General features: G+C 43.0%; 2 protein-coding genes across 2 annotated transcripts; both read left to right on the top strand.

Annotated features, from left to right (window-relative positions):
- Positions 1 to 10,295: 10,295 nt before the first annotated feature.
- Positions 10,296 to 21,076, top strand: arl9 (ADP-ribosylation factor-like 9). The gene is made up of 4 exons (XM_084331841.1): positions 10,296 to 10,673; positions 13,881 to 14,055; positions 16,720 to 16,895; positions 19,574 to 21,076. Exons 1-4 carry the CDS (start codon positions 10,410 to 10,412, stop codon positions 19,754 to 19,756), a joined length of 798 nt encoding a protein of 265 aa, XP_084187967.1. The 5' UTR covers positions 10,296 to 10,409; the 3' UTR covers positions 19,757 to 21,076.
- A 16,601-nt stretch (positions 21,077 to 37,677) lies between these two features.
- On the top strand, positions 37,678 to 52,253 carry spmap2l (sperm microtubule associated protein 2 like; the record flags this gene model as incomplete). The annotated part of the gene is made up of 5 exons (XM_084331937.1): positions 37,678 to 37,688; positions 42,040 to 42,159; positions 45,430 to 45,589; positions 48,391 to 48,525; positions 51,806 to 52,253. 5 exons carry the CDS (start codon positions 37,678 to 37,680, stop codon positions 51,989 to 51,991), a joined length of 612 nt encoding a protein of 203 aa, XP_084188063.1. The 3' UTR covers positions 51,992 to 52,253.
- Positions 52,254 to 72,089: the final 19,836 nt, after the last annotated feature.

Here is a 72,089-nt window from a genome sequence, read left to right on the forward strand (position 1 = left end):
TGAATGTACTTAAGTATCTAAAGTAAAAGTATGCATTCTACATTACTTTTGTGTATTCCAGTGCATGGGAGCATTCAAGCCTCGATCTATTGACCTCTAAAGGTTTGTGTTAAAGTGGTATGTGGTCCAGTTATGCTGCTCTGATTAAAGGTTGTGTTTATGCTGCTCTGATTAAAGATCATGTTAAAGTGGTATGTGGTCCAGTTATGCTGCTCTGATTAAAGGCTCTGATTAAAGACAATTAATGTATAAAGCAAAAAGTCATGCACTTCCAAGAAACATTCAAGAATTGTTCTTTGATAGGGAGGGGGGTTATAATCTGAGGGGAGAACACAATTTAAAGGTGCTAAACGTACGCACTACCATGAGAAAACACTGCATCTCAATATGTGGAGTGAAACTGTGGAACAGTCTAAATGTGGTGCTAAAGCAATGTCCAAACATGAGACAATTCAAACTGATGTATAAGGAAATTATGTTCACAAGGTACAGGGATGAGGAAGGGACTTGATATTCACGGGTGTTTACATTTTTATTTTGTTTTCTATTTTATTTTATTTTATACATATATAGTTTTTGTTTTTTTGTTTTGCATATATATATATATATATATATATATATTTTTTTTTTTTTTATGTTTGAAATAGTACACTCATTTGAGTAGTGGAAAAGGGGTAGGATTAAATAAGTGTATACTTCTTCCTACTCCTTTTCGAACATGCAGATTGAGTTGTTTTTCTTTTTTGTTATTGTTTGTTGTATTCATTGCATGTTCGAAATAAAGACTTCAAATCCAAAAAAAAATCAAAGGTTATGTTAAAGTGGTATGTGGTCCAGTTATGCTGCTATGATTAAATGTTATGTTAAAGTGGTATGTGGTCCAGTTATGCTGCTCTGATTAAAGGTGATGTTAAAGTGGTATGTGGTCCAGTTATGCTGCTCTGATTAAAGGTGATGTTAAAGTGGTGTGCAGTCCAGTTGTGCTGCTCTGATTAAAGTTATGTTAAAGTGGTGTGCAGTCCAGTTATGCTGCTCTGATTAAAGGCTGTATTAAAGTGGTGTGCGGTCCAGTTATGCTGCTCTGATTAAAGGTTATGTTAAAGTGGTGTGTGGTCCAGTTATGCTGCTCTGATTAAAGTTATGTTAAATTGGTGTGCAGTCCAGTTATGCTGCTCTGATTAAAGGATGTATTAAAGTGGTGTGCGGTCCAGTTATGCTGCTCTGATTAAAGGTTATGTTAAAGTGGTATGTGGTCCAGTTATGCTGCTCTGATTAAAGGTTATGTTAAAGTGGTATGTGGTCCAGTTATGCTGCTCTGATTAAAGTTATGTTAAAGTGGTGTGCAGTCCAGTTATGCTGCTTTGATTAAAGGCTGTATTAAAGTGGTGTGTGGTCCAGTTATGCTGCTCTGATTAAAGGTTATGTTAAAGTGGTATGTGGTCCAATTATGCTGCTCCGATTACGTCCTCTTGAAGTTGACAGACCTCAAATGAGAACGTATATAATCTTCATAAATGTTTGCCATGTTTTCTATGCAATTTATTTTTCTTCAAAGTAACTAGTAACTGATGGGTTCAGATAAATGTAGTGGAGTAAAAAGTACAATATTTCCATTGAAATGTAGTGGAGTAAAAGTATTTAAGTTCCCTCAAATTAAAGTACAAGTAGCTTCGAAATTGTACTTAAGTAAAAGAACACGCCAACATTTTGGGAAATTAACTTATAGTGATGCACCGATGTGAAAATTGTGGCCGATACCGATAACCGATATTAATATTGCTGTTCTGGCCGATACCGATATTTACCGATGTCGATATCTCTGTATAGAAAACACTTTTTTATGATAATCAAATAAAGAGCTATTTTCCAAAACGCATTTTTTTTTAAACTTTTGTAACTTATTTTCAGAAATGACAGATATTTTGAAACTATTTAAGGCCAAAACATGTAAAAAGAAGAAAAAAAATATTAATTTATATAAATATCGGCCCTATCTTGATATCGGACCGATACCGATGTGTAAAAAAACGGCCATATCGGCCGATATAACGTGCATCACTATTAACTCATCATCTTCTCCAGAGAGAGACAAGAAGATAGATATACCAGTTTCCTCTCTGTGCGTTCAGTAGAAAGCTATCTGGATGCATCATTCTTAGCCTAGCTTAGCACAATGAATGGAAGTGGGCATGACCGGTTAGCCTTCGGGAGAGGTGTTAGTTGGACAATGCCTATAGGCTAACCGGTCATGTCCGCATCCATTCATTGTGCTAAGCTAGGCTAACTCTCCACCACTGGTCCCTTACCCAGTAGGATGTTACACTGGTGGTGGTAGACCAGGACGACGCCGTACTGCAGCTGGGAGGACAGGTAGAGGGAGAGGCGGGGCCTGGGCAGGCCTGGTCGCGGGGACGGGACCCGCACCATCACGTAGTCCATGATGTCGTCGCTGGATGAACGCAGGAGAAGAGACGCAGCAGTGTGAGATAAGGGTCATTGTGTCGTTAGCGAAGAGGTCACATTACCTTAAAAAGGGGACACTATTTGTGAACATGTGCCCCCCTCTCCTAAAGCTATAGGAATCAGAGAGAGAGAGAGAGAGAGACAGAGAGAGAGAGAGAGAGAGAGAGAGAGAGAACCCTCTAATCGGTGATGTCACTGCGATGTAAAATCTGCTCCATAGACAATGAACGGGGCTCTGACTTTATGAGGCCATACAATGTTTACGTGAGCTCTTTACACCCAAATCAGTCCGAACCGGACATGAACCTACAATTAAAACCAGAATTTGAAGGAGGGCGTACTCACCAGGTTCTTATAACGTTGACTTTAAGGTACTCACGCCTTGTGACTTTGGTGCCTTTGGTCGCAGCGAGCCTGTGTAGATGTTCAGATAAACAATTGATTGAAAACTTTATTAACAGATTGCAGAATGGGTACAATACAGTACGGCTCAATACACACAAGTGTTAAGGGGATGCAGAAAGACTTTCGTCTTGTTTACATCAGGGTCCCCCCATTTTCAATTCATCATAACTGGATTAGGTTGAGAATCGGGAGAACTAGGTCATGGCTAACGTGCTCTGTTGTCTGCTGCAGTGCAAACCATTTTGTGGGTCACCCATTTAGACCTACAACGCCTGCTAATAATGCATTATATAGCCTGCATATATACACACAAATGTGTTTCCCGGTTTCAATGGGTTAAATGAAGACGGACAACGCAAGTTGTCACAAATGTAACAGTACATCAGGGGACCCTGATGTAAACAAGACGAAAGTCTTTCTCTGGTCTGCATCCCCTTAACAATTGTGTCTGTATTGAGCCGTACTGTATTGTACCCATTCTGCAATCTGTTAATAAAGTTTTCAATCAATCAATCAATCAATCTATATACCTGTATGTCATGTATGTCCCTATGCCACAAATGTCATGATGTTGTCGTGTATGTCATAAATGTCACTATGAATTGAAAATGGGGCACCCTGATGTAAACAAGACAAAACTGGTCTGCATCCCCTTAACAATTGTGTCTGTATTGAGCCGTACTGTATTTGTACCCAATCTGCAATCTGTTAAATAAAGTTTTCATTAATTCATCCATTAATTCAGTTGAATGGACTGTCTGTAATGACAGAAGAGCTCTGAGAGAGACCTGTCCCTGGTCCTGAAACCGCAATGACCTTTTTATTTAATTTTTTTGCTTTCAGACGTTCCTGACCTCCTGCTGACCCCCCCCCCCAGAGCCACGTGACCTCCCCTTACTGCGGTTCTCTTTTCAACTAGACCTACAAAGTCACCGACCAAGCTGATTGTCTGGTTTGTTTACAAATACAAGAGTATGGTGCACGTGCACCTGGAAGTCAGTCAGGGTTGGGGGTGTGGAGAGAGAGGTCATGCTCTGCTCATCATTCGTGATTTTCCATTATTAGATCAACATTATTTTACACCAGTTTTAGAACATTGTACACTACAACAGACGGCAAACTTGAACGCCAACATGATGTGGACAGTTGTTCACGCACGAAATGCAGCATTTCCCCCCCCCCTAATCAGAAGACGATTTATATTGTGGATTTTTTTAATCTAAATGACTACATTTTACATTTGAGATGCAGCCATAGCAACAAAAGGCGCTTGAACTTGTCGCGCACTGGATGATCGTATAAATTACATAGATGCAGAGATTAAACAAATTAAAACTCAACACATGAACAATCATAGGTGTCTAACAGTCAGCGCTCATTCAAGGCAGATTCATCCAATCTGACTTCAATCCGTTTTTTAAGTTACTAAAAAATATAAATTGAAATCTGCTAATTGCATCGGAGTTTCCGTAGGAATCTCCAGAACATTAGAGAGATGTGATCATGCATTGATGAATGAAAAGAATCACCTATATACCAGTCGATTAAGACAATAGCTCATTACATTATAGTGTCTTCGTGGGAATCACAAAAGCCCACAATAACTCCACATTTTGAAAATGTGTAAAGTTTTTTTTGTGCATATAACTTATAAGCGACCCATTGTAGCCGATCAATCAACATGATCCTCCTCCTCCATATAATAATATTGATAAGGTAGAGACGCACTCACCAGATAATGGAGAAGCATCCTACGTGACGAGTCAGAACCTCTGGGTAGTAGAACATGATGATCTGAAGTTGTTATACTAGTGGAGTATATGTAGATATATATTTATATAAACTATTTCATTCACAGCTAATAGGCTAGATTAGTAGCCTACAGATCGCAAGTATGGCACCAAGTTGTTTTTTTTTAAATTAAAGCGCGACAATCTCGACACCCGCACCTGTGTTCCTCCAGCGACAACAATGAGACTTCCGGTGTCCTGTTGGGAATATTCTAAATAAAATAACTTTAATTTAATTCAATTCAGTTAACACTTTATTATTATTACGACTCAGGGGGGTCCGTATAATAAAAGACAGGACAATACATGTGTTTTCTTATGAATAGAATAGAATACATATACAAATACCATAAAGCACCATAAATATAGTTTAAAAGAGAAAAAGAAAGAAAACAAATAAATACAGATTAATGTCTTACATGAACCAGTGTTTCCAAAGCTGGGATTGGAAAAAATATGTCAATAAAGTACTTGTCGACCTTAAACTAACCATATTACCATAACCCTAACCTTATTATTAACCACACTGTTACCTTAAACTAACCATAACATTAACCCTAACCTTAAACATAACCCTAACTTTGTAGTGTCAAATTTCCCTCTGGGTGATTAAAGTATTTCTATTCTATTCTATTCTATAATATCAAGTGCTGATTATCTAAGGGATTGTACTACTATCTAGTCCTATAAACTCAACTGCGCAGGACTCAAAGTGCCACTTTCAGAATATATTGGACACACTGTACAAGTCTACTGGCTTAATGGCAGCAGGACACATTATGTCCACAGACTCGGGAGGACCTCAAGGTTCCCATCCCACTGTCTTATTTAAGGCTGATGGTGACACGTCGTTGGTGTAAATGTAATATATAATATTCCTGGACTAAATCATATAACAAATTGTGTTTTGATTTTTGATTTATTTAACCAGGCAGGTAAATTAACCTCCCCCCAAACAAATTGATATTTACAATGATGGGTGACAGGGAAAAGGGACAAAACTAATCAAATAAAGGAAAAATAAAATAGAAAAGAGACAGATGATACATACATCAGAGGTAAGGGAAATAATATTAAAAACACACAGCAAACAAACAACCAAATAAGATGACAAGGTATATAATACATTAAGCAGACAAATTACAGTTAAAAGGCAGATGGGAGTCCCTGGGACAAAGTCTGATAATGAACCTTTAAATGGATAGTATCCGGCTTCAACATGGACGGTCGCATTTTACGTAGCTCCCGTAACCAACGCAACAGCCAACGCAACAGAGCAACAACAAAGTACTTTGCGCATTTTCTGTGGATTATGGATTTGTACCTGAATTCACAACTCAAGCAGCAACTCCAGACAGAAGTGGAGGGTAGCGAAAACGTAAATCAACAGTCTCATTGCGACTTCTACTTGTTAACGGGCACGGAGAGGAAACATCCACCCTTCGGAGCCTCGGCGATCCACGCAGTACTTACTGCAAATCCGGAACGAAAGAAATTACCCCCGGCAGGCAAGTGTAATAAGAGATCAATGTTTTTATTATATCTGCTCATGTCGGGTGACATACATCAGAACCCTGGTCCCGTAATGACACGGAACCAGAGACTACAGCAAGAAGCGATGGAGGTTCCCATCGCGACCAACAGCATCAACAACGCAACCTGTGGCTACATCTACTGCGCGGACGGCAACGCTTCCCCAATGACGCCGCAGCAGACGAGCACACGTGAGGCAGTGACGAGAGGAGGTGAACCGAGGGTCGAAACCATGACGACCATCTCGACGCGGGATGTAAACATCTCGACGCCCGATAGCCGGCTAGCTAGCAGAGCTAACAACAAAAACAACCAGGAACGAGTCCTTTGTTGTCCCAGCACGGCGCGGGACCCGACACCCCCCTCCCCCCTTCTTTGTTGTTCCAACACGGCGCGGGACCCGACGCCCCCCCCCCCCCTTCCCACCCACAACAACACAGAGGAACAGATCACAAACGGACAATACTTCGAACCTGCCAACATAAATGAAATAACCAACGCCAATGGACTGAACATTTTTCACATTAACATTAACAGCTTAAAAAACAAATTGGATGAAATCAAGCAAATATTCATAAATGGTAAGGCAAACATACTGTGCTTCTCAGAAACTAAGCTCGACGATTCTGTAAAAGATCCAGAGATAGAGATTGAGAACTACTCAATAATCAGGAATGATAGGAACAAACATGGAGGTGGTGTCTGTATGTACATACACAAGGACACCAAATTCATCAACAGAAATGACCTGAATCATAAATCAATTGAAACTGTATGGGTGGAAATCCTATTCGAAAGGGCGAAATCCCTACTGGTTGGCACAGTCTACAGGCCGCCAGATCATAGTGGCTTTTATGATACAATGGATGGGTGTTTAGCTGGAGTTGAGGATGTAGACAAAATTCTTATTGGAGACTGGAACACGGATATGCAACGAAAAGATGCACCCGTCTTCAAGGCCTTCAGTAGGTTTTGTGATCTGCATGGCCTCAGCCAGCTAATCACCCAACCCACACGTGTATGTGAATCAACTCAGACTACCATTGACCTCATTCTGACCTCCGACAAGTCCAAGATCTCAAATAAAGGGGTTATAGCATGTGGGTTAAGTGATCATTATATGATATTCTGTACCCGAAAAAAACTAAAACAAAAGGCTGGCTGCCACAAAACAGTCACATCTAGAGACCTCAAAACCTACTCTAGCGAGGCCTTCAACCTTGAACTGGAGAGTCTGGACTGGTCAGATGAACTCAATGGTACACTGGTTGACGAAACATGGCTTGGTTTCAAAACCAAATTCTCAGCAATACTAAACGACATGGCCCCCCTAAGAACCACCAGGGTAAAAAATCGCGCTGAGCCGTGGATGCACTCCGAAATACTGGCCGCTATGAAAACCAGAGACAAAAAATGCTCTGAGTTTCGTAAAAGTCAGTCAAAGCTTACTAAAAGCACGAGCAGTGAACTCCAAGCCCACGTGACTGAACTCAAACTAGAAAGAAACAGACTAAGAAACGACGTAAACTCCATGATCAAAACTGCAAAAAAGAATTTCATCAATGACAAAACTGAGGAAAACAAAAACAAACCACGTGAACTTTGGAAATTACTCAATAATCAACTAGGATGCAGTAAAAAACTTAAAACCAGATTCTCAAACATAAACATAAAAACTGACAACACGCTCATCACAGACAAGCTGGATGTAGCCAATTACTTAAACATTTTCTTCACAAACATAGCCACAACACTGGTAAACAAACTACCCTCCCACTCAGGGCTTTATGGGGTAGAACACATAGTAGCTTTCTACAAAAACCTAGGGGTCCGCAAGGACGACTTCAAGCTGGAAATGGTAACAACAGATGAGGTACTCAATAAACTGAGCGCCCTCCAACCTAACAAGGCCACTGGCCATGACAACATCCCCTCCAAATTCCTCAGAGACTCAGCAGCCGCCATCACACCAATCATCACACACATAATAAACCTCTCCATAAAACAGGGACACGTCCCCAAGGACTTCAAAATTGCGAGGGTGACCCCTCTGCACAAAAAGGGCAGCAAATTAGACCCAGGCAACTACCGCCCTGTTTCTATTCTCACCTCCATCTCGAAAGTCATGGAAAAAATAGTCTACGAACAGGTCGAAAAGTACCTAGCGGAAAAAAATCTAATCTACGAATTCCAATCTGGCTTCAGAACATCCCACTCCACTGACACATGCCTTCTCTATTTGAATGACCACATCAAACAAGAGGTGGACGCAGGCAAATACTGCGGCATGGTCATGCTGGACCTACAAAAGGCCTTTGACACGGTCAATCACTCCATTCTGATTGACAAGCTAAAAGCAATTGGTTTTGATAGTCTATCAGTGAGCTGGATGCAATCCTACCTTGAGGGGAGGGAACAGATGGTGGAGGTAAACGGTACCCTATCCCCCCCCCTCACAGTGAGCTGTGGTGTTCCACAAGGAAGCATACTAGGACCGCTACTGTTCCTAATTTATGCAAATGACATGTCGTCAGCTTGTGACTGCAACTTGTTCCTGTTTGCGGACGACTCAGCCCTGCTGGTCTCTGACAAGAACAAGTTACAGGTTGAAAAAACCCTCAGCTCGGAACTAGGCAGAATCTGCATATGGCTCGCTGATAACAAACTATCATTACACATGGGCAAAACAGAGTCCATTCTCTTCGGTTCAAATAACAAACTCAGCAAGACCGACGGCTTCTCAGTTACAGTGGGTGACAATATTGTCACAAGGAAAGATGAAATTACCTACCTGGGGTCCATCCTAGAGGCTAATCTCTCCTGTGACAAAATGGCATCCAATGTAATAAAAAAAGTCAACCAACGAACTCGATTCTTGTACCGGATCTCCTCTCTGGTAAACAAGAACACCCTGAAGACTCTGGCAGGAGCACTCATTCAGGGGTACTACGACTATGCTTGCACCTCATGGTACCAAAGCACCTCAAAGGCGCTAAAAACAAAATTACAAACATCTCAAAACAAACTGGTCAGACTACTGCTTGACCTTACTCCTAGAACCCACCTCACCCCTGCCCACTTCGACAACCTAGGATGGCTTAGAGTAGACGACAGAGTACAACAACTTGCAATGGGCCTGGTCTACAAGATACACTACACGACCAAGGTACCCATGTACATGTCAAAATACTTCCCAAAGGTCAGTGAATACCACGATCACAACACCAGAGGGAGCTCCACAAATCATGTCAAACCCAGATTCGGCTCAAATAAGGGACTAAACACGTTTCGCAATTATGCCACATCAATGTGGAACGCCCTACCCAAAGCTGTAAAGGAATGTGGATCACTACCCACTTTCAAAACCTCTCTCAAGGGACACCTACGGGAGACTGCAATTCAACACTGGCCCCTGTAAATATCCTAACCCAATCATTCCAACCCCCTCCAATGTACAGTCATTTACCTAGTATGGTTTTGTCAATAGTTCAATGTACAATTGTGTTTGTTTGTACAGTGTCTCCTCCCCCCCCCCCCTCAATGTACAGTGTTACTTGTTTATACAGTGTGCCCCCCGCCCCCCCCCCCCCCCCCCAACCACCTCCAATGTAAATTACCCAGTATGGTTGTCAATATCCCAATGTACCCAACCCCCCCCACCCAACCTCCAATGTACAGTTTCTACGTCAAATGTATATACTCCCTTTTCTTGACTCCTTCTGTATCACAAACAGTACTGTATTTGCAAATCTGGTATGTCATAAATGTATAGATGTAGCAGTACTGACTATCTGTATGTCATGTATGTCATATATGTCTATATGAATTGAAAATGGGGGACCCTGATGGAAACAAGACAAACGTCTTTCTCAGGTCTGCATCCCCTTAACAATTGTATGTATTGAGCCGTACTGTATTGTACCCATTCTGCAATCTGTTAAATAAAGTTTTCATTCATTCATTCATTCAGGTCCATGGCCAACCGCGTGCTGCCCTCTGCTGGACGTATTCAAAAAGTGCAGCAAAAAAAAGAAAAAAAAGAAAAAAAACACCAGCCCGGAAATATCGCGTTGAGAAGTTCCTGTCTGACTGACTAATCCCCACTTGTAGTCAACTGGTGGTGGATAAATTATAAACTTTCAGCTTTCTACTACCTTAAAAATGACGACAGCGGACACGTTAAAACAATAACCATCAGGTGTGTGAAGATTGTAAACCATGCCTGGGTTCAGAGAAGCCGGGGTTTTGGGTGCATCTGTTGCACTTGCGGGAGGATTGGCTTATGTCATTTGGACGCATGTGTCCTCTGGATGGACGGGGCGAGAGGAGCCGCCACGACCAGAGACACAACGACCAGAGCAAGATGCTGCCCAAGAAACTAAACGCGAGGAGGAACAGGATGACGAACCTGCTCCAAAAGACACCGATATGGTATCTGCAGCAGAACCTCTTCTAGAGGCACAGGATGCATCAACAACGGAGGTATGTATGAGGTATTATATTATGTTTGTTATGATGATGAATTGGAAAATGGGGGACCCTGATGTAAACAAGACGAAAGTCTTTCTCTGGTCTGCATCCCCCCCTTAACAATTGTGTGTATTGAGCCGTACTGTATTATTGTACCCATTCTGCAATCTGTTAATAAAATGTTCAATCAATCAATCAATCGCCTTTACATGATCCAGTTCTGTTTTGGGACACGCCTCCTTGACAACAGTTGCTGTTTGTTGCTGAAAGAATGGGTTTCATTGTTATTTGAACATTTCCATTACTTTCTTTCTTCATTTTCAAATGAACCGGGAAAATTAGATCCGATACCGGCCTTTTTCTTTTTTACCAGACGATTTCATGACCCGGGGACCTATTCCTGTCTCTGAGGTCTGTCTAGAGTAGGTCTGCGGTCAACTGACCCCCCCCCCCCAGTATGATATGATTTTATATCAGGTTTGATATCAATTTACCAATTGACTGCATAGGAGTAAAACAATCCAACGACCTTAAGTCCCTATAAGTGGACCAAAACCATTTGTGCATATATTTATGCAAAACCTGATGTTGTTGTTGATCTATTCCAACACTTTTTATTTACATCCATCATCCAGAAACTAACCACCAAATCAATGTATTTGAATAAATCATTTCCCCCCCTCAAGCTTTTGCCAATACTACGTTCCTCAAGAATCACAGGGAAACATGTGCCCTTACAAAAAAGTATGGTATTCCCAAAAGAACACTGTAATTCTTAGGTCATCATCGTGGTTGTGTCCAAACTAATGCCACAAACTAATATGCCAATTTGTATACACACACACACACACACACACACTGTCAGGTCAAACTGCACCTCTCACACTGACTGATTGGTAACCAATTAGCGGCGGGTGATAATATGCCAATACCATCAGTATTGCCCCCCCCCCCCCCCCCCCTTATTGGTAAGGCCTAACAAAAATAATGGTTGGTTTCAGGTTGCCGACCGACCCTGCCGATTTAGGTGCGACCCAATATATTTTATGAGTTTAAAAAAAAAATTATATATTTAAAAAAAAAAAAATCATTTTTTTTTTTTTTTTTTTTTTTTAGAATAAAGTTTCATAGAAATCTTAGTCAAACATTTAGTATTATGGATATTAAACATGCTGGCAGAGTACATGCATCCATGTTGTTGTGAACATTTTAACCCTTTCACTGCCACACGACAGCCGGTTAACCCTTTCACTGTGACAATACAGAAGGTTAGCCCTTTACTATCACACAACCGACGGCGATGCTCCATCATTAGCATCATTAGCTCCGCATCCGCGGAGCTAATGATGCTAATGATGGAGCATCGCCGTCGGTTGTGTGATAGTAAAGGGCTAACCTTCTGTCGTGTGGCAGTGAAAGGGTTAATTAAATAAAGAAATTCCCTATCCATAGTCGCCGTGGGAAAGAATAAAAAAAAAAAAAAAAAAAATCCCTACCTACCCATGGCCAAACTGACAACCAACCTGAAACCAACTATTATTTTTGTTAGGCCTAACCAATTAGCGGCAGGTGCTGATCAACTACTGACTACCAGCCCAATCAGGGTTCAATCAGCAGCAGCAGCTGTGTGGTGTGCCTCACAGCCTCACTGCTTCTAACAGGAGACATCAGTTTGAAGAACATTCTCCATGCAAAGTTAAGTTACCTTAGCTGGACTGTGTTGTGCATGTGATGTAACTGTTATGTTCACAACCCGGATACAATTGAACAAAGTACAAAAGTAGTACTTTGGAGATATATACACAGTATGACTGTTACCTTGGCAGTACCATGGTGATATATGACTGTTACCATGGTGATATATGACTGTTACCATGGTGATATGACTGTTACCTTGGTGATATGACTGTTACCTTGGCAGTACCATGGTGATATATGACTGTTACCTTGGCAGTACCATGGTGATATATGACTGTTACCATGGTGATATGACTGTTACCTTGGCAGTGCCATGGTGATATGACTGTTACCATGGTGATATATGACTGTTACCATGGTGATATGACTGTTACCTTGGCAGTGCCATGGTGATATGACTGTTACCATGGTGATATATGACTGTTACCATGGCATGATGGCAGTACCATGGTGATATGACTGTTACCATGGTGATATATGACTGTTACCTTGGCAGTACCATGGTGATATATGACTGTTACATTGGCAGTACCATGGTGATATATGACTGTTACCTTGGCAGTACCATGGTGATATATGACTGTTACCTTGGCAGTACCATGGTGATATGACTGTTACCATGGTGATATATGACTGTTACCTTGGCAGTACCATGGTGATATGACTGTTACCATGGTGATATATGACTGTTACCATGGTGATATATGACTGTTACCTTGGCAGTACCATGGTGATATATGACTGTTACCTTGGCAGTACCATGGTGATATATGACTGTTACCATGGTGATATATGACTGTTACCTTGGCAGTACCATGGTGATATGACTGTTACCATGGTGATATATGACTGTTACCTTGGCAGTACCATGGTGATATGACTGTTACCTTGGCAGTACCATGGTGATATATGACTGTTACATTGGCAGTACCATGGTGATATATGACTGTTACATTGGCAGTACCATGGTGATATGACTGTTACATTGGCAGTACCATGGTGATATATGACTGTTACCATGGTGATATATGACTGTTACATTGGCAGTACCATGGTGATATATGACTGTTACCATGGTGATATATGACTGTTACCTTGGCAGTACCATGGTGATATATGACTGTTACCATGGCAGTACCATGGTGATATATGACTGTTACCTTGGCAGTACCATGGTGATATATGACTGTTACATTGGCAGTACCATGGTGATATATGACTGTTACCTTGGCAGTACCATGGTGATATATGACTGTTACCTTGGCAGTACCATGGTGATATATGACTGTTACCTTGGCAGTACCATGGTGATATATGACTGTTACCTTGGCAGTACCATGGTGATATATGACTGTTACCTTGGCAGTACCATGGTGATATATGACTGTTACCTTGGCAGTACCATGGTGATATATGACTGTTACCTTGGCAGTACCATGGTGATATATGACTGTTACCATGGTTGATATATGACTGTTACCCTGGTTGATAACTAACTATGTGTAACTATCGACCCGCCAGTCCAAGCCCGTGGAGAAGGGCACTCAGGTGCTGGTGCTCGGCCTGGACGGCGCCGGGAAGACCAGCGTCCTGCACTGCTTCGCCACCGGCAGCCTGGAGCAGGAAGTGGAGCCCACCCAGGGCTTCAACGCCGTCTCCATCAACAGGGAGGACCTGCAGATCGAGTTCTTGGAGAGTAAGACACACTGAGACTTGAGTGAAAACTCCCTTCTTCCAGGCGGGGCTGGGAGGTGTAATCGTGTCTACGAGCATGGTGCCAGTTTGATGCGTGGCCGTTCGGAGTGCGTGGCCGTTCGGAGTGCGTGGCCGCTGGGGAACGCGTGGCAGTCGGGAATAGGGGTGTAACGATTCGACCTCGCAACGATTCTATTCGATTACGATTCTTCAGGCAACGATTCAATGCATCATGAAATCTCTTCATTTGACCTCGATTTGATTCGATGAATTTTTTTCTTAATTTTCGATAACTTTTCTATCAGTTAATTCCCCAAAAATGTTTGAATACACAAATGTGCCTGGGGGAACTGATTCACTCGGCATGAATGGACTATAGGTCAATAATAAAAACAATACACACACAAAAAAAACATAAAAAAAAAGAAGAAAAGAAAATGTATATATATTTTTAAATTTCGATTCTAAAATATTCAAATCGATGCATCGAATCGAACACATTAGAATCGATGCATTTCGATTAATCGATTACATGATCATCGTTACACCCCTAGTCGGGAACGCTCCGTGCGGTCGGTGCGTACCATGTGTCTCTGTGCGTACTGTGTGTCCGTGTCTCCATGTGTACCGTGTCTCCATGCGTACCGTGTCTCCGTGCAGGACGCGTGTTGCTTTTTAACAGCGGAGGAGTGCAAGAATGTGACAATGTGACCGCGGCAGCGCGAGAGAGCGGCAGTGCGGAAATAGGCTGTCTATTGCCATTCTCTAAGACAAACTCTAACCTTAACCAGCTCCTTAACAGCGCCTAAACTTAACCTTTCTAACCTTAACCAACTCCGAAACAATGCCTAACCTTAACCTTAACCTTAACCATGCCTAACCTTAACCGGCGAAAGAATACACGTTAAAAAAAATAAAATAAAAAAAATTGATGGGATTCTCTGCCGCTCCGCTCTGCGGTTGCCGCGCCTGCCGCGGGGCGTGTCGCAGCCAATCAGGGAAAACGCGGAAGCATTCGGCGCACTCCTTCGCTGTTAATAAGCAATAGGCGTGCAGGATGGGTTTTGCTTGGCCCTCAGGAGTGATGTTTGGTAGCGTAGGTGAGAAGCGTGGCGTGGTATGGCTGCTTGGAGCGTAGGTGAGAAGCGTGGCGTGGTATGGCTGCTTGGAGCGTAGGTGAGAAGCGTGGTATGGCATGGCTGCTTGGAGCGTAGGTGAGAAGCGTGGTATGGCTGCTTGGAGCGTAGGTGAGAAGCGTGGTATGGCTGCTTGGAGCGTAGGTGAGAAGCGTGGCGTGGTATGGCTGCTTGGAGCGTAGGTGAGAAGCGTGGTATGGTATGGCTGCTTGGAGCGTAGGTGAGAAGCGTGGCGTGGTATGGCTGCTTGGAGCGTAGGTGAGAAGCGTGGTGTGGTATGGCTGCTTGGAGCGTAGGTGAGAAGCGTGGCATGGCATGGCTGCTTGGAGCGTAGGTGAGAAGCGTGGCGTGGTATGGCTGCTTGGAGCGTAGGTGAGAAGCGTGGCATGGCATGGCTGCTTGGAGCGTAGGTGAGAAGCGTGGCGTGGTATGGCTGCTTGGAGCGTAGGTGAGAAGCGTGGCATGGCATGGCTGCTTGGAGCGTAGGTGAGAAGCGTGGCGTGGCATGGCTGCTTGGAGCGTAGGTGAGAAGCGTGGCGTGGTATGGCTGCTTGGAGCGTAGGTGAGAAGCGTGGCGTGGCATGGCTGCTTGGAGCGTAGGTGAGAAGCGTGGCGTGGTATGGCTGCTTGGAGCGTAGGTGAGAAGCGTGGCGTGGTATGGCTGCTTGGAGCGTAGGTGAGAAGCGTGGCATGGCATGGCTGCTTGGAGCGTAGGTGAGAAGCGTGGAATGGCTGCACGCACGAGGACGCCATCCTCCCAACAGTAAGCAGCATGAAGAAATCTCCTCTTCAGGCAACACTGCTGCGATAGACTTAAGACAAAGATGGGCTGCTACAAGCTGCTCTGTGCCTCGGCTTGATATCAGACTCGACGGGCAAAAGGTAACGGGACTGGACCATGTCACCTCCTCCGTGGACTCTGCTCATCTACGGTGGGCTCGGTAGTCATGAACTCTACAGTTTCCTTTTTTTTTTTTTTTTATCCACTTTTTCTCATTTTTCTATTTTTCTCTCATCCCAATTTCACCTCGCCAATTCTCCCCTCCCCTGACTCGAACGTTGCTAGACCATGCCTCCCACTGGTCGGCTGCAGTGAGGACCAAACCTTGCATCACGTGTCCCCTCCGGTACACGAGGAGGCAGCCGTCGCATATTTTCACCTGTACAGCGCGATCTCTCAGTGGCGAGGAGTAACGCGTGGTGGGAGGCTCACGCTGCCCCCCGATGCTTCCTGATTCTGCTGTACTCGCGCGCCACCAACCGACCTGTAGGAGTCGCTGTCCACAATGCAATGACATGCAGTAAACACAAAATAAATGTTCTGGTATTATCCTGTTCCCACTATAACGTATCGGGAGAAAGAACACTGCAAAATGTTTTTTTAATCACACATACATTGTATATTACTATTGCACTTTACTGTTACAATCTTCTTTTAGTTGTACTTTACCTGTGTAATGACAATGAATTTGAATCTAATCTAAAAAGGCAAAGTGACTAACTGTGTTTGTTTGACTTTCTCAATGTAGTCGGAGGCCAAGAGCACCTGAGGCAGTACTGGCCCAAGTACATCGCCAAGGCCATGGTGCTGGTGTTCGTGGTGGACTCCACCGACGCCGAGCGGTTCCCCGTGGCCAAGAAGCACCTCCACGAGCTGGTGTCTGCCGACCCGCACCTCCCCTTGGTGATACTGGCCAACAAGCAGGTGAGAGTAATAATAATAATAACTTAGTTTATTTGTATAGCACTTTTCATACAGAAATTGCCGTTCAAAGTGCTTCACAACGGTAATAAAAAATACAGGCATAAGCGAGCATAAAAAAGATGGAGAGGTAGCGAGGTAAGGTAAATCACAGTGTTTCACATTAGGATCTAGCATCCCAATAGGCCTCTCTGTTTACAGTTTCATTCTGTAATACAAATAATAAAAAATAGTTTAAAATGAATTCAGTTTAAAAATAGGCTAAAAAATTCTAAAATAGAACGGACATACAACAGGGTATTTAACATACAACAGAGCAGTGCATCAGTAAGAAGTATAAAATAGTTCAATTTTGAATGACAACAGAGCAGTGCTCTTAAAATTACAGTGCATAGGAGGTAGTCAAGTGAGATCAAATTTGTATAGAACCGACACATGAATTTGATAGGAAGTGTATAAAAGTAGGTAGGGTAAGAATAGTGCAGGTAAAGTACAATTTGTGTCAGGATATCCCTGATTTCATTTAAATGCCTGAGCAAAGAGATGGGTTTTAAGCTGTCCTTTGAAGTAGGGCTGGGCGATATGACGATATTATATAAATATCGGGTACAGTTCATTAACGATACACTTTTTTAACGTATTGTGGATATCGTGATGTTTTGCCCAAGAGGATTGTGTCGCGTCAATCTGGTCCACACCCGTTCAAACTTTTGAACAACGCCGCCCCCACACACACTACTGCATCAAAGTTACTAATTATTATTAACAAAGGCATTCGTTTTGTGGCATTAACGTTATATAGTTACACGTTCAATAACATTAGCGTATTTACCCAAACATAGCAACGTCCGATGACGACATAGATAGCAAGCGTTACTGTTCATATCTCAGCCCGTGCGGAGTTGTGCATGCCCATTCTGCGGTCTGTTAATAAAGTTTTCAATCAGACAGATGTATGGAAAGGCTTTTATTATAACATTTGTTGCAATAAAATCATTATGGCTTGTTTAGTCATGCTGCGGTGCGCTGGTAATCACTCGTCTGCCGCAGGGAGCTGTTGTTGTCGTTGAGCTGAGCTCTCGTCAAAATCAATTGCGGAAGTAAAAAACGCATAGAGCTTGCCGATTGGTGCTAAGAACAGCAGGGCGGGTTCAATCGGTGTGACGTAATTGGCAGACTCGACTGTCAATCAAAATTATTCTGTTGCCGGCTGAATGATCGAATGAATGAAAACGTTATTAACGATTGCAGAATGGGTCCAATACAGCTCAATACAACAACAGTGGACTGGGGGATGAAGACCAGAAAAAGACTTTCGGCTTTTTTACATAAGGGTCCTCCATTTTCAATTCATCAAAACATTTAGAGACATACAAATATACAGTAGTTTCATAAAAATGCTAAAATGCTATTTATTGATTGATTGATTGATTTAAAACTTTATTAACATATTGCAGAATGGGTACAGTACAGCTCAATACATAAAATTGTTAAGGGGATGCAGACCAGAGAAAGTCTTTCGTCTTGTTTACATCAGGGTCCCCCATTTTCAATTAATCATATTTCATATCTAAATCATATAATATCTCATTGCTAAATATATGCAATATATAATCTAATAATCCAATAATCTAAATCTAATATATAATATAAAAATGCTAAATGCATGGGTATTTTATTTAGTCTTTAATGTTAGCTTGCAAACTCAAATACTGTCTTGGTAAGCCTCATAATGAATTGTTTGGGGGAAAAAAGAAAAACATTGTGATGTGTATCGTGTATCGCCGAAAGGTCAGAAAATATCGTGATATCATATTTAGGCCATATTGCCCAGCCCTGCTTTGAAGATGTCTAGACTCGAGTGACGGCATTCACCAAGTATCGAGCACTGCGACAGGAAGTCAGCTGCAGTCTTAGCCGTTTCCACATATACATCAGTATCCAAGCTCAAAATAACAGTGTATCCCGGCTAGCATATTCACGTTTCTTATTATCAGGACAAGAGTTTACCAGGGTTATTGTAAACACTATGTAGAGGAATTTACCACGAGTAAGGATGTACTCAGTCAGATGTAGACTTAGAGTTAACGTAACTGTATTTAGCTCAAACAGAGTATCGAGTACAAATGGGTAGAGAGTTATTGCAGGATGACTCCAGGAGGAGACGGGCCTAATATCCCTCCAAAGCTCCAGAGTCCAGTAAAACCTAGGTCTTTATAGTCTAGAGAAAGGGATTGTGGGTAGGATGGCCCAGGTATTGGGTTGGAGGGGTATACGTATATTTCATTTTACACCATCGAGGAGACAGTATTTAAATGGGGGGGGGGGGGGGGGGGGGGAGATTATGTAAGGGATAACGTATAGCTACGAGGTCATTGTCGCAAAATAATTATCTTATCTTACTGGTTATCCGAGTAAGATGTACTGGCAGTTTATTCCAATATGACTCTATATAACACAGTTTTCTTTGCTGCATTTGGTTTTTGGTAGTAGCAGTGTGAACGTTTCCCTACAGGCGTGCCTAGTATTATACTTGTGTCGATCATGTGTACATGTTAGCTGTGAATACAAACAGATAGGTTCTCTTGAGATATATATATTATATATTCCTCATGAACAAGATCAGGGTTATCGGGGATATCAGGGTTGCGGGCGCGTCACCCTCGCCTCGTCTCTTGCAGGACCTGCCGGCCGCCCGCAGCATCACGGAGCTCCACGACGCGCTGGCCCTGGCCGCGGTGGGAGACCGACGCAAGCTGTTCCTCATCGGCACCCACGTGAAGCGAGGGGAGGCCCCGCGGCCGGGCTCCGGCGTGCAGGACGCGCGGGACCTCATCGTCCAGATGGTGTGCGACGGCAGATAAGGGGAAGAACGCTGCCGCCGCCGCTGCTGCTGCGGCCGCCAGACGACTGTAGTCCGTCGGTTTGTTGTTGTTGTTGTTTTTGTTTAGTCTTGGGTGTTTTTCATGTGGTTTTGTGGAGTAGATATTTTGCACTTTTTTTTTTTGGTAGTTCTATTTCCTCTAGTGGCAACGGCGGTCTCATCGGAAGATAAAGTACTTCATCGACCACAGGAGGAGATTTACATAATGTATGTTATGTTATATATATACTGTATGTTATATATATATATATATAAGTTATATATATTTACGTTGAGTGCACTCGCCACTAGACCAAGCCACCATAAATATATTACTTATGGCTATAACATAACGCGTACGCTATGTACCTTTTTCCTGTCGTTGATGCATATGATATTCACATATTTTAAGTGGCGATTGTGCTGCTGGTGGTCGACCGATACAGGTTCAGCTCAATGGCCGACGCTGATCGCGATACTGATATTTACTTATTTGATTTTATTTGGATTCTTTTCTTTTTTTGACATATTGATTTTCCAGGTATGCTAGTAGCATGGAGTGATTTTGTATCGACGGATTCCTTTGTGATCCCTTTGTTTCACGCGATACCAACATGCTCGCTCTAGCGTTGAAACTGAGCCTGCGAAAGATGCTAATGTCGGTGGGCCGAATATATAAGGATTTGATATCGGCCGAGACTAGTATTTAAAAAAAAAACAGCTAATATCGGTCGACCACTAATTGGAATTTCCTCCTCAGTATTTCGAATTTGGATACTGATTATATTATAAATCTACTTTAAAGGGATAGTTCATGTTTTTTCCACTTTAATTCGTACTAAATACTTGCCAGTAGTGTAGTTGATGCGTAAAAAAAACCTTAGCTTAACTCACAGAGTCCCGTGTTTGGACTTCTGTCCCAGTTCTGAGTGGACCAGGAAGCTTCACACAGGCGGCAAAATGGGTCCTTCGTAACAAAAGAAAGTGTTAATCCTTCGTAGTAACTGTGTCGTCGTCACACTGGGGCCCGTTCCAAGACATCACGACGGTCTGAGAGCAGAATCGAGCGTAGGAAACGGGACTATCCCCAGGACTCTCAAACAATATGCTGCTGCTGAGTCTCTACTAGGGGGAGAACATGCCTCTTGTGTGTGTGTGTGTGCAGACTCTCCCCATTTGCGCCCCACAGTTTGAGAATCACTGATTTAGCCTGTGTGTGTGTGTGTGTGTGTGTGTGTAAGAGAGAGAGAGAGAATTTCCTGAGAGCAGTTACACATTTAAATCATTTAAATCAAAATTTATGTCCAAGGCCTGCTTTACGTTCTCCTGTAAATGTACATGGGGGGGGGGGGGGGGGGGGGGCAGGCATTGTTAAGATAAGATATTTGATCTCGAAACGGGCCCCCTAAACCGTAGGGTTCAGAACCCTCAACCCTGCCAGAACTCACAGGACTTTGTGAGCAAACTAATGCTTATGCGTTGACTACACACTACTGTCAAGTACTTCATACCACTTGATGTAAAAAAAAAAATTAAAACCCAAACTATCCCTTTTTAATACCGTGGCTATAGGTCGTGAGACTAGAAACCACAAATCCTCTTTAATATCAATATGATAATTCTGACTCTACACACTGGCCGGCGTCGGATGTTGTTTTTGTAAACGCAGCTGCCGCTTCACCCGTCTACGTTACCGTGAACGTGAGGCTCTCGCCCCCCAAGACGAACAAAACACCGATAGTGTTCACTTGTGCTGACGAGCGCGTGTCTCGTCTTTCAGCGATAGACTGAATTGTTCATAAAGATGATGATGTCGTTGGTTAAAGCGAGGCTTTTTGTTAAGTCGCCAAAGATTTTATCTCCTTTTCAGAGTAGGCGGTGGGATTTTGAGTAGGGCTATAAATATTTCACCGTGTGAGAGACTGTTACTGTTCAGTGTCACTGTGTGCTTTAACCCTTTCACTGCCGCACTACAGAAGGTTAACCCTTTGCTATCACACTACAGATGGTTAACCGTCTGTAGTGTGATAGTAAAGGGTTAACCGTCTGTAGTGTGGTAGTGAAAGGGTTAACGGTTTGGTAGTGTGGCAGTGAAAGGGTTAAGATGCAATCCCGGACGAGCAAAGTATAGCACTGTATATGATGGTCGATGTAGAGCTCTTTGAGGCAAAGAGATGAGCAGTGTTTCATGACTTCAACTTGGGTTGGGATTAGTAAATGTGATCAAAATCAATGATTGTGTTTATGTAGCCTGGTAACCTGACACTAGACCTGTATTAGCTCCACTCTGTGGAACAACCTCATATAAACACCTCGGTAACCTGCTAATAGAACTGTATTAGCTCTATTCTATGAAACAACCTCATATAAACACCTCTGTAACCTGATAATATAACTGTATTAGCTCCACTCTATGAAACAACCTGATATAAACACCTCTGTAACCTGATAATATAACTGTATTAGCTCCATTCTATGAAACAACCTGATATAAACACCTCTGTAACCTGATAATATAACTGTATTAGCTCCACTCTATGAAACAACCTGATATAAACACCTCTGTAACCTGATAATATAACTGTATTAGCTCCACTCTATGAAACAACCTCGTAGAAACACCGTTGTTGCACAAAGACCATTTGCCCTCTGACGTACAGATTGCAGTGCCACTGTTGCACATCACGGTAATTGATCATACTTTTCGGCTATGGACTGACCGATCCCGAGCTCCGTCCTCGCTAACCTGGACCGAGGAGAGCAACAGGTGCGACTGGAAGGTCAAGAGAAGAGGGCAGGGTTTTGGGATTGGTCGCTTCGTGTCAAAGAAGAGGAGGTCATCATAACTAGGCGTGACGAAAAAGCAGGATTATACTCTAATTACGGTATGAGAGGGTTACATAATCTAAGATAACATAAGATATTCCTTTATTGATCCCCTTGGGGAAATTCATAGCAGCACAGGGGAGGGGAGGTACAGGTATGGACAGGGTGATGGTAGAAGACATAAATATAGGCAATAAAACTATAGTAAAGATAGAAATAAGCAGTGTAAACAATATAATTAACTCTGAATATAAGAATATGCGGTCTGTATGTCCTATTGGTTATATTATACGTTACAATAAATAATGGGCAATAAACACTTAGAAACTAAAGTATACATTATACACAGGTGCAGTATACATAAGGTACCCTAACTATGATATACGTTATATGTTGTAGTCTGTGCAGTTTAGTTGGTCGGAGGAGCTATACAGTATGTAAACGGCGACCTTTGATCTGGTTTGAAAGGATAACGGGAGTCTTGTAATCGTAGTCCGTGTCATTAACACATTAGATGTACATGACAGATTCGACCTCTTTAATGTGCTTGTTTTGCTGGACTCGGGTTGCATCTTCAAAGAGAAAATACTCACCGATAATAAGGTACACCGTTCATATTTATCTATTTGTGTTTTTTTTGGCTTTGCCGTCTTAAAAGAAGGGAATGGATACGTTTTCATAATTCCGTTTGACGTGTGTGTGTAATTGAATTATGTAATTGAATCATGCAATTGAATTAGTGAAACCATTTCTTTTGAAACATTTCAGGGAGATGCCAATAATCTGTTGTTGGTGTCTACTTTGTGTAGTTTTGGTGCGTAAGCGCATTTTACGTACATTGGTGTTTAACCCGTTCACTACCCCACTACAGAAGGTTAACCTTTCACTACCACACTATAGACGGTTAACCGTCTGTAGTGTGGTAGAGAAAGGGTTAACCTTCTGTAGTGTGGTTGTGAAAGGGTTAACAGTTTGTTGTGTGGCAGTGACAGGGTTAACCTTCTGTATTGTTGCAGTGAAAGGGTTAACCGTTTGTTGTGTGGCAGTTAAAGGGTTAAAGCCGTTCGATGCACTGCAGGGTGAATGTAAAACCGAAAGCACAGCCTTCATGTTACCTTCATGTTTTTTTTTGTGTGTAAACTTTACACTTATAGCACAAAAATAGCAAATTTTTGTTACGTGTATCCAAAATAATTGTAATCTCTTTTAACACCAAAAGCCAGTAGGAAAGACTTCTGTTTAAAATGGCCGTCCACACAGTATACAGTACAGTATTTTGTTCTCGGAGTTGTTGTGGAAATGTAGAGTGTGTGTGTGTGTAACCGCTGTTTGTCATCATGTTAATAAAGGGAAAACGAGCTCTTTCCAACAGGAAGGATGGCTGCGAGAACAAGAGGACGGTTTAATTGAGTTTAATGACTTGTTCATCAGAGAGATCTAAACGTAAACAAATGTGCATTCCCCCCCTCCCCCACCAAGGAAATTGAAAATGGAGACACAACCACATACGTGGCTTTAGACAGCCAGTAAATATGAGTTTGTATTTGTATTTGCTGGTGGCTGTAGTTTTTTTCTTTTTTATTGAATTAAATTTAAAAAAGAAGGTTGTGAACACTGGAGTCAGACGGACCTATATTCCGTTATGGTTAAAGGAACACGCCAACAGTACAGGACATGCACTTGCCGTCTTCTCCAGAGTCAAACGGTTCAATTGAGTTATGTTTTTTATTAAAATCTTTTTCCATTTCATTGCTATAGATCAATGATTTGTTTTTGTTTTATATTGTTTGAATTTACATGATCGAAATAAAGATATCGAACAAGAAGGAGAAAGCTATCCGGCTGCAAGCTAGCCTAGCTTAGCACAAATTAATGGAATCGGATATGGACCACTAGCCTGGCTGTTGGCCAAAAACACCTCTCCCTGCGTTTTTAAGCTAGGATAGTGGTCCGTATCCGCTTCCATTCATTTGTGCTAAGCTAGGCTAGCATGCAGCCGGATAGCTTTCTACTGAACGCACTGAGAGGAAATTGGTATCTATCTTCTTGTCTCTCTCTGGAGAAGAGGGTGAGAGCATTTCCCATAATGTTGTTGTTGTTCCTTAAGGTTCCAGAAAGCGTATTTCCCATCTATAGATCAAACTCTTCAAGAAGGTTGTCTGGGAGACCAATGTTGTGGGGATGAACCTGATGTTAAAGGTCTTGGAGTCTAACCTCCCTCTGAAATCATCTCCAAGTAAGCTAGCAACCACTGCTGTCAACACCACAATCTCCCCCAGGTGTCGGGCTCCTCATTCACTTCCATTCATTTTGAGGACCAAGTCTAAATATCATACTTATGAAGTATAAACAAACAATACAGCAATATTATTCAGTGTAATATATGTTTCTGTGTCAAAGGTAGGCTACATGTGTGTTTGTTAGCTAATTTTGCCATTTTCAAATTGTCCGTAAAGGAACTATTTCTTACTTGAGGTGTAGTTTGACCAAGAAGAAATAAGAAATTGATATTCAACAGTGAAGATACTTTAATTCACATTCCCCACCAAACTCATATCTGAAAAAAGGTATCGTGTCAAAGAAGTCAACTAGGCGCGACAAAAAGATGGATTATACTCTAATTACGGTATGAGAGGGTTACATAATCTAAGATAACATAAGATATTCCTTTATTGATCCCCTTGGGGAAATTCATAGCACAGGGAAGGAGAGGTACAGCCAGGTATGGGCAGGGTAATAGTAGAAGACATAAATATAGGCAATAAAACGAATTGAAATGTATTCAAAATAAGTATTTAAAAAGAATACAATAAAAACTAAATAATAGGATGTAAACGTTACAACTTTGCTCCTGACATTTAAACGGCGGGCACACCATCGACATACATTTACCGTTGCGTTGGCATCCCGTTGGAACAGAGCAGCGCAGAGTCCCTCGAAGCAGCTCACCCTAAATATACTCGGGCAAGCGATCCCCCGCTGAGCCGAAGATATCACTTTTCATTTAATGATCGCTGTCGGAAGTCTGGAGAGACACAAGATAGATGGGAGGAAACGACAAGACTCCAGTTACCACCTGCTCTCTGCCCCACTGGGGGTCAGTCCCCATGCAGGTGTGGGACGCGTGGTTGCTAAGGACTCCCAGGGGCATGGCAACAACACGAGAGCACCGTGACCCACACTCGCAGCAGGACGCGTCCAACGTGTTGCTTTTCTTTTGCGAGTTGAGATGGTGTCCGGGAAAGGGGGTGAGTCTCGTACAATTCCTAGTTTTGAGGTTTGGTATTAAAAAAAAAATTTGTTGAATTAACATAAGTTGTGAGGTAACCCTACTGTAACTAAAAAGGTTTGTTGTGGTTTTCATGTATTTTTTTTTCTTCAGGAATTCAGTCCAGATTTGATCCGTCGAAAAGGTGATGACATTGATTGATTGATTGATTGAAAATGTTATTAACAGATTGCAGAATGGGTACAATACAGTACGGCTCAATACACACAGTTGTTAAGGCGATGCAGAGCAGAGAAAGACTTTCATCTTGTTTACATCAGGGTCCCCCATTTTCAATTCATCATAACATATATGACATACATGACATACAGATAGACAGTATACTGTTACATCTAGATATTTATGACATACCAGATCTACAAATATACAGTACTGTTTGTGAGTACAAAAATTGTCTAAAAAGAGTATATACATTTGAGGGGGAAGAAACTGTGCATTGATCGGCAAACTGATCGTAGAGAACACACTAATCATTCTGTTGGTTAATGATATAGAATTGAACAGATGTTTTCTCCCTCTGCCTCTAGACAAGCTGTCGAGCCAAAAGAAAGACTTCATTGTATCTTCTAAAGGTTTTTTCCATCTCTGCTTAAAGATGGGCATCAAGCATGATGATGGGCATGAGACCTTTAGTGGGGTCAACGTTATATTTAATGGAAAAACACTGGTTTATTAGATTAGATTAAATTAGATTCACATTTATTGTCATTATACTGTACAAGTTCAGAACAACATAAAGAAGTTTGGCATCCAATCAGAGTGCAAACGTAACCGTAAAGTGCAATAGTAATATACAATGTACAGGTGTTTCAATCTATAAAAATATATAGATTAGTACTACTGGGTAATAGTATTAATCAAACACACTAAAACACGTGTATTGATATCATTCTATAAACCACACTAAAGTATTTATTGCTATCATATAAACCACACTAAAGCACATGTATTGATGTCATTATATAAACCACACTAAAGTATGTATTGATGTCATTATATAAACCACACTAAAGTATATATTGATATCATTATATAAACCACACTAAAGTATGTATTGATGTCATTATATGAACCACACTAAAGTACGTATTGATATCATTATATAAACCACACTAAAGTACGTATTAATATCATTATATAAAACCACACTAAAGTATGTATTGATATCATTATATAAACCACACTAAAGTATGTATTGATATCATTATATAAACCACACTAAAGTACGTATTGATGTCATTATATAAACCACACTAAAGTATGTATTGATATCATTGTATAAACCACACTAAAGTACGTATTGATATCATTATATAAACCACACTAAAGTACGTATTAATATCATTATATAAACCACACTAAAGTATGTATTGATAATCATTATATAAACCACACTAAAGTACGTATTAATATCATTATATAAAACCACACTAAAGTATGTATTGATATCATTATATAAACCACACTAAAGTATGTATTGATATCATTATATAAACCACACTAAAGTACGTATTGATATCATTATATAAACCACACTAAAGTATGTATTGATAATCATTATATAAACCACACTAAAGTACGTATTAATATCATTATATAAAACCACACTAAAGTATGTATTGATATCATTATATAAACCACACTAAAGTATGTATTGATATCATTATATAAACCACACTAAAGTATCTATTGATATCATTATATAAACCACACTAAAGTGCGTATTGATATTATATAAACCACACTAAAGTATGTATTGATAATCATTATATAAACCACACTAAAGTGCGTAATGATATCATTATATAAAACCACACTAAAGTATGTATTGATATCATTATTTATTGCATGGCGTTTTCACATTCGCCGAAATGCTTGCTTGTGATTGGTCAATAGCCCCCCGACTGCGGTCATTATTTTTCAATAATGACCGCTGTTTTTTCAATAATGACCGCAGTGCGCAGCTGTTGGCAATCAAGCCCACTGACACACACTGTTTCAGTGCAATTCAGTGCTGCCGGCGATGACAGGGGGCGGAGCGACGAGCGGAGCCAGAACACAGCGGAGCCAGAAGGCTGCCCGCGATAATAATAATCACTTTATTTGGGCTGACAGAGCCACAGAACAACTGCGATTTGTCAAATGAATTAGGTATATTGTTAGTAAGTTAGCCATGTAATAAGCGGGATAATGTATAGCCTACTCTGTCATTGTCGCAAAATAATTGACCTTCACTACGTTTAAAACACCTCGGCGCGGCGCCTCGGTATTTTAAACTCCGTGTCGGTCAATTATTTTGCGACAATGACCTCGTAGCCATACATTATCCCTTACATAAACCACACTAAAGTACGTATTGATATCATTATATAAACCACACTAAAGTACGTATTGATATCATTATATAAACCACACTAAAGTATGTATTGGTGATTGCTAGCGTGATTATATTGACTACTCATGACCCTATTTTTGTGTATAACTTGCACCAATCCGACAGTACTTTACTATAATCTCTACTATGACGTTCGATCCACTGAGTCTCTGGGTGTGTTCAGCCTCCACTAAACCCCTGGTCGTGCACGTTTGTGTTCTTGTAGAATCTTGGAACTGGCACAACACAAGAACTCCAAGAGCGTATGGGTCACGACTCCCTGGTGAGTATAGACCTGATCAGTGCTCAGCAGTGATGCCACAGATTACTTGTAAAAATAATCTGATTACTGATTACTCCTTTAACAAGTAATCTAGTTACTTTACTGATTACTTGATTATCAAAGTACTTTGAAAGTAACTAGGTTACGAAGTTGTCGTCCCCCCTGCTGCTGCCACAAGAATGACAACAGTTTTTTTTTTTTTTTTTTTTTTAATAATGCTTTATTGAAAGTGCATATGTCCTAAATCATGATTGGCTGCTCAGACAGGTCATCATGAGACGTCATCAGCCATCAGGCCATACTCCGGTCTAGCTGACTGTACCCCTGGCTCTCTTATCATCAGCATTATGAGATTAGTAACTAAATAGTAACTCACAGCCACTTGGAAAAGTAACTGTAATCAGATTACTGGCTTGTAACAAGTTAGATAACTATTTACTGAAAAAAGTTATCAGATTACAGTAACTAGTTACTTAGTAACTAGTTACTAGTTACTAGTACTGGTGCTCAGTGGCTGCATCTCAGGATGTGTCGTGTTTCATTTCTGTCCAGAGATGTGCAAACCTCGCTGAGGCCACAATCGGGAACTGGGAAGGAAAGGATGGGAACTGTCAGTTCCGTGGGGAATAGATTAGATTAGATTAAAATGTACCGTCAGCACAAGTACTGTACAGTACAATGAAAAGAAGTGCAAATGTAACAGTAAAGTGCAATAGTAATATACAATGTACAGGTGATTAAACTGGGTAAAAAAATGTGTGTAGTGCTAATCAGATGTATGTACAGTATGTACATGTTTATGTATGTATGAATACTTGGCTAACTTCATAATAACTTATCTAACTAACTTGAATAGATGGATATTAATACAATGAATAACTGAAAGGAGAATAAAGAGAATGTACATAAAATAAGATAAGATGAGATATTCGCTTTTATTGACCCCCCCCCCCCCCCCCCCCCCCCCCCTTGGGGCAATCCGACGACTTATAACCAAAAACAAAAAGTTGTCCCACTTCCTACTTTTAACCGCAAATGAGCGTAGCATCAGAGCCACACTCCTACGCAGAGCTGTCTCTACACGTCACAGCCGGCTAATCACGCAGCATCAGAGCCACACTCCTACGCAGAGCTGTCTCCACAGTACGTCTGCACGTCACAGCCCGCTAATCAGGCGAACACAAGGGGAACATCGTCCAACTTCCTGTGTGGTCTGCGTGAGTGGTGATTTAGCCAGTCCTCTTGAACTGCAAACACTGCATCAGTGAACGCACCAGAGCACATCTCGTTCTGGGACTGCGTACTATACATAGCATCAGCATTTAGATTAGATTAGATTAAAATGTATTGTCATCATCATACAGCACAAGTACAGTACAACGAAAAGAGGTTTGGCATCCAACCAGAGTGCAAATGTAACAGTAAAGTGCAACAGTAATATACAATGTACAGGTGATTAACACTTTGATCGCCGAGGTTAAATTCATAATTTACCATCCCTCGCCAGCCCTATTTAACATGGAGAAGTTCCCCTTCTTTGCAGGGCTATAACTTTTAAAATGTTATTGCTAAATTGACATTACTATGGCCCATTCCAACGTCCTATATCTATTGTTCAGGGTGTAGCAACGTTATACTTTTTCATTCACATATTCATACTAAAATACGGTCTAAAGTATAAGTATGTTTTTATCGTTTTCTGCAGCTTTCTCCAGAACTTGATTTATAGCCCTAAATGCATTATATTGATGATCAAATACAGTTTGGTATGAATCTGTGCAAGATAAAAAATTTCAAATGGACGTACTTCTAGAAGTTACTACGTATGATCTGATGATGACCGGATGGGGGGGGGTCGTTTATAATTCCGTGGGCAACGTTATATCATTCATCTAGTGTGGGTGATATGATCATTAGAGCAGTTAGTATAGAAGACATAGAAAATAACGCTGAAACTCACCGTATCTTCCTCTCGCCGTTGGGAGATGAGCGTGGAACAGAATTTTTTCTATTATGGGATGTCGAAATATCCGATCCATTTCCAGGTTGTATAATAGTATATACGTCCAAATCATGTTGTTTATCGAGTTATTGGTAACGGATCACTATCCGTTGTGATCAGCTCGAGTCCTGGGACTATTAGCGAGTGATCGGACCGAATTGAAATGAGCACCAGCTTCCACTTCCTGTTTCTTCCCTGGGCGATCCGCCGATCGGCCACCAGATGGCGCTCTTGAACCGTTAGAGAGTTGAGAGGGGCTCACCAGTACATCTCATGTCTCCGGGGGAGAAATATGATTTCGATCACAGATTTTTGAAATATTGATATTGGCAGAATAAGCATGGCGGGGAAAGACGTGTTTCAGCGTCAACGGCGATTAAAGTGTTAAGCTGCGTACAAGATATATAAATTAGTACTAGTACTGCGTAATAGTGCTAACCAGATGTATGTAGGCCTGGTAGTAAGTCATACTGGCCAGCAGCGTAACTAATAAGAGTAGGTAAGGGATATGTACCGATATAGATATAGTATCTATAGATACTGCGATCGTTACCAAAAGCATGTTTTAGGTCCGGTAAAATACGACGCTGTGATCAATACAAAAGCATGTTTATAGGTTCTGTAAAATAGACCTAAAATAGACCTTAACTTTAACTAACAGAAGGTACTCCAAAATGAATAATCCCAGTAGTTTCATCGCGATCGCCATTACCGGTGTGCATTGGGCCTGGCTAGAATACGGAAAACAATAGGTTTCAGGTGAGCAAATCGGCGACAGATGGCTGTGTGCTGCTCACGTTGAGGGGGAGGGGATTCCTGCAGCCCGAGGCACTGAGAGATGGACAACTGAGAGACCCAGTTCAAAAGGTAGGCGATACTGCCACCTGTTGGGATTGCAATTTTAACATAGGCAGCGGTGCCAGGGAGACACAGGCAGGTCCGTGCGAGTGTTTAGAATGGGGAAAATGGAAAAAAAAAGAAAAGGGGATCTAAACCCGAACTATCTCGGGTTTGGCACTCGACGCTTGGATTCGAAACACGAACTATCTCGGGTTTGGCGCAGAATGAGTTAATGAACAGTAGGGACTTGAACTCTCATTTTGGGGTCCTTGCAGTCGAAGGTTATTGAGAGAGAGAGAGAGAGAGTTGCAGCAAATCAAGGCACTATGATTTCTAAGCACGTTAGACGTGTTCATCTTGGTATCGGATTTTAGTGTCTCTGATGCCAAATGCCTGGTGTCGGACCAGTTTCAAATATTGTCCGATGTTGTGTCGCTAGTCAAGACAAGGAGACATCAGATGGAAGGAAGAACCTTTATTTCAATACCAGGATGCTGCCTGCTCTATTATAAACCCATTGATCCATCATCTGCCTCATTTAGAAGTCACCTATAAGATAAGATAAGATAAGATATTCCTTTATTGATGGGAGTTATAGCAGCATGGAGGAAGACATAAATATTGGCAATAAAATTAGATCTGAATATAATAATATGAGTAAAATAAACAGTGTAAAAGGTGCAGATGAGAGTTTGTAATGCCCTATATATATATGAATGAAGGGGCGACAGTGGGTCGGGAGGTAGAGCAGTCGTCTGGTAATCCGGAGGTTCCCGGTTCGATTCCCAGGCAACCGGTGAGCAGGTCGGCACCTCGCATGGCTGCCTCTGACGTCGGTGTGTAAATGTGTGATTGAATGGGTAAAATGTGAGGAACAAATTGTAAAGTGCTTCAAGTTTCAAGTTTGTTTGTTATTAGTCACAACAAAATACAGAATACTTTATGATGAAATGCTTGTTTCTGTATGAGCCCCTGAGAGTGTGCTACATACAGTAAAAAAGAAAGTAAGTTAAAAAAAAAGTCATTAAGAAGTAAGTAAAGTCAATATACATATATACAATATACAATACAGAGTCAAATTAGTAACAGCGAGGTACAATGCAGAGGTACAAAACTTATGGTAAGGTGCAAATGAGGTATGAATGTAGTGCAAATCTATTTTTTTTTTTTTTTAAACTTTGACCAGTCAGCTGGTTCTTTTTAGCGTTTATCGCTTTTTTCGTCGCATTCATACTTGGTCAAGTTCGACCGACAGAAGCAGGCTGAAAGGGTTCAGATGGGGGGAAAGACACTCTGGGAAAGGCACGGCTGCCGTCCGGGATTCGAACGCGCTCAGCCCCAGATCCGCGCGAGCGCGGTTGTCCACGGCGCTGAAATAGCACTCGCGGTACGTGGTGAGCTACTGGAGCTCCCCTGTGCAAATCTCTTTAATAATAGATAAATATAAAGTGTGATAAAGTGTCTAAAGTGAGTGATAAGGTGAGTGTTTGTTTAAAGTGAGTCTGCATTGTACTGTATACTGTATTGTAACTGTTACAATTTTTTTCTACTCTGTATTGTATATTGCATATATGTATATATTTTTGTATCTATTTTTTCTCCCCCTTTTTTCCATATTTTTCTCCCATCCCAATTTAGTCGTTATGCCAATTCCCTACCTGGTCGTTGCGCGCATTTCCCCCCCACTTGCCGGCCTAGGGAGGGTTGAAGACTATCACATGTCTCCTCCGATACATGTGGAGTCAGCCAGCCGCTTCTTTTCACCTGGACTCTCACTGGGGGAGTGTACCGCGTGGGAGGATCACACTACCTCCCCTAGATTCTTTCCCCGCTGAACAGGCGCCCCGACCGACCTGTAGGAGTCGCTGTTTACAACGACCAGGACACATACCCCACCGGCTTCCCACCCGCTAACACTGCCAATTGTGTTAGTATGGACGACTGACCAAGCCGGAGGTACCGCTGACAGCTGGATTCGATACCAGAGTCTCTGCGGTGGTAGGCAGGCGCTTAGTCCGCTGCGCTACCCAGCCGACCTGTATATATGTATATTGAACACTTTTGTTTACACTTTGTTTATGTACTTGACTTTCTATTTTATACTTTATCTATTTTTACCTAGCACACTCTCAGGAGCAAAACAGAAAAAAGCATTTCATATAAAAGTGTTACACTCCCAGACCAGCCCATGTCTGGGACAGTATAAACAATAAGTGTCACTACCCTACACAAGGAATTGACAATGGTATCATAGCGCCATCTAGCGCTCACCTGCAGATGATGCAGTCAGTAAGGATCCTCTCTGATTGCATTCGAAATATGCTGTTGTTGCAATTAGTTTATTTGTTATCTGTTTAGGTTGTTCTTTGTGTTGGTATTCTTATTCTGTGTTTTGTATAGCCTAGTCCTTGTTCCTGTTGTTTTTGATTATTGTTTTGTTCTAAGTGCCTGTCTCTCCCCAGCTGTTTTTCATTATTAATTAGTGTCAGTATTTATTGCTTGTTGGTTGGTTGGGTTATTGTGGCGTCATTGTCTCCGCGTTGTCCCCGTGTCGTGCCCGTGTTCCCTGGTGTTTTGTCAAGTGAGTTCGTGCCCGTCTACTCCCGTCGTTTTATTGTTTTCACCTCGTTGTTATGTTAGCGACCAGTGCCAGTGCCTTTAGTTTGTTTTGTATTTTGGTTATGATTCAGTAAAATTCCCTTCATTAAGTATCACCCTTCGTCTCTGTCTCGGCTCTTTCATCCTTGTCTGCACAAACTGTGTTCTCCTCACCTTCATCATTACCCCCAATCGTAACATAAAAGTATTCTGTATTTTTGTATAATAAAGAAACTTGGAACTTGAACTTGGATGTGTGTGCAGTGAGTGTATATGACGGGCTGTTACATAGTGCCATTGTCATTTGGATAAAAGCGCTATATAAATGCACCATTTACCATTTATATATATATTTGTTTTTCATTGATCAGTGACAAGCTAACGTGGGGGAACCAGGAGCCCATGTGGCCCCTGTCTCCCTCAGCGCTGGGAGCCGTTCCAACCGCAAGAATCCAATACCTGGCGAGGCACAAAAGAGACTTCTCAGCCAGAGATGACCAACTGAGGTAATTGTAACCAGCCTCTCTGCCCCCAGCCCCCACCCCCCTTATCTGCACTAGGGCCATTATTGATGACTCTATGAAAAAAGCATGAGTCTGCTGTTTGCAGAGAGCAGCAGCAGCAGTGTCAGTATTTATGCTGTAAAAACATGTATTGCCTCTTTGTGTCCTGCTGGCTCTGCATATAAGTGGAAAATGTTTGCAAAGTGTATTGTCGACGTTAAAGACCCAGTCCTCGATTCCAATGTAGTAATAATAATAATAATGTACTGTATTTCTATACTATAGCACCTTTCATACAAGAATTGCAGCCCAAAGTGCTTTACAGCAGTAATGTAGACATAAAATAGACATAGGCCTAAAATGAGTATGAAATAGACAGAATAAAAGCAGTGCAATAGAATAGCTTTCATTTACAGTGCAGCAATTATGAAAATAGACATACGATTAGCGTAAAATAGAGAGAATAAAATAGTGCAGTGCAATACATTTACAGTACAATAATCACAGTGTGAATGTAATGAGCCAGAGTGGCAGAGTGTATTAAAAAGGCTAAGGTGAAGAGGTACGTTTTTAGCTTACTTTGGAAAATAATGTAAACAAAAAGGGTATAGCTCCACCACCTGGGGTATAGCTCCACCCCCTGGGGTATAGCCCCACCTCCTTGAGTATAGCTCCACCTCCTGGGGTTTAGCTCCACCCCCTGGAGTATAGCTCCACCCCCTGGGGTATAGCCCCACCCCCTGGAGTATAGCTCCACCCCCTGGGGTATAGCTCCACCTCCTGGGGTAAAGCTCCACCTCTGAAAACCACAAATACGTGTGTTGCAGGAATCTTTTACATTGTATATATTATATTCCTATTGCACTTTACTGTTGCATTCTCACTCTGGTTGGATGCCAAACTTCTCCAAACCTCGAACACGTGGAACTGCATCGTATAGCCGTGAAAGAAAATGAATGAATGAATGACTTTTATTTATATAGCACCCTTCACAGCACGAATGCACAGGGTGCTCTACACTACAGCTTAGTATGGAGTCCTGGGATATTTTAGGAAATCCCTGAACATGAACTTGCATTGGTTTGTGATCGATTATTAGTTACTGGGTATTTCAAAGTACCTCATATTTGGTACCATTCTGAAGCTAACAACTAGGGCTTTCCAATGATATAAAATAAGTGTATGATTATCATAATTTTTATTATTATGGTTCATATGTAGTTGCACTTTCCTTGCTTTATTCAGATGTATGTGTAATGTATGGAATGTAGACAATCTTGTTGGCAATATAGAACAGTTGACGGATTAGAAATAGCATCTATTGTTCAAAAGTTATGAATTAATTAATGAAAGTAGATTAGATAAAAAAATAAAATTAAGTATTTTTTTCACATATTGTGATGGTAATTATAAAATGTTCATGTCTGTGTTAAAAAATTTCTTCAAACTTACCCCATTCTCTTCATAGAGCCTTGTCTTCCTCCATACTCTCTGCCGCCCTAGAACCATCTTTCCTGGGTAGGGTAGGAGCGTGGCTCGCCCTGGGTCTTCCTGGTTCTCAGCTGTATGTTATTAGCCAACGCTAGCATGGGCGCTAGCGTCCAGCAGCAGGCCTTGTCGTCAATTCTAGGTTGATAAAATGAAATATGTTATATATATGAATATGAGCCACTAATGAATACACTAAATACAGCAATGTGGCTATTTGAAAACACTGCATTTGCTAAATAAATACGTCAATTGTGTTCACGTTAGTCACGCGTTAGCTCAGCAGCTAGCGCTAATGTTACCTCAACACAACACCGCAGCCTTCGGGTGAAAATATTAGCACACAGCGGTACTTTTCAAAACAAGCTTTTTCAATGGAAAATATGACCAGAATCTCTGGGAAAACATCTCACAAACACTATAGACGGTCATACACGTTAACGGATGCTATAATAAGTCCAACAAATTACTATAAACAGTACTTACACAGTCGTTTCGAAATGCGTGAACAAGCTCTGGGGAAATATACTGAAAAACTCGGCGCACCGTCAAGGGGGCTTTTATAGAGTTCCTCTAAGACCTGCGGACTAATACTGGTGTGATGGTAGTGGTAGGTCTTCCATGTAAGGCCTGAAAAGATGGTGTCCTTCCGCCAAAAACTCGAGAAGATGGGACCTGAATTCCCGGCCACAACCATCCCATCGCGCCCACGATATCAGTGATGCGGAACCGCTTTAGTATATAAAAACAAAAACTAAATCAGAAATAAATGACAACAACGACAGACGGCAGTTAAAAAACAGTGAAACCAGATAAAGAGTAGAATAAAATAATTTAGATCAAATCATCAGTCACTAATTAAAAACAAAACTATAGGAACAGTGAGGACAAGAAAGAGTGCCTATGTATGACCAAAGGCCTGTCTAAACAAATGTGTTTTTTTAGTTGTTTTTTAAAAGAGTTTTCAGAGGGGGCAGGTCCAGGGGGAGAGCGTTCCAGAGCCTTGGTGCCGTCACCTCGAAGGCTGGATCACCCAGAGCCTTGGTGCCGTCACCTCGAAGGCTGGATCACCCAGAGCCTTGGTGCCGTCACCTCGAAGGCTGGATCACCCAAAGCCTTGAATACTTGTGAAATGTCTATAAACACTGGAGTATTCTGAGTGGTGGTGATTGGTTAAGAACATTACAAGAAGGGTCAAATAATGCACACATGCTAAAGTGATCTAATATAAAGCATATATACCCAGAATTCAGTTGGTCCAAAATAATAATAATCTGGATTGTGGCTTTAAAGAAGAAATGAGATGCATTTGGCAGGAGCTGATATATGGGGCTGCTTTTAGTGCAGGAAGCTGGAAAGTGGCGTTCAGGGGACTAATGCCAGTGTACCTTCCCCCCGGAGAGGCTCCCTCTTGAGGGACGCCCAACTCGGTTAGTGGACAAGAAGAAGATGCTGTAATGTGATGGCGCTCGCCGTTTAAAGACCCGCTCGGTGATCCAGACATAAACTAAGCCGCAGCCGGGAACAAGAGATAAGAACGGAGACATGTTTTCATTCTGTAGTTGATGGACTGAGCTCTGGATACAAACACTATAGCCTGACCGCGAGATAAGAGCTAAACATGAGGTTTAATAGTGTTCACTGTGTTTTCCTTTTGGTTGGGAAGGGTTTGTGGATAATGTTTTGGAAACACGGGGGTAAATCTATATTCCGATTTACATGGATTACAGGTGCTGTAAAAGTGGTATTTCTTTGGGTTCAAATAAGGGTCTCCCAGTCCCTCCTGCTCTGCAGTAAACAGAAAATGGTCTGTCTTTCCGGTCCCACTTTATCCCATCATGAGAGAGAACTAAAAACTAGTTTTAAGCAAATGTGTGCTTGAAACAAGTAAAATAAGGTCGGGTCAAGGTCGGGTCAAGTTTATTGTTATGTCCCAAACTGGGCAATTCATGTTACAGCAGATAAATAGGAGCTCCAAAAAAACACAGCAAACATACATAACAAGAAGAACACAGACTGACATGTACAGTACATGGTCGCAGGATCAGATCACAACAGTCAACCACAACCATCCACCCACACCCCCACCCACCCACCTCAAAGCCGCCCTCTCCTGCCTCCTCCATTGATGGCATGAATGGAGGTAGGTATACATGAGAATTTGTATCTATTGTTTTTAGCTGCAGGGGTCTCCAAACGTTGGCCGGAAGGCAATAATTGATACTCTTAGTGCCAGTAAGCAAATGTGGCTTGGCAAGATTTCTTGAAATTAGTAAAGATATGGGGTTGATTGGATAAAGTGGGAATGGGATACCAGAAAATGTATATTCTGTTTACTGCAGAGCGGAGGGACTGGGAGACACGTGTTACTGTGACCACACACTCTATATCAGTGATGGCTGTCGGAACGTAGAGCTATTTAACACTTAACTTATTTGACCAAAAAAATACCACTTACAGCATCTTTAAGACGGTTCCAGATTGTGTTTTTCTTCCCCATCTACAGATCAAACCCTTCGAGAACATAAATGTGAAGAATACATATACCCCACATCGTTACGGTGAAGAAAATGTACATATTAGGGCTTTTAAGACGTCACATTTTGATTGGCTGCTTCCCGAATCCCGTGTTTATTTTCCCAGCCGTCGGGGGGTTAAGAGAGCATGTGGGCGCGCGTTGATGCACAGCTGCAGCGTAATCCAATCGGAAGCCCCTGACAGGAAGCGCGGTCCGCGAGCGAGACGGCACTGTGTCTGGATTGAAAGCGACAGGGCCGTTCCCTGTCAGTGGGAGGATGTGTGTGTCTCATGGTTGCCATTGGATACGTCGTCTAGCGCAGGGGTTCCCAAACTTTTCAGGCCGCGACCCCCGAAATAACAGTGTCAGAGAGCCGTGACCCCCACTATTATAGGAGGTAGCGCTCAGAATAGTTGTCACTGCATTTCCGCCCTCCAAACTGCCATCCTGCTTTCACTCTGAATGAAAGATACTGTAGCCTTTCAGGAATAAAGAAGAACAGTCTTGGTTTTAGAGAGTTAGAGCTATGTAATTAATAGATTGGATTAGATTCAAATTTATTGTCATTATACAGCACAAGCACAGTACAACGAAAAGAGATTTTTGGCATCCAACCAGAGTGCAAATGTAACAGTAAAGTAATAGTAGTAACTAGTAATATACAATGTACAGGAGATTAAACTGGGTCTACAATATATAAATGAGTACTACTGAGTAATGGTGCTAATCAGATGTATGTACAACAGAGTTGTAGTATTAATATGTACAGTGATACAGGTATAAAGACACTATGGTAGTAAGTCACACTGGCCAGCAGCGTAACTAGTAAGAGTAGGTAAGGGATATGTACAGATATAGATATAGTATCTACAGATATGTAAAAAGGATTATATGCAGGTATGTACATACAGATGTGGATATATATATATGTGGTAAGAAAAAAAATATATACAGCCATATATACTATATAGAGTTAAGAGTTATAATACATACAGTAATACATCTATAAGTACATAACTCTGTGGAGGCAGTGTATTTGTGAATTCATGCATTGCTTTGATTGGCATTTATTTATTTATTAGGACCACATAGCGTTATTGTCAGAAAAGAGTTACCAATGTATCATTATGACATTTTTAGTTTGTATGTCATTATTTTCAACATTACAAACCAATCCTTAAAGGAAAACTCAAATTTTGGGAAATTAGCTTACCGTCTTCTCCAGAGAGAGACAAGAAGATAGATACCAGTTTCCTCTCTGTGCGTTCAGTAGAAAGCTATCTGGCCGCATGAATGGAAGCGGACATGACTAGCCTAGCCATTGTCCAACTAACGCCTCTCCCGAAGGCTACCCGGTCATGTCCGCTTCCATTCATTGTGCTGAGCTAGGCTAACATGCAGCCAGATAGCTTTCTACTGAACGCACAGAGAGGAAACTGGTCTCTATCTTATTGTCTCTCTCTGGAGAAGACTGTAAGCTAATTTCCCAAAATGTTGGAGTTTTCCTTTAAAGATACTTGACTTTATGTTTCTCTGAGCACAGCCAACTCTCAGTATGCTGAGGGGGCGTGGCCTTCTGTTCAGTACACACTATAGAATCTAGAATAGATGCTTGATTGTGGATTATGATGATGCTGAGGATCAGGACTATAGATGTGACTGATGGGCCAATCAGAGTAACCCATATGTATTATTATGCAATATTTCCGAGGAAGCAGATTGGATATCTGAAACGGCTCGATTCTGTTGATATCCATGGCGATATAGATCAAAGGGCTTTAGTCATCATTTTCCACAACGACAGCTCGAACATGTTGCGTAATGTCACATCAAGAAGATACCATCTGTAGGGGGAAAAAATGCAATGAGATTGAAAAAAAAACAAGATTTTCATCGTACTTTATCTTAAACACAACAAGGAGAAGCAGGCTGTTCTCTGTCGTCGCGCCACAACGATGGAACGAGCTTCACACCGCAGTCAGGACAGACGAAACCCGGACAATATCTATAGTATACTAGGGCTGTCCCCGACTAAGGATTTGGATGGTCGACTAGGATTGGCCAAAATTTGCCGTTAGTTGGTCGACTAAAAAAAAAGAAAAAAAAAGTATAATATTTTAAATTTAAATTTTTTTTTATCATCATTCCATTTGGGCTGTGGGGGGGGGGGGGGTGCTTAATGTCTGAAGGAGTCGACTGAAGGCTTCTTGTCCTCTGCGAAAACATGCAATTGGTCCACTGATGGATACATCTTGATATTTGTCTAGTCTAGTGTGTTCATTAGACGGGTGAAATCATCTTTCAGTGCCTCTGTGCCTGTTTTCGTAGGCAGTTAGCCTCTGGTATGCGTGCCATTAGCGTTAGCCACGCTTCTAGGCCTCTTTTCTTTTGGAAAGAATGATAAAAAAATATATATATTAATACTTTTTTCTTTTCTTTTTTTTCTCTTATATTCGACTAAGAGGTTGGCCAGTCGACTACGGCTCCTTTCGACCGATTAGTCGCCTAATGGGTTAATAGGGGTCAGCCCTACTGCCTACTATGCTCGTATGCACTCAAGTTCAACACTGTTTGACGAACAATCTTACTGACCCTTAGCTGCCAGAGTTGTACCCTTCCTGCTGACTTGTCGTGCAGAAGGTTGGATAAAAGCATCAGCTAACTGACTAAATGACTCGATGTAAATGTTAAACTGTCCCCCCCCCAGCCCCCCCCCCCCCCCTGCTTGAAAGTCCATTCTGTTAGTGATCAGAGAGACCAGGGGAGACGGGAGCCTGGTGGTGGCTGTGTGTCCTCAGCATCCGTCTTCAGGGCCACACACACGCTCTCTCTCTCCCCCCCAACTATTACTGAGGTCAACAACAGATATCTGGCTCGTTTCAAAAATAAGAAACTGAACTTGGACTTCTTCAAAGGGACGGAGGTCGGGCTCGTCCCGGGTCAGCGGGTCGGCCCCGTGGCGTCCAGCTGAGGTGTTTGATGGCGGTTTGTTTGCTCGGGTCCAGATGCAGTGTTTACCTGCTGCCTGCTCGTTAACGAGCCTCTAGAACGTTGCCCCATTGTTCTTGATATCCCCTTCCAGCGTGACATCCTTCTGACACACACACACACACACACACACACAGATATACACACACACACAGATATACACACACACACACACGCACTAACTCACACACGCACACTAACTCAAACACACTAACATACTAACTCACACACACTAACACACACACACACGCATGCACACACACGCACACACACTAACTCAAACACACTAACATACTAACTCACACACACACTAACACACGCATGCACACGCACACACACTAACTCACACGCACTAACACACACACACACACTAACTCACACGCACTAACTCACACACACACACACACGCTAACTCACACACGTACACAGACACACACACACACTAACTCACACACTCACAGACACACACACTAACACACGCACACACACACACATACTGACTCACACACACAGATACACACACACACGCACAGACACACATAATGGATGTGGTAATAGCTCCCATGTTCCTGCAGGAAGGAGGCGGCGAGCTCGTCCAGGAGGACGTGGCGTCCTTCCTCCCAGGCGGCGCAGTACGAGCACATTGTCCGCCTCTCGACACCCAGGAGCCGGGCGCGCAGCTCCCAGGAAGCACGGTAAAGTGAAGAGCCCCATCACTGGGAGGAGAGGGAGAGAGCCGCCCCAGAATAGAGCTCACATTGTGCCGTTTGTGGAGCGGAGGAGCGCGGCTCTGGCTGAGATGAGATACAATAAGATATTCCTTTATTGATCCCCTTGGGGAAATTCGGGCATCATAGCAGCGTGGTGGAGGGGTTAACCTTCTGTAGTGTGGTAGTGACAGGGTTAACCTTCTGTAGTGTGGTAGTGACAGGGTTAACCTTCTGTCGTGTGGTAGTGAAAGGGTTAACCTTCTGTTGTGTGGTAGTGAAAGGGTTAACCTGTAGTGTGGTAGTGAAAGGGTTAACCTTCTGTCGTGTGGTAGTGAAAGGGTTAATATTCTGTAGTGTGGTAGTGAAAGGGTTAATATTCTGTAGTGTGGTAGTGAAAGGGTTAACTCTCTGTAGTGTGGTAGTGAATGGGTTAACCTGCTGTAGTGTGGTAGTGAAAGGTTAACCTTCTGTCGTGTGGTGGTGAAGGGTTAACCTTCTGTAGTGTGGTAGTGAAAGGGTTAACCTTCTGTCGGGTGGTAGTGAAAGGTTAACCTTCTGTAGTGAGGTAGTGAAAGTGTTAACCTTCTGTAGTGTGGTAGTGAAAGGGTTAACCTTCTGTAGGGTGGTAGTGAAAAGGGTTAACCTGCTGTAGTGTGGTAGTGAAAGGGTTAACCTTCTGTAGTGTGGTAGTGAAAGTGTTAACCTTCTGTAGTGTGGTAGTGAAAGGGTTAACCTGTAGTGTGGTTGTGAAAGTGTTAACCTTCTGTAGTGTGGTAGTGAAAGGGTTAACCTTCTGTAGGGTGGTAGTGAAAGGTTAACCTTCTGTAGTGTGGTAGTGAAAGGGTTAACCTTCTGTAGTGTGGTAGTGAAAGGGTTAACCTTCTGTAGGGTGGTAGTGAAAAGGGTTAACCTGCTGTAGTGTGGTAGTGAAAGGGTTAACCTTCTGTAGGGTGGTAGTGAAAGGTTAACCTTCTGTAGTGAGGTAGTGAAAGTGTTAACCTGCTGTAGTGAGGTTGTGAAAGTGTTAACCTTCTGTAGTGTGGTAGTGACAGGGTTAACCTGTAGTGTGGTTGTGAAAGTGTTAACCTTCTGTAGTGTGGTAGTGAAAGGGTTAACCTGCTGTAGTGTGGTAGTGAAAGGGTTAACCTTCTGTAGTGTGGTAGTGAAAGGGTTAACCTTCTGTAGAGTGGTAGTGAAAGGGTTAACCTTCTGTAGTGTGGTAGTGAAAGGGTTAACCTTCTGTAGGGTGGTAGTGAAAGGTTAACCTTCTGTAGTGTGGTAGTGAAAGGGTTAACCTTCTGTAGTGTGGTAGTGAAAGGGTTAATGGGATATGGGTATGTTTTCAGATTCAGAGCTGTAAACCCTATTATTTAAATAAAACATAATAAAACCTATTTGAATGTAGTAGCGCCAACAAAGATTCTATGAGCCCACAAGCCAAGCTGTGGCTAGTTCAACATCACTGGGCCCACAAGCCAAGCTGTGGCTAGTTCAACATCACTGGGCCCACAAGCCGAGCTGTGGCTAGTTCAACATCACTGGGCCCACAAGCCAAGCTGTGGCTAGTTCAACATCACTGGGCCCACAAGCCAAGCTGTGGCTAGTTCAACATCACTGGGCCCACAAGCCAAGCTGTGGCTAGTTCAACATCACTGGGCCCACAAGCCAAGCTGTGGCTAGTTCAACATCACTGGGCCCACAAGCCGAGCTGTGGCTAGTTCAACATCACTGGGCCCACAAGCCGAGCTGTGGCTAGTTCAACATCACTGGGCCCACAAGCCGAGCTGTGGCTAGTTCAACATCACTGGGCCCACAAGCCGAGCTGTGGCTAGTTCAACATCACTGGGCCCACAAGCCGAGCTGTGGCTAGTTCAACATCACTGGGCCCACAAGCCGAGCTGTGGCTAGTTCAACATCACTGGGCGACTCCAAAAAAGTGTCCGTTGACGTTGACGTACATTTACAGAAGCAGCCATCGTTGTAATTAATACATTTTGAGATTATGAAACCATTAACTCGTGATCGTGAAAAGAAACACTGTCATGTCGAGATCACAAGATGACAACATGTGGTTCTCGACGTAACGTGCTGAAAGCCGCTCTCGGCTTCTTACCGTACCACTTCAAGTGTCGCTGCTCTGAGGGAATTTAATTTAATTTGTATTTTGTTCCATTCGTGGTAATGGACAGTTCCATAAAAGAAAAAGGGTTTTCCTCATCAAAGCCTTTCAATTTGCACATTCCATGAGCGAAAAGGAGCAGGGAGGAGAACATCTTATTTAGCCTGCCCTCAAACAATAAATAAACAATAGAAATAGATGGCCTGTACACATATTTAACAAGCAATACTTACAACAAAAGAATAGTCATACGGAATAGTCATCTCCAGCTTAGGGAGACGGTTACTTATGTTTATAGACTGAACCGTCGTCCCAAGACGATTGGAATAACACAATGTACATTCTGTTTTGGGGTGGACTTTCCACATGAAGTGTCCAAACGTGACCAAATCAAAACACGTCACGATGTCAAATACGAGGATTCCAAGTCCCCGCTGGTCACCCCGCGTCTAAAATTAGCGTCCTCCGTGCGCTATAGGAAGCCGGCGTTTTGACATCTGTTATTTCAGTAGCAAACTTTAGGGAGCGAGGGAGGGAGAGAGAGCGAGGGAGAGGGGGGGAGAGAGAGGAGAGGGAGAGGAGAGAGAGAGGAGCGGAGAGAGTGGAGTGGAGAGAGAGAGAGGAGCGGAGAGAGAGAGGAGGAGGAGAGAGGAGGAGAGAGAGGAGGAGGAGAGAGAGGCGGAGGAGAGAGAGAGGAGCAGAGAGAGAGAGAGAGAGACAATGGGGCTTAGGGAGGGGGAGAGAGCCAGAGAGAGAGGGACGGAGAGAGAGAGGAGAGGGAGAGGAGAGGAGAGAAAGGAGAGAAAGGAGGAGGAGGAGGAGAGAGAGAGGAGCGGAGAGAGACAATGGGGCTTATTGTCCAAAGTACGAGCCCCCCTGGGACGTTCGCAGACGACCACGGAAGGCTTTTTATAAATCCTGAGAGCAGCACGAGAGCGGCGACGTGCGGAACACGGTGTTTGAGCGCGAGAAGGGAGCGTCCACGAACAGAATGCAAAACAACTTTCATAACTCCATATGAGTGAGGCACTCCCATGGTTAAGGGGGGGGGGGGGGGTCACGCCATGAAAAGTCTGGGGAATTTGAGGTCGGGATGTGAGTTTGTGTGTGTGTACAGTGTTTATTCTGGGTTCCAGACACGGGCCTCCTCCTCCTCCTCACACCCCTCAGTGCGAGAGCTGGTGTCCTATCTGGCACGTGGACCCGCGGGGGGTGAGGACCGCCAGGGTGACGCCACGCCTCGTGCAGCTCGCCGGGCCCAAACAGAACCACCCAGACTTCCAGAGCAACAGGGAGGTAAATTCGGCCCCGGGATGAGGGAGGGAGGGAGGGAGTGATTGATTGATTGATTGAACATTTTATTAACAGATTGCAGAATGGGTACAATAATACAGTACGGCTCAATACACACAGTTGTTAAGGGGGGGATGCAGACCAGAGAGAGACGTTTGTCTTGTTTACATCAGGGTGCCCCATTTTAAATTCATCATAACATTTATGAGTCAAGTCAAGTCTAAGAGTTTTATTTGTCACGGCATACAAGTATACAATTAAATGCGGGGGGTCTTGCCCGCAGCGATTGTGCATAATACAATAATAATAATATAATAAGAATCCAATAGAACGACATTGTGCAATAATACAAGTAATCAAAGTAGGGCATATCGGTATATGTACATGAGTTATTTACAGAGCATGGTAGGACATGCTAGGTCCTGTGGTAGTGCAATACACTGTTAGCTATGGATGAGGCACTGGGTCTTTATGTACTGTACACTGCTATACAATGCTATATTATACAATCTCAAGTTATACTATACTATTCTTAAAGTGACCTTTCCTTTTGTAAAGTGACCATAAGTGTGAGCGTGTGCAGCATGAGTGTGTGCTTGCTCATGTTAAAGTGGCTGCTAGTGTGTGAGCGTGTGTATAGTGTGTGTGTGCTCATGTGTGCTTGTGTGTGGAGAGTTCAGTGTTCAAGGCTCTGATGGCCTGGGGGAAGAAGCTGAGCCGAAGCCTCTCTGTCCTAGTTGCTGGTGTTCGCAGGCGTTTGCCTGACCGCAGCAGCATGAACAGGCTGTTGTTGGGGTGGTGAGGGTCTTTCATTATCCTGCAGGCTCTGGATTTGCACCTCTTGTTATATAAGACCTGCAGGGGTGGTAGTGCAATACCCGTGGTACGCTCGGCTGAGCGCATCACTCTCTGTAGGGCCTTCTTGTCCTGTGCCGTGCTGTTTCCATACAAGGGCAGTGATGTTTCCAGTCAAGATGCTCTCTACAGCTCCGGAGTAGAAGGACTGGAGTATCTTCCCCGATACTCTGAACTTCCTTAACTGTCTCAGGTGGTAGAGGCGCTGCTTCGCCTTCTTTACGACTGAGTCTATGTGTGTTGTCCATGTCAGATCCTCTGAGATGTGGACCCCCAGGCACTTGAAGCTGCTCACCCTGTCCAATGACATATACGTGACATACAGATACAGACACAGTACACTACTGTTACATCCATTCCAGACATTTATGATATACAAGTTATACAAATATACAGTACTGTTTTTTTACAGACAGAGTTTCTAAAAGGGGGGGGGGGGGGGGATCATCCTATTCGATGTACCGGTATTAGATTAGATTAGATTCAGATTTATTGTCATTATGCAGCACAAGTACAGTACAACGTAAAGACGTTTGGCATCCAACCAGAGTGCAAAATGTAACAGTAAAGTGCAATAATAACATACAATGTACAGGTCATTAAACTGGGTACATTATATTATATTCCTATTGCACTTTACTGTTGCAGTTGCACTCTGGTTAGATGCCAAACGTCTCCAAAACCTCGAACACGTCCTGCATCTTATAGCCATAAAAGTAAATCCTTGAATACGTGTGAAATGTAATATACAGGTGATTAAACTGGAATTAAATATATAAATGAGTACTACTGAGTATAGTGCTAATCGGATGCATGTACAGAGTTGTAGTATTAATGTGTGTATATGTGTAACTAGTCGATGGTTATGGCAAAAGGTCGAAAGCACTTTTTATATAGACGGTTTCAACTTGACAACAGCAACAAAAACGACAACGGAAACAAAACATAAACCAGAGTTCTAGAACGGACTACGCTTGATTTCCTGTGTCCAGTTGTTGTTGTTGTTGTTGGCAAACTCCGCGACAGGAAGTGAAGTCCGTCGCTAGAATGAGAAGATGACGGGTCGCAGCGCCAACGACGTTCTCACGGAAGTGATTCAGCACATCAAACATCCCACTGAAACCATCTGCACCAGTGTGTTGGTGGTGCTGGTGTTACGCCTTTGGGTCCTAAAAAAAACCCAAACGGGGATGATGTCACTTCTGAATGTGATCATTGTCGCCGCAGCTGCTACTATTACAAATGCTTTCCGGCAAGTGCGCTTTTGATAATGTTGTCGGTAGAAACGAAGACATCAGACTCTATTATTCCTCATTCTAGTGTTTGGTCTCTTCCTTCTTTACAGTTATGATTAAGTATCTATTTATAACCACCAAAACCTGCACGGACTACAACGTATGACGTATATCGTGCCAGTTAGGGTACCTTGTGTATACTGTTTACTTTTACTCTTACTCATAGTATATATTCAGATTATATATTAATATTCATTGCCTATATTTATTGTAACATGATATAACCGATCTGGAATACAGACCCTCATCTGCATCTTTGTTTACACTGTTTATTTCTCTCATATTTCTATATTCAGATCAAATTTGATTGCCTATATTTACGTCTTTCTACTATTACCCTGCCCATACCTGTACCTCCCCTCTCATACCTGTACCTCCCCTCTCCCCCATACTACTATGACGCCAGCATTTCCCCAAGGGGATCAAGTTAAGCTAACTTTTAGAATTAGAGGTTAGCAGGTTAGAAAATAAGGATTTGAGTTACTTGAGTAACTGGTGGTTATTGGTTAAAGAATGGTTTTAACACATTAGTTCCTCTATGTATTTAATCATTATTATTATTATAATTATCATTGTGTAAAGGAAAGTGTTACCCAATTTTCATATTTGATCACGGTGTCAAATCTGAAATTCGCCCCCCCCTCTGTTTTGCAGAATGTGGAGACGTTTGTCTCCGATTCTTCCAAAAAAGCCCGCTCCTCTCCGAGAACGGACCAGCTGGCGCTGCCCAAACTGAGGGAGAACAACATTTGCTATGAGATCAGACGCCCAGAGGAATCGATCTGGACTGTAAGCGCCGTTGGCACGTCTTATTGATCAATGATCATCTCCTGATCATTCAACATACATACAGTTGTATCTCCTCTTCCTCAATGGACCTGTCTCAAACCCTGCCCTCTTTTCTTGATCCTCCAATCACAACTGTCGCTTACCTCGGACAAACTTGGTTTGTCCGAGGTAAGCGACAGTTGTGATTGGAGGATCAAGAAAAGGGGGCAGGGTTTGAGACAGGTCCATTATAGCTTATAGATTTTATGAACACGCCAACTAGAGAAATGAATTCCTCCCAACAGCAGCTGACTTTGTGATACAGTTAAGTCACATATTTATTGTAACGTACAATATAACCGATGGGACATACAGACCCTGATCTGCACCTTTGTTTACACTGTTTTTTTTTTTTTCATATTTCTATATTCGGATCAAAACATTTGCCAAAGGATGGTCTTTAGAACGTCTTGTTGATTCTCAGTCGACTCCCCCCTCCAGCCGGGACGACTGCAGTACTGTGCACACGGGGCAAATGAACGACAACTGTCAAGACTGTTATACATGTTGTTTAACCTTTTTATCTAAATTCAGAGGGACATTAGTCGCATCAATTAAGTAGATTCATACTGATGCATCTAGTCTGATGATGAACTGACACACTGCAAGTGTGTGTGTGTATGTGTGTGTGTGTGTGTGAGTGACATCATCACTGAGTGAAGAGGAGCTCACAACTGATGTCTGATATCTGATATCATTCAAATGTTTCTGATAATAGAAACATTTGAATGTAGAAATTATCTTCTTGTATTTTTATATTTCTATCTAATTGTATTGCCTATATTTATGTTTTTCTACTGTTACCCTGCCCATGCCTGTACCTCCCCTCCCCCTTGATTTTGATTTGATTTGAAACCTTTATTTATACTCGGGTGAGCTCTGAGGTGAGGCCACCTCATTTACAGAACTGCTGAGTGTACAACAAAATGGAACAACAATGTGCAGTGCAATCAGTTTAACTTTGACTGAATGTCATTCCAGGACTGTGGGGCTGCATAAGAGAATGCTGTCCTGTACTAGTCCGTGGAACTTTAAATGTGATCCAGTTACTAGTGTTTGATGGGCTGGAGCATTCCTGTCCAACAGGGCAGCTATATACGGTGGCTGTTTGCCGGTCAATGCCTTGAAAATGTACAATGATTTTGGCTGCCAGGGATGGCCAACCAACCTTACTGTATGGTGTGTGTATCATACCTATCTCCAGTAATAAATCTAAGTGCAGAGTGGTACACAGAGTCCAAGGGTTTCAGGGTGGAAGCCGAAGCATGACGATAAATGACATCTCCATAATCAAGAACAGATACAAAATATTGACTCAACAACTCTTTTCCGACAGAATTGAGGGAATCTTGAGCGATTTCTGTACAGAAAGCCAACCTTTCTCAGACGCAAGTTTCTCAGTATGAAATTTAAAGGTTAATTCTTCTCCTATCCACAGGCCCAGATGTTTATATTCAGTGACTCTTGTGTTGTGAAAATGTTGCCCTGGAAAATATCATGAATTTAGTTTTTTTATTAGAATTGAGAACACGCATAGGTTGATGTAGGGCATCTTGCAAAGCAATAAAAGAGCGCTGCAAGTTTTCAGTCGCTAACTGCACAGAATCTGCCATACAATAGATAACCGTGTCATCGGCATATAAAGAGCCAAATCGGAGTCATCAATATTCTTTCCAAAGCCAAGTTTCACCCAAAACCAAAATCAAGAGTGGAGCCAGAGTGGAGGCCCAGTTGTCAAGGCTGAACATGAGGGCGTCAACGTGAATCCGCATGTAGGTGGAACACACGTGTCTGCCCTTGCACAAAATGAAGTAATGTTACGGTATTAATATAGCCATCAATATCTTATGCTAAATTATTAGGGCCTATTAGAAAAAATTATAATAATAAATAATCAATGAACAAGTCCGAGTCCTCGTCTGCAGCACCTTCCGAGTCCGAATGCAGTCAACGCTCGAGTCCAAGTCCGAGTCATCGGTGCTCAAGTCCAAGTGGAGTCACGAGTCCTGAAGATCAGTCACGAGTCCTGAAGACCAGTCACGAGTCCTGAAGACCAGTCACGAGTCCTGAAGATCAGTCACGAGTCCTGGAGACCAGTCACGAGTCCTGAAGATCAGTCACGAGTCCTGGAGATCAGTCACGAGTCCTGGAGATCAGTCACGAGTCCTGAAGACCAGTCACGAGTCCTGGAGATCAGTCACGAGTCCTGGAGATTAGTCACGAGTCCTGGAGATCAGTCACGAGTCCTGAAGACCAGTCACGAGTCCTGGAGATCAGTCACGAGTCCTGGAGATCAGTCACGAGTCCTGGAGATCAGTCACGAGTCCTGAAGACCAGTCACGAGTCCTGGAGATCAGTCACGAGTCCTGGAGATCAGTCACGAGTCCTGGAGATCAGTCACGAGTCCTGGAGATCAGTCACGAGTCCTGGAGATCAGTCACGAGTCCTGGGGATCAGTCCCGAGTCCTGGAGATCAGTCACGAGTCCTGGAGATCAGTCCCGAGTCCTGGAGATCAGTCACGAGTCCTGGAGATCAGTCACGAGTCCTGGAGATCAGTCACGAGTCCTGGAGACCAGTCCCGAGTCCTGGAGATCAGTCACGAGTCCTGGAGATCAGTCACGAGTCCTGGAGATCAGTCACGAGTCCTGGAGATCAGTCACGAGTCCTGGAGACCAGTCACGAGTCCTGGAGATCAGTCACGAGTCCTGGAGACTCGAGCACTACAACACTGCCTGAGGTTAACCCTTTCACGGCCGCACTACCAAAACGGTTAACCCTTCTCACTGTGACAATACACAGAAGGTTAACCCTTTCACTGCCACACAACAGCAGGTTAACCCTTCCACTGCCACACTACAGCAGGTTAACCCTTTACCGGCAAGTCGAGAGTTTTATTTTTTTATTATTACAAGTATACAGTGAAATGCGGCGGGGGTCTTGCCCGCAACGATTGTGCAATAATACAATAATAAGAATCCAATAGGATGAGAATGCGACATTTGTGCAATAATACATAATAATAAGAGTAAGACATATCGGGTATATGTACGTGAGTTTTTACAAAAGCACGGTAAGACACGCTAGGTCGGTATAGTGCGATAGTAAAGGATTAACCTTCTGTAGTGTGGCAGTGAAAGGGTTAAGAAACGGATCCCCCCGCTGGACCCCTGACCCCTGACCTGCTGCGGCCAAAACGATCGCCCCCTCTCAGACTGTTGTTGTTGTTTGTTTGTGACGCAGGTTTCCAGGGCAGCGATGAAGACCGCGGCCTCCTCTCGCACCGAAGCCCTGGCAGCGGCGAAGGAGCTGTGCGAAGACCATCTCCCTCCGCAAGAGGCCGAGTGGAACAAGCGGGCCGGTATTCCCCTCCGAGCCGCCGCCTCCTCCTCCTCCTCCGGTGGCTGGTCCAAGTCGCTGTCCGCTTGACAATAAAAATGGTTTTGAAAATGTTATTAACAGATTGCACAGAATGGGTACAATAATACAGTACGGCTCAATGCACACAGTTGTTAAGGGGGATGCAGAGCAGCAGAGAAAGACTTTCGTCTTGTTTACATCACGGTCCCCCATTTTCAATTCATCATGACATATATGACATAACATGACATACAGATAGACGGTATACTGTTACATCTAGACATTTATGACATACCAGATCTACAAATATACAGTACTGTTTATGAGTACAAAAAGGGGAAGAAACTGTACATTGGAGGAGGTTGGGAAGGTGGGCCGGGGGTTGGGTAGGGGGGGGGGGGGGGGGGACTGTACTTTGACAAAAGAGAAAACCTTCAAACCAATAAAGGGGTAGAGTGATCTCAAGGGGGTCTCTGGTATGATTGTGGGAGGAACTGCACTCCACACCAGGATGAGGTTGAGACAGAACTCTCTTTGTCCTTTTCTTTTGGTTTTGTAATCATGGGCAGTAAGAGACTTTTGCTTGGAGCTGCTTCTTTGGCTAAATTGAAGTACGTTGACGTTAGCAAACCGCCAAACCCTTTGGCCTGCCTTCTGGCCAAAGGGATGTTTCCCCTTTACTTTGGGTACAGTACCTCCAATATCCTGATCCCCCCCTTCCCTCCTTATGCAAATAGTATGTTCCCGTTCCCATCTATGGAAAGGACTTTCTTGGTATGATAACGTGATCCATGTGTTATTTCTGTCCCCCCCCCCCCCCCCCCCCCTTTTCACTTAATTTGAATTATATTCTGATATCATCATAACCGTGTAAAAGAATCCTGCCATATTCCATCGGAGGACATTGTGTATTGATTTACCCCCCTGAAAGAAAGCGAGGAATGAGAAATGATTAAACCCTCTCTCTCCTGGCTTCACCTCGAGTGCACGTGTTGAGCGTGCGTCACACGTCTCTCACAAACCAGGCTCATTGGCTTCCTCCAGGAAAGGTCATGCCTCGTTGAAGCCTGCACGATCTGGCTCGGTCGCTCTTATTCCTCCAGGCCTCTGCTTTAGGTTTGGGGGGGGGGGGGGGGGGGGGGGGGGGGCGATAACCCTGGAACGCTGTCTGAAGCTAGGGTTGATCTGTGTCGTGCTGTCCCGCCGCGTTCACGACATGTAGGAGCGTCTTCCGAGGTTAATGTTGGACAATACGGTTCCTAAAAGGGTCACTTCTTGAATTCGTGTCGAGTTCAATTTTTCTCCCATCCCAATTCCACTGTGCCAATTCTTCCCTCCCCTGTCTTGAACGTTGCTCGCATATGCCCCCCACTGGCCGGTTGTAGGGAGGATAGAAGCCTTGCATCACGTGTCCCCTCCGGTACACGAGGAGGCAGCCTGTCGCAGCCTGTCACCTGCCAGCGCGGACTCTCAGTGGCGAGGTGTAACGTGTGGGAGGCTCACACCATAGATATCTATAGAACACTAGATCGCTTAAGGCGGAGTCACCAGCGTCACTGAACCGCCGCCATCTTGCTCCAGTCAGCCTTGAGTGAGAGTGAGTGAGCTGCACAGACAAAAATACTCATAACTCGCTGAAATATTGACGGATTTAGAAACGGGTTGGTTTGCTATAAACATCAAATATGTAGTTATGATACTGCATACTTATAAAAAAAAAATTAAAGATGTTTTTTTTTACAAACCGCTTGAATCATAGCCACGTTAATAATGCTTGTAATAAACCAAACCGTTTGTAAATCCGTCAATATTTCAGCGAGTTATGAGTATTTTTGTCTGTGCAGCTCACTCACTCTCACTCAAGGCTAACTGGAGCAAGATGGCGGCGGTTCAGTGACGTCGCTCTCCATTGGCCGGCAGCGCGGGCAAGCTATCTAGTGTTCTATATATATCTATGGCTCACACTACCCCCGCCACTTCCTGTCTCTGCTCTGCAGGCGTCCCCCAACCGACCTGTAGGAGTCGCTGTCCACAACGTCCAGATTACCACCCATCCACTTCCCACCCGCTGGCTCTGCCAATTGAGTTAGTATGACGGCCGGCCCAAGCCGGAGGCAACGCCGACAGCCGGAGTCGAACCCGGTGTCTCTTGCGTTGGTGACCAGCGCAATGTCCGCTGTGCCACCCAGCCGCCTACAAGAAACAGGTTCTATACATTTGTAACTTAATTATTCTAGTCTGTTTTTCTTTCCTAGAACTAGATACTGGGGCGTTAAAGTAGAACTAGATACTGGAGAGTTAAAGTAGAACTAGATACTGGAGAGTTAAAGTAGAACTAGATACTGGGGCGTTAAAGTAGAACTAGATACTGGGGCGTTAAAGTAGAACTAGATACTGGGGCGTTAAAGTAGAACTAGATACTGGGGCGTTAAAGTAGAACTAGATACTGGAGAGTTAAAGTAGAACTAGATACTGGGGCGTTAAAGTAGAACTAGATACTGGGGCGTTAAAGTAGAACTAGATACTGGGGCGTTAAAGTAGAACTAGATACTGGGGCGTTAAAGTAGAACTAGATACTGGAGAGTTAAAGTAGAACTAGATACTGGGGCGTTAAAGTAGAACTAGATACTGGGGCGTTAAAGTAGAACTAGATACTGGGGCGTTAAAGTAGAACTAGATACTGGGGCGTTAAAGTAGAACTAGATACTGGGGCGTTAAAGTAGAACTAGATACTGGGGCGTTAAAGTAGAACTAGATACTGGGGCGTTAAAGTAGAACTAGATACTGGGGCGTTAAAGTAGAACTAGATACTGGAGAGTTAAAGTAGAACTAGATACTGGGGCATTAAAGTAGAACTAGATACTGGGGCGTTAAAGTAGAACTAGATACTGGGGCGTTAAAGTAGAACTAGATACTGGGGCGTTAAAGTAGAACTAGATACTGGAGAGTTAAAGTAGAACTAGATACTGGAGAGTTAAAGTAGAACTAGATACTGGAGAGTTAAAGTAGAACTAGATACTGGAGAGTTAAAGTAGAACTAGATACTGGAGAGTTAAAGTAGAACTAGATACTGGGGCGTTAAAGTAGAACTAGATACTGGGGCGTTAAAGTAGAACTAGATACTGGAGAGTTAAAGTAGAACTAGATACTGGGGCGTTAAAGTAGAACTAGATACTGGAGAGTTAAAGTAGAACTAGATACTGGGGCTTTAAAGTAGAACTAGATACTGGAGAGTTAAAGTAGAACTAGATACTGGGGCGTTAAAGTAGAAGACTAAACATCACCACGACAGAACAGCGTAGGCTGATGTGGTCCGACACTGCGAATTAAACCTTTATCCTTAAAAGTTAGTTGTAGATTAGATTAGATTCAGATTTATTGTCATCATACTGTCCTCCCACCACATTCACAACACATAGAAGCAGCGCCTTCTAAGGGGGCTTTCTCATTAGGAGCGGGTGCTCCGCTCCGTCCTTGGGTGCAAACTCCCCCCCTCCCTCTCCCCCCTCTAGTTTGCGTACACACTGCAGTCTTGGTGCACTCCGGGTTTTGTTTTGAGCGTGTAAGCTGCCGTAGGCGACGATGTCACACTCAAACGTCAACACATGAAGAGTTGAACACACGGATGGAAACTGGATGCCCGATAGAAAGAAACGAATAACCAATGAATATGAAGTTATCTTTGAACATCTGTTGTCAAGCCTTGTCAATATAACCCACCCCCTTTTCTCACTAATGGAACTGGTGTCGTGGAGTCCGCTTTGAGCGTTTTCCAGGGTTAGCGGCTAACGCTAGTTAGCTTAGCCTAGTTATGGAATAGCTTAGTTAGCAGCTAACGTTAGCCCATTGCTCGCGTCGTGCATGTCATTGAAGGTCCGCGCTGGTCTGTCTAATGAAATTACAATAGCATGTCATTGAAGGTCCGCGCTGGTCTGTGTCTATAATGAAATGAGAGGAAAGCTCTGCGCTAAAGCAAGCCTCATCTCAGCCGCGACGTGACAACATACTCGATGCTATATAAAAATTATCTCGCGGTCTACTTGAAAATCCGCCTGCAATCTACCGGTCGATCACAGCCGACTGGTTGGGCACTACTGGTCTATAGAAATGAATGCATTCGAACAAGAAACCAATGTATAGACATAGCAATGGCAAACAAATTGCCAGGCCTAATGCGAGCCAGGGAAGTCTTGGGCTTGTAACGTGGCTTCATCTCGAAGTTTTCATCCACTGAGCCGTGAGGCTCAACATGCTTGTTTGGTTGAGGTCTGAACTCGCCAAATTGCCCATAAATATAGTTTTTGTGGGTATTGTCCAGTTGTTGCTGTATGTTTTTATCCCTAAAATTCAAGCAAGCATGAAATCGTTACAGTAAGCTTGCACACCACGCCCCCGCTCCGTCGTCGGAGACGCTGGTTCGCACCCGAGACCACCTATTCCAGCGGTCCCGTCTCGGACCGGATCAGCGTCCGCGGGGGGGCGTTCTCATCACACCCAATTTTGGTGCGGTCGTGCTCCGATTCGACCCCGAATGGCTAGTGTGAAAGCCCCCTAAGGTTAATGGGTCTCATTCTCCAACGGACTTAAAGGGGAACTATTTTACTATTTCTTTCACTATTTGGGCACTTTTACACAATTCCTGTGAGTCTATGGAACACCTCTGTAATATATATATTTTTTTTATTCATTGTTTTGTATTTCTAATCAAGTCCTCAAAAACAGCATTTTTCTACCTCAAGATCTGGAGCTGTTTTGAGCCTGGGCTCCTAAACCACTGCGCCGGGCCGGCCCCGCCTGAACATTAACATGCAGCGGTGACTTTATGACATCACATATAGGGCACATTTTCAAATGACTCAGTTCAGTGAGGGTGAATATTGTGAGAGGAGAATTGGAAGAATGCGCCAATATGAGAATTTTGAGACATAGATCATATTAATATAAGTTCACATAGCTAGGAAACTGCTAAACACTCAAAAAGGCCATTTATAAGATAGTTCCCCTTTAAGACATCTTGGGGCCCATTTTGGGATTCCCCAACCGTCCCTACTAACACAACAGTAAATATAAGGTTTAAATAAATATTGTAATTTATTTAAATTATGATTAATTAATTCCAAGGAGGCCTGTAGAGTTGACGTGAAGGAATCACTATGATTCCTCCCAAATAAAGCCCTTAAGAACACGGAGCACAACAGTGTGTCAAGTTAAGACTCATGCTCCTAAATCCTGCTCTTGGTCAGGGCCCAATCCAAGCTCAGGGACGGTTGGTGGAATCCCAAAATCGGCCCTAAAATGTCTTAAATGGCCCTAAGAGAAAATGTTTTGTCTTAAGTCCGTTGGAGACTGAGACCCAATGTCTGTCGACAAAGTTCCTAAAGGTAATGGATTTGTGTTGAGAGAAGAAACGGGTTCTTTATATGTTTGTAACTAGTTATTCTAGGTCCGTTTGTCTTTCCTCCTCCTTGTGAGAGCTGGTGTCCTCTCTGGCACGTGGACCCTGCAGGTGACGACTGCCAGGGTGACGCCACGCCTCCTGCAGCTACAGTATGACGGCGGTGTCGCAAACGGGTCAATTGTGACAAATAGGGAGTCCACACGTGAAAGCAATTTAACAAAAACATTTATTTAAACCCATCTAAGACAATTATTTATATAAACAATGAATGGTTTGTATAGGAGTCGTCAGTGATGAATGCAGTCTGTGGATGAGTGAAAAGTGTGGTGTGGTGTAACTGTAAGTAGTATTATAATATCAAAGATCAAAATGGGTAGAGGGCAACCTGTTCCTGGTAGATGGAAAAGCACACAGAGGGGGAGTTAGACAGGGAAACATAAATACATGTGCAGCTCTCTCACTGCCCAGGTGAGACTAATTGGGCTAACGAGCCACCCACTCCACCATGCTTCCTGAGGGTCAGCAGAACCGCCCATTAGCAGGTAGAGTGGGGGTCGCCTGGATACGTTTAGACAACAAATGTTTGTTTCCGCGTCTCTGATTGGCCAGGTCATTTCTGGTCATGTGACATGTGTACGCCCAATCGTGGGACCGCAAGTGTCTACACTGGTTAAGCTTAGGCGCTCTTTCGAAGTTGGTTACGGTTAGAGTTTGTCTTAGAGCGTGGCGATAGAACGCCTGCCCTTCTTTCGACGGTTAAGCTTAGGCGCTCTTTCGAAGTTGGTTACGGTTAGAGTTTGTCTTAGAGCGTGGCGATAGAACGCCTGCCCTTCTTTCGACGGTTAAGCTTAGGCGCTCTTTCGAAGTTGGTTACGGTTAGAGTTTGTCTTAGAGCGTGGCGATAGAACGCCAGGTAGTTTGCAGGCTGTTAGACCCGGAACTAGGCGCAGAACTTGCTGTCCCACGATTGGCGCACATGTCACATGACCTGGCCAATCAGAGCGCAAAACTCGCACGCGGAAACAAATATTTGTTGTCGAAAGTATTCACGCCGCCGGGGCCCAAGCAGAACCGCCCATTAGCAGGTAGAGTGGGGGTCGTCACGCCTCCTGCAGCTCGCCAGGGCCCAAGCAGAACCGCCCAGACTTCCAGAGCAACAGGGAGGTCAATTCCCCCGGGATGAGGGAGGGAGTGAGTCAGGCTTTGTGTCCACAAGGCGGACCGCTTTGAAAAGCAAAAATATGCATGCTCAGAGCGTTTCCAGAGCGTCTCGTGACTCCCGCGGCTCCGCCACTTGCTCGATTTTGATTGGTCGGTCGAAATAAGTTACCTTGATGGGCGGCGCTCCTCTCCAAAAGTTGAACTAGTTTCAACTTTAGGCGCTGGGAGCGCTCCGCCCCCCAAAAAACGCTGGCCGCCGAGGGCGCTAAAACGCGAGGCGCGGCGCTGGGAAAAGGAGCGCGCCTGTCGCGTCTGTAGCATAGAAATGAATGACAGAAAGGAGCTGACGACTCATAAAACGTCCCCGGTCGACACGGGCCCTTAATCATCCTATTCGATGTACTGGGATTAGATTAGATTAGATTCAGATGTATTGTCATCATCATACAGCCGTAGTGTAGTACAATGTAGTACACAAGTTATATGGGTTAGTAGGTTAGGTATATATAGAAGAATATGTATATATATTTTAACTTACATTGTTCTTTTCCAATGTTCGTCACATTAAGGTGTCAATATTACTCTATATTTTTTAAATATATTTTAACTTACATTATTCTTTTCCAATGTTCTTCACATTAAGGTGTCAATATTGCTCTACAATCTTTTCCTTTTTTTTCCCCCCACACGTTGGTGGAGGGTTCAAAGGAATATGTCGATAAAGGTTTATTCTCTTTTTTTTATTTTATTTTTTATTTTTATCTTTAGGTTATTTATCACAATACTTCATTACAGTAAGGGAAGGTGCAAGACCAAAAGCGACATTCTATTGCAATAGAATGGAAATGTTAGATCCTATGGCAAAGTGCATAGGAAAATTAGGATTACAATGCTCAGTTTGGGCAATCCGGTGGACCATGGGAGAAAGTCAATCGCGGAGGATGTGTTCTTGGAACACAGGCATGTTCGACTTTCTGGGTGAGGGGAAAATAGGGGATTTTTATTTGTATATATATATGTTTTTAAGCTCAGCTCTCAACGGGACCTCATTAATTGGATGTGCATCTATTGTAGCTTCATACTCCAGAAACATTACCAAAAACTACACGAAAACATGCATAGACTATGGCTAGTTTGAATATAATGGTATGGAACACCGGTGGGATAAACAAACAACACAAGCGCAAAAGCGTGCTTACACTGATGAAAAAAGAACATGTGGACGTGGCTCTATTAAGCGAAACGCACATTTTAGAGGGAGACATAAATACGTTAGCGGATAACATATACCATAATATTAGTCACTCTTCTTTTGCTACGAGAACTAGAGGGGTAGCCATAGTCGTCAGACGCAAATTAAATATCGAATTGAAAGGGGTATGGTCGGATGCTGAGGGGCGCATAACTATAGCTAGGATTATACACAATAACAGGAAAATTGCATTGGCAGCGGTATATGCCCCGAATTTGTACGAAGTGGGTTTCTTCACTTCACTAACAGGAGAAATGTTAAACCATCCCGAGTACTCATATATAATAGGTGCGGATTTTAATGCCATTTGGAACCCAAGGATGGACAAAACTTACCTTTCCTTCTCCAGCGAACAAAAGAATTCATCTAAAGCATTAAAAGATTGGTCGAAATCAACAGGAGTAACTGATTTATGGCGTTCACTTAACCCCATGACCCGCAAGTACTCCTGTCGTTCGGCGAGACACAACACACTATCCAGAATTGATTACGTCTTTGCATCCCCGAGAATATTTGATAAATATGAAGTGGAAATGACACCCAATGCGCTATCAGATCACTGCTACTTAATCCTGAAAGCAACATTTGGTACACTATCTACCCGGGCCCCAAGATGGCGTTTTAATTCGATGCTGCTTAACAACAAGGAATTCATTACACAAATTAAAGAAGCTCTCACAGTATTCCTACAAGATAATGCTAACTCGGTGCAAGATCCCAGAATATTATGGATGTCGGTAAAGAATATGATCAAGGATTTCTCGGATAGATTTACCTCCATATTGCGCAAAAATCAAAACACAAAACTGTCTGAAATGGAAACGCTTTACTCAACGCTTTTTAATTCTTTAAAATACAACAACTCTACTAGACTAGATAACCAAGTTAACATTCTAAAGACAGAGATCAAAGCAATGTACAGACAAAAATCGGAATTGCAAATACGCAGCACTAGACAACAGCAGTACTTCCAAGGTTCTAAACCTAGTCACCTATTAGCCATGCGACTAAGAATTAATGCAAAATTTGCAGATATAACTGCCATTAGGAAACAACAAGCTCTAGTAACAGAACCCAAAATAATAAACGATACATTCAAAGAATTCTACTCCGATTTATATAACTCAGAAACGACCTTTGATCAAGACAAATTAGACACATATCTTAATCAAATTACTCTCCCTAAACTTACGGATGAAGACGCTAAACAGTTAGAAGTACCGATCACATTATAAGAACTCAAGAAGGCCATATCCGGAATGAAAAACGGCAAAGCTCCGGGAATTGACGGTATCTCATCAGAAATGTACATTTCTTGCTGGGACATATTTGGACCCTTATTACTAAATATGATCTTATACTCAGTCAAAGAGGGAAGCTTCATTGAACACCAAAATACCGCACTCATTTCAGTTCTTCACAAAAAAGACAAAGACCCCACTGAATGCGGTAGTTACCGTCCTTTAAGCCTCCTCGGAACCGATGTCAAACTGTACTCTAAGATATTAGCCATCAGATTGCAAAAGCATATGACGTCTTTAGTTCATCCGGACCAAACAGGCTTCATAAAAGGTCGCCTGATCAATGATAACATAAGGCGAATACTGCACGTACTAGATACAGACAAAGAGGACATCACACCTAAGGCGATACTATCCCTGGATGCTATGAAAGCATTTGACAGGTTGGAATGGCCGTTTCTATGGGCAGTATTGGAAAGGATGGGGTTAGGAAAAGGTTTCATTGATATGATTAAAGTACTATACAAGGACCCATCGGCCAGGATTACAACAGGCACATTCATCTCCGATATCTTTCCGGTATCACGCTCAGCCAGACAAGGTTGCCCTCTTAGTCCCGGACTATTCGATCTATCATTAGAACCTTTAGCACAATTTATAAGACAATCCCAACACATAGAACCAATAGTAATCAAGGGCACACATCATAAAATTAGTTTATATGCGGACGACGTAATATTGTTCATGCAAAACCCCAACAACACATTGCCGCTTATACTCAAGTTGATAGAGAACTTTGGTGATTTATCGGGATTTAAAATAAATTGGCCTAAATCGGCTTTTCTTCCTCTTAACACCAGTGCAAAAAAAGAGACAACCCTCCCAGGTGCGATACCCATGGTCAAACATTTCAGATGCTTGGGTGTGGAAATATTTCCCACCATAAGACAAACGGTGAAGCACAATTACACAAAAATACAGAACAAAATCAAGGACGACCTGGACAGGTGGGCAAAACTTAAAAACTCAGTACAGGCAAGGGTATCAATAGTTAAGATGGATGTATTACCAAGAATCAATTTCTTCAGCTCAATGCTTCCGTTACCTCCTCCAGAGGGCTACTGGAAAAGATTACAAACCTCCACATACAAATTTATTTGGAATAACAAACCACCTCGCATAAAAAGATCCACCGCGCAGAGAAATAAAGCAGACGGTGGCATGGCAGTCCCAGATTTTTTACAATATTTTAATGCCTTCACATTAAGACCATTGAAGAAGATATGGTTTGACCCCGAGGCTTTGGTATCTTGGAGAAAATTAGAAGAAAACATAGTAGCCCCACAGAGATTGAAAGACATAGCATACACTAAACTTTCAATCAAGCATTGTGAGCGAGAATTTGGCCCAATAATAACCCATGCAATCAGGACATGGCGGGAAACACAAAGGAAATTTCCTAACCCTCAAGTATGGCATAATCACACTCCCATATTCAATAACAATGCTCTCTTAATGGGAAAACGACCTATAAGATTCCCTGTATGGGAAGAAAGAGGCATACACTCATTAGGGGATATTTTTAATAACAAGGGCCTCTGTAGTTATGTCGAAATATGCATAAAGTTTAACCTTACCGAGTCCACATGGCTTTTTTACATACAGTTACGACTTTGTATGAGATCTCACGGTGTTCCATTACACATACCAATTGAACACCACAGATACCACAAATTTTTCTATGAAAGAGATACATTGGGAGGTTTTGTATCAGGTTTTTATTATCAATTACTAACGTCCTCGTATGAAACCCTTCAACTAGACAATGTCTGGAGGAGGGATATACCAGACCTGGAAAATGACTTTGATTGGAAAAGCCGCGCAGCTCAGTGAGGATCATGTTCTTTGATTTCTCCAGCGCCTTCAACACCATCCAGCCGTCACTGCTAGCGGAGAAGCTCTCTGCGATGCAGCTGGAGCACGGCTTGGTGGCCTGGATCAAGGACTACCTCACTGAGAGGCCACAGTACGTCAGACTAAAGGACAGTCAGTCTGACGTACTGGTGAGCAACACCGGCGCCCCCCAGGGAACTGTGCTGTCACCCTTCCTCTTCACCCTCTACACCTCAGACTTCTGCCGCAACTCCAGCGGGTGCCACCTGCAGAAGTTCTCAGACGACTCCTCCATCGTAAGCTACATCACCGACGATGATGAGGAGGAGTACAGAGCCCTGGTGGAGAGCTTCGTGGGGTGGAGCGACAGCAACCACCTCCAACTCAACACCAGTAAGACCAAGGAGCTGGTGGTGGACTTCCGGAGGGGCAAGAAGAGGCCCCCCCCGATTCCCATCTCCATCCGAGGGGTGGATGTGGAGATGGTGGACTCATACAAGTTCCTTGGGGTACACCTGAACAATAAACTGGACTGGTCGGACAACACAGAGGCCCTCTACAGGAAGGGACAGAGCAGGCTGTTCTTCCTGAGGAGACTCAGGTCCTTCAATGTGTGCAACAAACTGCTGCAGTCTTTTTACCAGTCTGTTGTGGCCAGCATCCTCTTCTATGCTGTGGCATGCTGGGGAGGCTACATCAACTCAAGGGACACCAACAAGCTCAACAAGCTGGTGAGGAAGGCTAGCTCCGTGGTGGGAGTCGAGCTACCTAGACTTGAGGTGATGGTAGAGAGGGGGATGATAAGGAAGCTGGATGCCATCATGGAGAACCCCTACCACCCCCTCTACGACGAGCTAGTCAAGATGAGAAGCTCGTTCAGCCACAGACTCATCCCCCCCCGACACTCAACTAACCGCCTCGGACAGTCCTTCATACCAGCGGCCATCAGGCTCCACAACAGTGGGCAGCGACTAGCAGCCTCCAGGCCCCACAACAGGGGGCAGCGACAGCGACTGCTACCAGACATTGACCTGGGACTTATAGGAACCCAAGGGGGACAAAGTAGACTACCCTGGTACTTTGATTAATGTATACTCAGTAGATAGTAAATTATTATAACACTACCTCTTGCATACTGCACCTCATGTGACACTGTGAATAATGTGAATATTCCTCAGCTAGTCAGTTAGTAAATTATATTGACCATATTGATCAAATTGTTTACACTGCCTGTGTTGTCTTTTACTACCTGTATACTGTTTTGTTTTACTACCTGTACCCCTCCCCCCCTCCCCCCATGCTGCTATGATGCCTGAATTTCCCCAAGGGGATCAATAAAGGAATATCTTATCTTATCTTATCTTATCTTATTGGCAAGGAGCCTGGGCAAATGTCCGACTTACATCAAGGAACCCGGATCATCAACAAATCAATCTGAACTATATTCACAGGACATACTTGACTCCTATAAGGCTGTGCAAAATGGGGCTTATACAAGACTCCAAATGCTCCCAATGTACAAATGGGGACGAAGGAACATTTATGCACATGTATTGGGACTGCCCACCAGTTAAGGCATTCTGGAAAGATGTGTCCCAACAATTATCAATACTCGTATTTTGGAATATACCTGTACACCCCGCGGTATTGCTATTGAATGATGTTTTTGAGTTTGCAGTGAATCCACAACTAAAAAGATTGGTTTTATCGGGTATCACAGTAGCTAAAAAACTGATCGCATCACGTTGGTTTCAACCGGAAAAAATGTGCCGGAAAGTGTGGTTTCTTACATATCTCGATGTGATATATCAAGAAATATCTACAGCAAGAATTCTGGGGCTCAATGAATCCAAAATGTCAATGTGGTTAGAAGTGGTGGAGAGAATAAAAGCTAGCCTATAATGGTGATGTTTGGTTAGGAGTGAGGGATAATGGAGGCACTATCCAAGAGGGGGTCCTGGAGGGGGGGGTTTGAGCTGGAGCATATGTGTGTAGGGTTTTAGAAAATAGGTATTAGGGGTATATTATATACTAACATTTATATAATTGTAACTTCGCTGGATATACACTGTATACGGTTAAAATGTTATTATTGACTATTTTTGTTTTATCCTGTTTCTGTACTTGCATATATTTTAACCACCTTTACTGAAAGTTTAATTATACATTGTGTGTTGAGTACTGACTTTTAATAAGTTTTGTTTTGCAATAATAAAAAAAAAAAAAAAAAAAAAAAAGAAGAATATGTACAGTGATACAGGTATAAAGACACTATGGTACTAAGTCATACTGGCCATATATATGGTAAGATGAAATGTATATATGTACAGTATATACAGCATTATTGTACATGCTATTGTACAGAGTTATATGGGTTATATGCAGGTGTATAAGTAGGTACATAGAAGAATGTACAGTGATACAGGTATAAAGACACTATGGTAGCAAGTTGTACCGGCCAGCAGCGTAACTAGTAAGAGTAGGTAAGGGACATGTATAGATATAGATATAGTATCTACAGGTATGTAAAAAGGATTATATGCAGGTATGTACAGACAGATATGGATATATATATATACGGTAAGAATATATATATATGTATATACAGCATTATTGTACATGCTATCATACAGAGTGGGGTGGGGTTAGCAGCAGCGGGGCTCACTACGAGCTAATTAGCTCTCCAGCTAACGTGTTGAGTCGTGTACTGCTTGTTGTTGTTGTGACTGATGATAATCATATAGCTTTCAATTGAGTAGGATAGGTCGGGCTGATCATTGTTGTGTCGGGTTTAGCTAACCTAACGTCACTAGGTGAACGTGTGTGTGAACTTGACAGCGTTATGTTTTATGAATTGAAAATGGGGGACCCTGATGTAAACAAGACGAAAGTCTTTCTCTGGTCTGCATCCCCTTAACAATTGTGTGTATTGAGCTGTACTGTACTGTACCCATTCTGCAATCTGTTAATAAAGTTTTCAATCAATAAATCAATCAATTCAATCAATCAGTTATATGGGTTATATGCAGGTGTGTAGTAGGTATATAGAAGGATATGTACAGTGCTACAGGTATAAAGACACTATGGTAGTAAAACATACTGTCCAGCAGCGTAACTAGTAACAGTAGGTAAGGGATGTGTACAGTTATAGATATAGTATCTACAGATATGTTTTCAAGTTTGTTTATTAATTGTCCTAGTAAAATACAGAATACTTTATCATGAAATGCGTTTGTGTGCCAGATAAAAATAGATAAAAAGTATGAAATAGAAAAAGTCAAAAGTATGTAAAATAAAGTGTTCAGTCAATATACATATAGACAATATATACAATACAGAGTAAAAAGAGTAACAGTGAGGTACAATGCAGAAATGGGATGAGGTACAAACTTGGGGTAAGGTGCAATGAGGTGAATTGTAGTGCAAATCTCTTTACTAATAAATATAAAGTGTGTTAAAGTGTCTAAAGTGAGTGGTAAGGTGAGTGTTTATTTAAAGTGAGTGTGTACATGTGGATGTGTGTGCTGTGAGTGTAGATGATGTTTTGTTACATAGTGTCATTGTCGTTGAGCATCCTGATGGCCTGGGGATAGAAGCTCCTTCTGAGTCTCTCTGTGCCGGCCATGAGACTCCGGTAGCGCTTGCCTGACCGCAGCAGTTCAAAGAGGCAGTTGTTTGGGTGACTAGAGTCTTTGATTATTCTCTTAGCCCTGCCCCTGCAACGCTTGTTGTAAATGTCCTGGAGAGTGGGAAGCCCACCTGCAATTGTGCGTTCGGCTGAACGGGCCACTCTCTGTAGTCTGCTACGGTCTTGTGCTTTGCTATGTAAAAAGGATTATATGCAGGTATGTACAGACAGATGTGGATATAAAGGCTGTCAAAGTTAACGCGGTATTAACGCATTAACGCCACTATTTTTTTTAACTCACGATTAACTTTTACTTTTTAAATTTTTCTATTAGACTTCACTCAGGTGTATTATTGATACTCTCATTGATACTATGTTTGTTTCTGACTCAAAGTGTGTGTGTGTGTGTGTGTGAGAGATATAGAGAGAGGGGGTGAGAGAGATGAGGAAGGGGCAAGAGAGAAAGAGAGCTGGGAGAGTGTGTGTGAGAGAGAGAGAGAGGGGGGCGGGGGGTGTGTTCTCAGCCCTTGTGTGGGTTAATGTAACACGTTCCTAACGTTTTCTTTCCCCTATTATTTCATGCACTTTATTCATTGTTTAAAATTATTATTTTCTTTTAAGTTATCTTGTGCATCACTCTGTTTTGAATTTGATGCAAATTTGCAATGGGTCATCCTTTTGTGTTAAATGGCTGCATAAAGCAAGCATTTGTTGACTCTCATGTTGATAAGAGTATTAAAACTTGAAAAATATCAGTTTATGGTAAAAAAAAATAAAAAAATGCGATTAAATTGCGATTAATCGCGAGTTAACTATGGACAATCATGCGATTAATCGAGTTAAATATGTTAATCGATTGACAGCAATATATATATATATATATATGGTAAGAATAAACTTCACAAAGGCGCGCTGTGAGCCCCGTTTTCTAAAATCCACTGTAATCCCACTTGCTCTGCAGGCGCTTGTGTGACTGAGTCGTTATATAATTATTTATTATATAAAAACTGCTCATACGCACAAAGCCGCCGGCACGGGGCACGGGTTCAATCTCCGTTTGAAGTCGCGGGGGGGCCTCGGCCCCGGTGCCTCCGACCAAACGCCCGAACCACCACCGCGGTGGTGGTTCGGGCGTTTGGTCGGAGGCACCGGGGCCGAGGCCCCCCCCCGCGACTTCAAACGGAGATTGAACCCGTGTCCTGCTTGGCAACCTAATCTGGGATTATAGCCTGCTGCTGCTGTGATCGTGACCTGAGACTGTAGGATAAAGAAGGAGAGATGGAGGATAAGAGGGGAAAATGGGAGCGCGATGAGAAGAAAATGTGTTTACGTCCGAGTGGTTTTGATTGGCCCCACCATGTGTGATGAGGCTTTGGTTAAGCTTCCGCGCCCGGCGTGGGTGGGACCTGGCGTCAGCCTCAAGTGGGTTCTAAACCTCTTTATGGGGAAAGGAGAATTAAAGGTGCAATAGATGACATTCAGCCACGCATGGGTGTCGCGCTATAGAGCACCAGCGTGTCATTTATCCAATCGGGTCTATGCCATGCGGTGGAATGGGACGTCGGAAGGGGAAACATGCACGCAAACATGTAAACGACAACATTCATTTTGGACCGCCAAATATTTTTTTTATTATAAATTCATTCATCAATATTTTTTTAAATAGCAAAAAGCAATACTTTTATTCTGCACCTTTCTAAAACCTCTGTGGATGTATATATATATATATATATATATAATTAAATGTATTTCTCCAAATGATTACTCTTCATAAAAATGTTATCTATACAGCACCTTTAAGTCATCCAAATGTGAGACTGCAGTTCCCATGATGCCACTGGCTGAATGTCGAGGAGGATGAATACGTTTCGGAATATTCATTAACATTCAAAATGGGAATACTGTGTGTTGATGTAAGAGAACTGCACCATGGCCTCTCTGACTGACTGAATGACTCCCCGTTGAAACGTGTGTCGCGACCGCGTTGGTTTAGCTAGGCTTGCTTACTCTTGCTTTAACCCTCTTTTAGTACAAACGAATTCAGCACCTGATTTGTTGGAAGTTGGCAATGCTGTTTGTGGTGGCCATTACAGTGTTGTCGTGTAGTTTTTTTTTTTTTATATATATATATATATATATATAATTATACATTTAAATTTACATTTAGTCGGTTGGGGTTAATATCCCGGAGCTGGGTATTTTTTATTCCTAGGCTTATTTTATTCTTCATTCGTGACTTGTTTTGTCTCCCTAAATGTTTACCATTACTGTGCGCGATCTGTAGTGGCAAATTTCCCTCGGGATGAATAAAGTATTTCTATTCTATTCTATTCTAAGTGCCGATTACCACCAGAAGGATAATAAATATGAAGTCCTATGCAGCTCAAAACGAAAGACATAAACATTAAAAACTCTTGCCTCTGCTAGACTTATTTTTCAGTAAACGGCTGCTCCTTCCAGCTCTTCACCAGTCTCTGGCACCAGTTGGTGATGTTGACGGGACTAAAGAATGATGGGAATAAAGACAACATGGCTCTCAGTCAAACCTTCCGTCCTGGCAGGCAGCGCTGCGCTTGGCCGTGTGACTAATCACCTACCACTGCTCACACCGAGGGGTCGTACTGGACTCGTTTAACCCTTTCACTACCACACCGCCAAAGGGTTAACCCTTTCACTGCGACAATACAGACTGTTAACCTTCTGTAGTGTGGTAGTGACAGGTTAACCTTCTGTAGTGTGGTAGTGACAGGTTAACCTTCTGTAGTGTGGTAGTGACAGGTTAACCTTCTGTAGTGTGGTAGTGACAGGTTAACCTTCTGTAGTGTGGTAGTGACCGGGTTAACCTTCTGTAGTGTGGTAGTGACAGGTTAACCTTCTGTAGTGTGGTAGTGACAGGTTAACCTTCTGTAGTTTGGTAGTGACAGGTTAACCTTCTGTAGTGTGGTAGTGACAGGTTAACCTTCTGTAGTGTGGTAGTGACCGGGTTAAAGTGTTTATATGACAAATTAGGGGTTACAAAGTGATATTGTTATCCATTCATGTGAGCTTTTTCACATAGATTAACTTTAAGTACACAACCTTTAAAGAACCCAATGTTTATTTATTTTGCACATGATCCCCCACACATCCAAAAACTCTCTAAAGAGTTTATCCACACATTCATTTTTTAGTTTGACAGTTATTGAGAGAACTTGTTTACTCTCAGCAACTGTCAAACTAAAAGGAATGTGTGCAAAACTCTTCCTTTAAGTACTTCTGTCAACTCACTTGGTACCCGGGCAACATCAGACGTGCTCCGTGTGTTTAACTGAATAAAATAAGATATTCCTTTAGTGATCCTCTTGGGTAAATGTAGGCGTCGTAGCGGCATGGGGGAGGGGGGAGGGGGGGTACAGGTATGGGCAGGGCAATGGTAGAAAGACATAAATATAGGCAATAAAATTAGATCTGAATATAAAAATATGGGGAAATTACTTTCTGATATCATGTGTTGCGAGTGGGTTCCTCTTCACTCGGTGATGATGATGTCACTCTTCGTCTTGCAGTGTGTGTCAGTTCATCATCACACTACATGCATCAGTATGAATCTACTTAATTGATGTGACTAATGTCCCTCTGAATTTTTCGATAAAAAGGTTAAACAACGTCTTGACAGTTGTCGTTCATTTGCCTCGTGCGCACACTGCAGTCACGCCGGCTGGAGGGGGAGTCGACTGAGAATCAAATGTTTGCTGTCACTCATCCAGAGTGGGCGGGGCTCGGTTTCAGACTGGTGTGGAGTCAGTGTGGTTTCAGACTGGTGTGGAGTCAGTGTGGTTTCAGACTGGTCTGGAGTCAGTGTGGTTTCAGACTGGTGTGGAGTCAGTGTGGTTTCAGACTGGTCTGGGGTCAGTGTGGTTTCAGACTGGTCTGGAGTCAGTGTGGTTTCAGACTGGTGTGGAGTCAGTGTGGTTTCAGACTGGTCTGGAGTCAGTGTGGTTTCAGACTGGTCTGGGCTCAGTGTGGTTTCAGACTGGTCTGGAGTCAGTGTGGTTTCAGACTGGTCTGCAGTCAGTGTGGTTTCAGACTGGTCTGCAGTCAGTGTGGTTTCAGACTGGTCTGGGGTCAGTGTGGTTTCAGACTGGTCTGGAGTCAGTGTTGTTTCAGACTGGTGTGGAGTCAGTGTGGTTTCAGACTGGTGTGGAGTCAGTGTGGTTTCAGACTGGTGTGGAGTCAGTGTGGTTTCAGACTGGTCTGGGGTCAGTGTTGTTTGGGACTGGTCCACTGACCTATAGGGACAGGTCTGGGGTCAGTGTGGTTTCAGACAGGTCTGGAGTCAGCATTGTTTGGGACTGGTCCACTGACCTATAGGGACAGGTCTGGGGTCAGTGTGGTTTCGGACTGGTCTGGTTTCGAATTTTTAATAATCTATACAATGAATTTCAATACTAAAGCGTGAAACCGGCTCTAAAAGGCGAGTGGATCCTATCTCCTAGAGACTGATGTGTTCAGGTGAGCTCATATACCCTCTGCTATAAACCTATAACCTTACCTTCCTGCCCTTACAGGGTCAAGTTAGATCCTCCTGCTCTTCCGTGGTTGAATAAAAGATCGAATGAATGTCATAGATGGGGGGGGGGGGGGGGGGGCGGGGCGAGGAGTCAGCGATGTAGATGCCGCCGCTTGTGCCCCTCCCTCAGCGGTCCCGCGATGGCAGATTCCTCACAGCTCCAGTACCTCCTCGTAGCAACGGACAATGCCCGGAATGCCAGGCGGCCATTCAAATTCTGTACACACTCACATGGTCTCTCTCATGGTGGCAGACCATCAACCACTCACCCCTGCAGGCCTGGGGGCCTTGGACTGTTCTTCATACACTTTGCTCAGACGGTTCATGGTATCCTTTTCTTTTGAATCCTTTCACCGTCGCTCTACCAAAGGGTTAACCCCCTTTCACGGCGACAATACAGACGGTTAACCCTTTCACCGTCGCCCTCTACCAAAGGGTTAACCCCTTTTCACGGCGACAATACAGACGGTTAACCCTTTCACCGTCGCCCTCTACCAAAGGGTTAACCCCTTTTCACGGCGACAATACAGACGGTTAACCCTTTCACCGTCGCTCTACCAAAGGGTTAACCCCTTTTCACGGCGACAATACAGACGGTTAACCCTTTCACTGTTACACGACAAAAAAGGGTTAACCCTTTCACAGCCACACTACAGAAGGTTAACCCTTTCACTACCACACTACAGACGGCTAACCGTCTGTAGTGTGGTAGTGAAAGGGTTAACCGTCTGTAGTGTGGCTGTGAAAGGGTTAAAGTGTTTATATGACAAATTGGGGGTGACAATACAGACGGTTAACCCTTTCACTGCCACACTACCAAAGGGTTAACCCCTTTCACGGCGACAATACAGACGGTTAACCCTTTCACTGCCACACGACGAAGGAGTTAACCCTTTCACAACCACACTACAGAATGTCAACCCTTTCACTACCACACTACAGACGGTTAACCTTCTGTAGTGTGGTAGTGAAAGGGTTAACAGTCTGTAGTGTGGTAGTGAAAGGGTTAACCTTCTGTAGTGTGGTAGTGAAAGGGTTAATACCA

The sequence above is a fragment of the Notolepis coatsorum genome (assembly GCF_963971535.1).
Source record: "Notolepis coatsorum genome assembly, chromosome: 16".
Taxonomy (NCBI): Eukaryota; Metazoa; Chordata; class Actinopteri; order Aulopiformes; family Paralepididae; genus Notolepis; species Notolepis coatsorum.

Excerpts from the sequence above, each read along its gene's own strand:
- arl9 (XM_084331841.1), top strand. The coding sequence starts at position 10,410 with ATGCCTGGGTTCAGAGAAGCCGGGGTTTTGGGTGCATCTGTTGCACTT. Across the intron at positions 10,674-13,880 it reads AGGATGCATCAACAACGGAG|TCCAAGCCCGTGGAGAAGGG; the intron begins GTATGTATGAGG and ends TCGACCCGCCAG. Across the intron at positions 16,896-19,573 it reads TGATACTGGCCAACAAGCAG|GACCTGCCGGCCGCCCGCAG; the intron begins GTGAGAGTAATA and ends CGTCTCTTGCAG.